The sequence below is a fragment of the Coregonus clupeaformis genome, chromosome 16 (genome assembly GCF_020615455.1).
Source record: "Coregonus clupeaformis isolate EN_2021a chromosome 16, ASM2061545v1, whole genome shotgun sequence".
Classification (NCBI taxonomy): Eukaryota; Metazoa; Chordata; class Actinopteri; order Salmoniformes; family Salmonidae; genus Coregonus; species Coregonus clupeaformis.
In genome coordinates, this window is record NC_059207.1 from 24,300,684 (window position 1) to 24,361,623 (window position 60,940).

Here is a 60,940-nt window from a genome sequence, read left to right on the forward strand (position 1 = left end):
GGGGGGAGAGAGTGGATAGATGGGTGTAGATGGGTTTGGTTGAAGAAACCCCCTCTCCCCCTACCTCCCCTCCTTCTCTTGATAAGTAATACAAGTGAATGTAATTACTGCATTTTACCTGTGATCAAAAATGTATTCAAATTGAATATTTTATAAGTTACAAGCTAAGACAAAATGAGATTTCATGATTACTTTACACATCTAGTCTTTACACATCTATTCACTAGTGGCCACTACATTTCAAGTACTGGGCAAATGTCCAAATTAATGAAATTCCCTGAATTTGCATTGCGAATGTTGCTTTGATGGACACTAGATATTTGTATTTGTATTTATTATGGATACCCATTAGCTGCTGCAAAGGCAGAAGCTACTCTTCCTGGGGTCCAGCAAAATGAAGGCAGTAATAATTTTAAAAACATTACAATACATTCAAAACAGATTTTACAGCATATTAAGTGTGTGCCATCAGGCCCCTACTCTACTACCACATATCTATAACGTGTGTGTATAGTGTGTATGTTGTCATGTGTTTGTATGCATGTGTCTATGTCAAATCAAATCAGATTTTATTTGTCACATTTTATAGCAGATGTTATTGCGGGTGTAGCAAAATGTTTGTGCTTCTAGCTACGACAGTACAGTAATATCTAACAATTTCACAACATATACCCAATACACACAAACCTAAGTAAGGAATGAATTAAGAATATATACATATATGGACGAGCTATGTCAGAGCGGCATGGACTAAGATACAGTAGAATAGTATAGAATACAGTATATATACATATGACATGAATACTGCAAGATATTTAAACATTATTCAAGTGACTAAGATGCCGTAGAATAGTACAGAATACATTATATACATATGAGATAAGTAATGCAAGATATTTAAACATTATTAAAGTACCTAGTGTTCCATTTCTTAAAGTGGCCAGTGATTTCTAGTCTATACCTACAGGCAGCAGCCTCTAATGTGCTAGTGATGGCTGTTTAACAGACTGATGGCCTTGAGATAAAAGCTGTTTTTCAGTCTCTTGGTCCCAGCTTTGATGCACTTGTACTGACCTCGCCTTCTGGATGATAGCAGGGTGAGCAGGCAGTGGCTCGGGTGGTTGATGTCATTGATTATCTTTTTGGCCTTCCTGTGACATTGGGTGCTGTAGGTGTCCTGGAGGGCGGGAAGTTTGCCTCCGGTGATGCGTTGGGCAGAAAGCCACACCCTCTGAAGAGCCTTGAGTTTGAGGGCGGTGCAGTGATACAGCCCGACAGGATGATCTCAATTGTGCATCTGTACAGATTTGTGAGGGTTGTAGGTGCTAAGCCACATTTCTTTAGCCTCCTGAGGTTGAAGAGGATCTGTTGCGCCTTCTTTACCACACTGTCTGTGTGGGTGGTCCATTTCAGTTTGTCAGTGATGTGTACGCCAAGGAACTTGAAGCTTTCCACCTTCTCCACTGCAGTCCCGTCGATGTGGATAGGGGGGTGCACCCTCTGTTGTTTCCTGAAGTCCACGATCATCTCCTTTGTTTTGTTGACAATGAGTGAGACGTTATTTTCCTGGCACCACACTCCCAGAGCCCTCACCTCCTCCCTGTAGGCTGTCTCGTCATTGTTGGTAATCAAGCCTACTACTGTTGTGTCGTCTGCAAACTTGATAATTGAGTTGGAGGCATGTTGGCCACGCAGTCATGGGTGAACAGGGAGTATAGGAGTGGGCTGAGCATGCACCATTGTGGGGCCACAGTGTTTAGGATAAGCGAAGTGGAGGTGTTGTTTCCTACCTTCACCACCTGGGGGCGGCCCGTCAGGATGTCCAGGACCCAGTTGCACAGGGCGGGGTTCAGACCCAGGGCCCCGAGCTTAATGATGAGCTTGGAGGGTACTATGGTGTTGAATGCTGAGCTATAGTCAATGAACAGCATTCTTACATAGGTATTACTCTTGTCCAGATGGGATAGGGCAGTGTGCAGAGTGATGGCGATTGCATCGTCTGTGGATCTGTTGGGGCGGTAAGCAAATTGAAGTGGGTCTAGGGTGGCAGGTAAGGTAGAGGTGATATGATCCTTGACTAGTCTCTCAAAGCAATTCATGATGACAGAGGTGAGTACTACGGGGCGATAGTAATTTAATTCAGTTACCTTTGCTTTATTGGGTACATGAACAATGGTGGCCATCTTGAAGCATGTGGGGACAGCAGACTGGGATAGGGAGAGATTGAATATGCCCGTTAACACACCAGCCAGCTGATCTGAGGACGCGGCTAAGGATGCCGTCTGGGCAAGTAGTCTTGCGTGGGGTTAACACGTTTAAATGTTTTAAGGAGAGCCCACAGTCCTTGGTAGCGGGCCGCGTCAGTGGCACTGTGTTATTATCAAAGCGGGCGAATAAGGTGTTTAACTTGTCTGAAAGCGAGACGTTGGTGTCGGCGACGTGGCTGGTTTTCCTTTTGTAGTCCGTCATTGTCTGTAGACCCTGCCACATATGTCTAGTGTCTGAGTCGTTGAATTGCGACTCCACTTTTTCTCTGTACTGACGTTTTACCTGTTTGATTGCCTTGTGTAGTGAATAACTACACTGTTTGTATTCTGCCATTTTCCTAGTCAACTTGCCATGATTAAATGCGGTGGTTCGCGCGAACGCTGCCATCTATCAACGGTTTCTGGTTAGGGTAGGTTTTAATAGTCACAGTGGGTACGACATCTCCTATACACTTCCTGATAATCTCAGTTACTATATCAGTGTATTCGTCTAAATTATTTGTGTTGCTTTACAGTGTTGCTTAACAGTCCCCGCTGTTCCATAAGGTGTATTAGTCCAGGTGCGACAAAACTAGGGCCTGTAGGACCTTTCTTGTTCATAGTGCTGTTAAGAATGCAGAGCAGTGCTTTATTACAGACAGACTTCTCCCCATCCTAGATACTGTTGTATCAATATGTTTTGACCATGACAGTTTACAATCCAGGGTTACTCCAAGCAGTTTGGTCTCCTCAACTTGCTCAATTTCCACATTATTCATTACAAGATTTAGTTGAGGTTTAGGGTTTAGTGAATGGTTTGTCCCAAATACAATGCTTTTAGTTTGGGAAATATTTAGGACTAACTTATTCCTTGCCACCGATTCTGAATCTAACTGCAGCTCTGTGTTAAGTGTTGCTGTCATTTCAGTCGCTGTAGTAGCTGACGTGTATATTGTTGAGTCATAACACATATGTTTTTTCAGCAATAGACTATGATCAATAATGTCAAAAGCCACACAGAAGTCTAACAAAACAGCCCCCAAAATATTTTTATCATCAATTTCTCTCATCCAATCATCAGTCATTTGTGTAAGTGCTGTGCTTGTTGAATGTCCTTCCCTATAAGCGTGCTGTTGTCAATTTGTTTACTGTGAAATAGCATTGTATCTGGTCAAACATCATTTTTTCCAAAAGTTTACTAAGGATTGGTAACAGGCTGATTGGTCGACTATTTGAGCCAGTAAAGGGGGCTTTAATATTCTTACGTAGGGGAATAACTTGTGCTTACCTCCAGGCCTGTAAAGTTAGATTGAAGAGATTGCAAATAGGAGTGGTTTCCATCCAAGTTGTCAGACCCAGGTGGCTTGTCATTGTTGATAGACAACAATAATTTTTTCACGTCTTCCAGACTCACTTTACGGATTTCAAAAGTACAATGCTTTCATAACTTGGTCATTTAAGCATGGAAGTGAAAGTTCAAAATCTGTTGTTGGCATGTCATGCTTAAGTTGACTAATCTTGCCAATGAAAAAATCATTAAGGTACTTAGCAATATCAGTGGGTTTTGTGATGAATGAGCCATCTGATTCAATGACTGATGAAGCCGAGTTTGCCTTTTTGCCCAAAATGTCATTTAAGGTGCTCCAATGCTGTTTACTATCATTCTTTATATCATTTATCTTTGTTTCATAGTACAGTTTCTTCTTCTTTTTGTTCAGTTTAGTGACATGATTTATCATGTACGTTTGTCAATCAGCTGTGCAGCCAGACTTATTTGCCATTCCTTTTGCCTCATCCTTCTCAACTATACACATTTTCTCATCAATCCCCATAGATGTAACAGTCTATAAAGTATTTTTCTTAATGGATGCATGCTTATTAGTAACTGGAATAAGCAATTTCATAAATGTGTCAAGTGCAGCATCTGGTTGCTCCTTATTACAAACCACAGACCAGCAAATATTCTTTACATCTTTAACATAGGAATCACTACAAAACGTATAGTATGAGCTCTTATACACTATATTAGGCCCAGCCTTTTGAACTTTGGTTTTCCTAGATATGGCTACTATATTATGATCACTACATCCAATGGATTTGGATACTGCTTTAGAGCAGATTTCTGCAGCATTAGTAAAGATTTGATCAATACAAAATACATGATTTCATTCCTGTGCTGTTTGTAAATACCCTGGTAGGTTGACTGAACTTGGTTGTAAGCACTGGTCACAGTTTAAGCAATTTCTTGATTGGCCAGTCAATATTTAGATCACCCAGAAAATGTACCTCTCTGTTCATATCACATACATTATTAAGCGTATATCACACATATTATCCAGATACTGACTGTTAGCACTTGGTGGTCTATAGCAGCTTCCCAAAAGAATGGGCTTTAGGTGAGGCAGGTGAACCTGTAGCCATATTACTTCAACAGCATTTGACATGAGCTCCTCTCTGAACTTTACAGGAATAAGACTCTGAACATACACGGCAACCCCTCCACCACTGGCATTCCTCTCTCTTCTAAAGATGTTGAAGCCATGTATTGACACAAGTAATTTTTTCAACAATTGTTTACAGATGATTTCACTTATAATTCACTGTATCACAATTCCAGTAGTCAGAAGTTTACATACACTAAGTTGACTGTGTCTTTAAACAGCTTGGTAAATTTCAGAAAATTATGTCATGGCTTCTGATAGGCTAATTGACATCATTTGAGTCAATTGGAGGTGTACCTGTGGATGTATTTCAAGGCCCACCTTCAAACTCATTGCATATTTGCTTGACATCAAGGGAAAATCAAAAGAAATTAGCCAAAACCTCAGAAAAAAAAATGGTAGACCCCCACAAGACTGGTTCATCATTGGGAGCAATTTCCAAATGCCTGAAGGTACCACGTTCATCTGTACAAACAATAGTAGGCATGTATAAACACCATGGGACCATGCAGCTGTCATACCGCTCAGGAAGGAGACGTGTTCTGTCTCCTAGAGATGAACGTACTTTGGTGTGAAAAGTGCAAATCAATCCCAGAACAACAGCAAAGGACCTTGTGAAGATGCTGGAGGAAACAGGTACAAAAGTATCTATATCCACAGTAAAACTAATCCTATATCGACATAACCTGAAAGGCTGCTCAGCAAGGAAGAAACCACTGCTCCAAAACCGCCATTAAAAAGCCAGACTACGTTTTGCAACTGCACATGGGGACAAAGATCATACTTTTTGGAGAAATGTCCTCTGGTCTGATGAAACAAAAATCGAACTGTTTGGCCATAATGACCATCATTATGTATGGAGGAAAAAGGGGGACCCTTGCAAGCCGAAGAACACCATCCCAACCGTGAAGCACGGGGGTGGCAGAATCGTGCTGTGGGGGTGCTTTGCTGCAGGAGGGACTAGTGCACTTCACAAAATAGATGGCATCATGAGGAAGGAAAATGATGTGGATATATTGAAGCAACATCTCAAGACATCAGTCAGGAAGTTAAAGCTTGGTCGCAAATGGGTCTTCCAAATGGACAATGACCCCAAGCATACTTCCAAAGTTGTGGCAAAATAGCTTAAGGACAACAAAGTCAAGCACATTAAAGCCCTGACCTCAATCCTATAGAAAATGTGTGGCAGAACTGAAAAAGCGTGTGTGAGCAAGGAGGCCTACAAACCTGACTCAGTTACACCAGCTCTGTCAGGAGGAATGGGCCAAAATTCACCCAACTTATTGTGGGAAACTTGTGGAAGGCTACCCGAAACGTTTGACCCAAGTTAAACAATTTAAAGGCAATACTACCAAATACTAATTGAGTGTATGTAAACTTCTGACCCACTGGGAATGTGATGAAATAAATAATTCTCTCTACTATTATTCTGACATTTCACATTCTTAAAATAAAGCGGTGATCCTAACTGACCTAAGACAGGGAATTTTACTAGGATTAAATTTCAGGAATTGTGGAAAAACTGAGTTTAAATGTATTTGGCTAAGGTGTATGTAAACTTCCGACTTCAACTGTAAGTCATTGTCTCAACTCAGCCTTGAAATGCGCAGACAGGGTCCAGGAGCCAAAGTTATCTATGAAAGTTATGCCAAAAGAGCTACATTAGTATTTTAGCAAAGTCTGTAATGCCAGTAGCGTGCTGAATCTTACAGAGCTCAGCGATGGTACCAGCCATGAAATAATTGCCCGCTTTTTGGAATCTTTCATAGCTAGAATCAGATCTTTAAAATCAATTTTCAGCAGTTCCGAGCTAGCCTTCCAAATGTCGTTTGAACCTACATGGACTACGACAGCATCAGCCCCTGGCAGCTGTTGTAGAATGGTAGGAATCAGCCTTGTAAATTCCTGTACTTGTGTTTTAGAATAGCACCGTTGTATTTTTCCCGGAAACAAGATGTTTCTCACCGTAGAGCTGCCGATGACAACAGCTGCTGAAATGGCTGAGGAGGTCCGGCCATTCGTTCGCATTGAGTGGTTTAGAAGACCCCTCGAGGACTGATGGGAGAGGGAGTTTCTTCAACCAAACCCATCTATCCACTGTCTTCCCCCACACCCACATCCTTCCATACTTTCAGTATGACCACATTTGAAGCAAATTTTAACATTGAATTCAACTGATGTAATCAAATGGCAGTTGAACAAGAGTGAGCAAAGTTTAGTATGATTGGGATAAAGTAATTGACTTGGCAGCCTGGCAGCATGGGATTGAAGTGAATGGGATTTAGAGAAAGAGAGAGATAATCACTGTTGAGCATTCCATTTAAAATAGTGTAAAACTGTTCTAAGAGTCACATTGTCTCAGCACAGTAGGGTACAGTAGGGTTAGAAAGATATTCAGACTTACAGTCATGGGGCCAGGATTATTGCTTATCATCGGGCTGTTGTAGGAGGCAGTAGTGCAGGACCTTGAGAGCATCATGTCCATGAGAGAGAGAGAGAGAGAGAGAGAGAGAGAGAGAGAGAGAGAGAGAGAGAGAGAGAGAGAGAGAGAGAGAGAGAGAGAGAGAGAGAGAGAGAGAGAGAGAGAGAGAGAATGTGTATCGGGGGTCAGTAATCAATTGATCATCAATTCCCCCACAGGGGGTGTGTAAAGATGTAGGATCTTCATTTGATAATTTTCTCACAGCAGGAAAATAATCCTGCAGCAACAGAAAATGTGAGGGACTAACTTACTTCCACTAGCTACTACTAGCTAGCATGACTATAGCCAGTAGGGTTAGGTAGGGTTAGCCAGCCTACTAGCTAGTCAATAGCCAGCTAGTGCTAGCTAGTCAATAGCCAGCTAGTGCTAGCTAGCCAGCTAGTGCTAACTAGCCAGCTAGTGCAAGCTAACTTTGTTCAGTTGTTGTTGAGTTTGTTCTTTTGGCATGCTAACTTCATAATAAGTTCTACATCTTAGCTAACATTACTATTTTTATCTCTCGGTCACACTCACACAGTCTAATTCTTTCTTTGTGCTTCCAACCTAGGCTGTAAATACACCCCATGCTGTTTTCAGTTTTTCCCATTCGCCGTTTTGACCCGGAAATCAAAGTAACAAAACGTACATGGACCAGCAAGGTACACCCTTTCTTTTCTCCCATTAGTTCTGTTTCGTTTTCAAAAAGCGACTTTAAGTTGTTTTCAAAGGGGCAAAATTATGCACTCAATCAGCAAAACCTGGTGTTTACAGGAGAACTTCATATTTGTCTCAATTCAATGATCTAGTGATTTTAAACCAACTTCGTTTTTCCCCACAACAATTACATTTTGAAATTTGATCTTGTTTATATTTCTGTATTTTATGTAAAAATACAAGGTCATTAAGCATGAATAGGCCAGTGATCTTCAGTGTTTCTCCTAGGATTTTTTTCAGCGGTGGTGGGGCAAAGGTAGACTTGGGAGGGTTTCTTTGCTGGGGGAGTTCAGGGGGGGTGGGTGAGATTTTTCTGTTCAAACTCTGTGTCCATGGGTTGGTTTAGTTTACCTCTCTTATGAAAGGTACATATTTTATTTTTTCTGTGAATTCCTCCTGTTACAGCTGTGGTTATTTGTTCACATACAGACCTCATTCTCAATAGTTTCTTATCCAAATTATGTATACCTGTAAAACCATTTGATGTTAGGTCACAGACCTCCCTCCTCCATTAGAATTTCAATTTTCCATTGCACTGATTTTATATGAATATTTGCATTCATGGGCCTTCTTTTCAATAGCTCACTGTCTATATGAGCTACAGATCTACAAACAAGTGTGGTGAGTTCCTTTACCTCTCCTATGAAAGCTACACCTTTTTCTTGTACTCCTCCCCTTTGATATTCTAAAAAGATTTATCCTATTATAGCTGTGGTTATTTGTTCGCATGGAGATCTAATTTTCAATAATTTCTTATCCAAATGACATATACCTGTAAAACCACTTGATGTTAAGTCACAGACCTACCTCCTCCATAGTACACCCATTAGAATTTCCTTTTTCCATTGCACACATTTTTTATGAATATTTCCATATTTTCAATAGCTTACTGTCCATATGAGCTACAGATCTACAAACAAGTGTGTTGGGTTCAGCTTTAATGTTTTCAAAATCCCTCCCCTTTGATTCTCTATAAATATTTTTCCTATTACTGCTTTGGTTACTAAGTCACATACAGATAACATATTCTGTAGCTTTGTATCCAGATGGTTTTGAAACAAAAACTGAAAAAACATTCCAATATTGTACAGATTTAACATATATTCCCATCCTAGGTCTTTATTACTCTCTTGTGCAGATGTAATATGCTTGCCTTGCCTCTGCCTTTGATTTATTGTTTTCAATTCTGTATTTTGACACTAGGTGGAGCCATTGACCACAGTACCTATTAACTTTGGGCCAAATTGGAATTGACAACCACACCTCTCATTGGCACGCCAGCTGAAAAGTTTCTTTGCAAATGTTCTTCACTTATCCCTATGACCTATGTATTTGTCCATTCCATCTCTATCATTGTTTTGATGAAGGTCATTAATGAAGCCCAAAACATCAATCTTTTATTAGTTGTTTAAATAAAATAATGATTTTTTAATGGCTATTTTTAGCTGCCAACACATAAGTGTTAGTTGCATAGGGCGGAGAGTGGATTAATGACCTATAATTACTTGTCAGAGGAATGACTACATGAACATTATGGTAGAGGGTTTAAATTGGGAATTTAGCCAAGACATCAGGGTAAGAAGCTATTCTCTTACGAGAAGTAGGCCTACCATGTTAAGCTATTCAATGATCAGAGAGTCAAGACATCCGTTTAAGGCCCCTTCCAAAGGACAGCATCCTCCACAGGGCAATGTCATAAGCACAATACCCAATCAACCCCTAGAACCTATGCCCTTTGCACTTGTGGAGATCAAAGCTTGTGGAGATTGGTATAAGCAGTATCGTGAAAAGTCAAATTACTACAAGACGAAAAGTTGGAGCTATTGCCATATTGCTTACACCTGTCAAATCCACTCAGATCTCCAAAATGTATAACATTTTTTACATGCGTTTTTCTGGATTTTTTAATTTTTTATTCTGTCACTGTTCAAATAAACCTACCATTAAAATTATAGACTGATCATGTCTTTGTCAGTGGGCAAACGTACAAAATCAGCAGGGGATCAAATACTTTTTTCCTTCATTGTACATGAAGGCAGGGTAGAGTGACTAGGCATCAGGACAGATAATAATAAGAGTAAAATAAAGAACAGCGTAGCAGCAGCAAATGATAAGTGTAAAAGTGTGTGTGTGTAATGTGTATGTGTGTTTGTATTGTGTCGGTCTGCATATGTGTGTTACGTGTGTGCTTTGCAGACTCACATCTCAAATATGGACTCATCAGACCAAAGGACAGATTTCCACCGGTCTAATGTCCATTGCTCGTGGTTCTTGGCCAAGCAAGTCTCTTCTTATTATTGGTGTCCTTTAGTAGTGGTTTCTATGCAGCAATTTGACCATGAAGGCCTGATTCACACAGTCTCCTCTGAACAGTTGATGTTGAGATGTGTCTGTTACTTGAACTCTGTGAAGCATTTATTTGGGCTGCAATGTCTGAGGCTGGTAACTCTAATGAACTTATCCTCTGCAGCAGAGGTGACTCTGGGTCTTCCTTTCCTGTGGCGGTCCTCATGAGAGCCAATTTCATCATAGTGCTTGAAGGTTTTTGCGACTGCACTTGAAGAAACTTTCAAAGTTATTGACATTTTCTGGATTAATTGACCTTCATGTCTTAAAGTAATGATGGACTGTCGTTTCTCTTTGCTAATTTCAGCTGTTCTTGCCATAATATGGATTTGGTCTTTTACCAAATAGGGCTATCTTCTGTATACCACCCCTACCTTATCACAACACAACTGACTGCCTCAAACGCACAAATTAACATTTAACAAGGCACACCTGTTAATTGAAATGCATTCCAGGTAACTACCTCATGTGCTGGTTGAGAGAATGCCAAGAGTGTGCAAAGCTGTCATCAAGGCAAAGGGTGGCTACTTTGAAGAATCTCAAATATAAAATATATTTTGATTTGTTTAACAGTTTTTTGGTTACTACATGATTCCATATGTGTTATTTCATAGTTTTGATGTCTTCACTATTAATCTACAATGTAGAAAATAGAACAAATTCAGAAAAACCTTTGAATGAATAGGTGTGTCCCAACTTTTGACTGGTACTGTATGTGTGTGCTTTTTATGTCAGTTTCAATTATGCGTGTGTGTAATTTATGGCGACTTTGTGTGAAGTAAATACACTAGGCTAAAGGCTTCCAACCTGCTTGGATAATGTGCTATTACATTTTTGTCTAATCTGATACTGCGCATGTTGTGTATTTTGTGGAATTGTATTAGTGCCGACGTTAGGGATTTTTTTCTTTATTTCCCTGGTTTTGTCATGTTATTTTTTCGGGAAATGTGAAGAGTGTTCCCTGGACAGTCCAGGGTCCCGGTTACCCAGGTTAATCCCTACTGTATACGGTTAGAAATGTGGTATTACACACCAAATGGTCCTGTAAGTGCTGTATGGTGTATGGCCCAATCCTAAATTGACCCCTACAGTAGAACGTATGCCCTATGCAAAGACACCTGTCCACAGAAGCAATCAATCAATCAGATTCCAAACTCTCCACCATGGCCTAGACCAAAGAGGTCTCCAATGATGTCAGGGACAAGATTGTAGAACTACACAAGGCTGGAATGGGCTACAAGACCATCGCCAAGCAGCTTGGTGAGAAGGTGACAACAGTTGGTGCGATTATTCGCCAATGGAAGAACCACAAAAGGACTGTCAATCTCCCTCGGCCTGGAGCTCCATGCAAGATCTAATCTCGTAGAGTTGCAATGATCATGAGAACGGTGAGGAATCAGCCCAGAACTACAAGGGAGGATCTTGTCAATGATCTGAAGGCAGCTGGGACCATAGTCACCAAGAAAACAATTGGTAACACACTACGCCATGAAGGACTGACATCCTGCAGCTCCCGCAAGGTCCCCCTGCTCAAGAAAGCACATATACAGGCCCGTCTGAAGTTTGCCAATGAACATCTGAATGATTCAGAGGAGAACTGGGTGAAAGTGTTGTGGTCAGATGAGACCAAAATTGAGGTCTTTGGCATCAACTCAACTCGCCGTGTTTGGAGGAGGAGGAATGCTGCTTATGAACCCAAGAACACCATCCCCACCGTCAAACATGGAGGTGGAAACATTATGCTTTGGGGGTGGGTTTTCTGCTAAGGTGACAGGACAACTTCACTGCATCAAAGGGACGATGGACGGGGCCATGTACCATCAAATCTTGGGTGAGAACCTCAGCCAGGGCATTGAAAATGGGTCGTGGATGGGTATTCCAGCATGACAATTACCTAAAACACACGGCCAAGGCAACAAAGGAGTGGCTCAAGAAGAAGCACATTATGGTCCTGGAGTGGCCTAATCAGTCTCCAGACCTTAATCCCATAGAAAATCTGTGGAGGGAGCTAAGGTTCGAGTTGCCAAACGTCAGCCTCGAAACCTTAATGACTTGGAGAAGATCTGCAAAGAGGAGTGGGACAAAATCCCTCCTGAGATGTGTGCAAACCTGGTGGCCAACTACAAGAAACGTCTGACCTCTGTGATTGCCAACAAGGGTTTTGCCACCAAATACGAAGTCATGTTTTGCAGAGGGGTCAAATACTTATTTCCCTCATTAAAATGCAAATCAATTTATAACATTTTTGACATGCGTTTTTCTGGATTTTTGTTGTTGTTATTCTGTCTCTCACTGTTCAAGTAAACCTACCATTAAAATTATAGACTGATCATGTCTTTGTCAGTGGGCAAACGTACAAAATCATTAGGGGATCAAATACTTTTTTCCCTCACTGTTATCTATCAAGCCTAGCAACTTTGGTAATTTGACTTTTGTTTGACTGCCGTTACAAAGTTTGTATGATTCGACAATGCTATGCTCGGGTTGTGCTCTGTGCGTCGAGCTAGCCTACTGCTGAAATGTGCTGAAAATAATTGAGGAAAATGATAACACTCAGAATTTATTAACAGCCTGTTTCGCAATTCACAACAATGTCATTGGCGATCAAAGATAGTTACAAAATATCAGTTTAATTTCCTTTGAAACCTTTACATAGTGGCGCAGCCAAGCCGACAAGGTGGCGCAGCGCCCCTCCTATTTGAAGAAAAGCCCTGGCATAGTGACCATATTTTGGTTTTAAACGCTTTAAATATGCACTTCCAATATTTGCGGTATTTCCCGGGACTCTCTGGATAAATATGAATATTCCTGGTATTGAAACTTGGTTCATTTTTTGATAAATATTAATCCCTAGTATACAGTAGGATAGGCGATCCAGTTCACTTCATGCAGAGGCAAGCCAGCATTTGGGGTGAAGGGATTTAATGTTGCAGAGTGGTAATAAAATGATCTTTAATTATGAAGTGTTAGTTTTCAAATGTTGAAACAAGTGGAAGGCACTTAACCAATGTGAGTAGATGTGCCAAAAAAGTATTAGATCATCATTGAAAAGGAAAGGCGCAACGTTTGCTCACCATAAAAAAATATATGTTTTATTTAAAGAACTATTAAGCTTGACGTTTCGGGGTTCAGCAATGGCTTTTCTCAAAACAATTACACAGACGGACTGGACAAGTACATAGGTCATAGGGATAATGCAATACAAATAGCAAGGAAACTATTCAGCTGGCGGTTCCAATGAGAGGTGTGGCTGTCAATACAAGTAGGTCCACAGGGTAAGAGGTACTGTAGTCAATGGCTCCACCTGAATATATGTTAAATATGGGCAATATTGAAAATCATTTTCAGTGTTATAGAGCTACAGACAATTTTATCTGTACGTGAACAAATAATAATAATAGGATAAATATTTGTAAAAAATCAAAGGGGAGGAATTCTGAAAAAATAAAAGGTGTACCTTTCATAAGAGCTGTAAAGGAACCCACCACACTTGTTTCTAGATCTGTAGCTTGTATTGATAGGAAGGTATTGAAATGTAGACCTATCACAAGAAATATGCCTATAAAATCAGGGAAGTGATGAACTGGAAATAACATTTATATAGCATGGATGAGGGGATCAGTGACTTCACATTATGCGGTTTTACGTCTCCATTTCACCTGGATAGGAAGCTTCCTTGTAAATGAGTCAAATATAGCCCCTTGGTAGCTAGAGGTAAATAATACAAATGTTGGGTCCTTCAGCAACTTTAGGACCTATGCAGTGTGTGTAATCTTTATATACAGTACCAGTCAAAAGTTTGGATACACCTACTCATTCAACGGTTTTTCTTTATTTTTATTATTTTCTACATTGTAGAATAATAGTGAAGACATCAAAACTATGAAATAACACATATGGAATCATGTAGTAACCAAAAAAAGTGTTAAACAAATCAAAATATATTTTATATTTGAGATTCTTCAAAGTAGCCACCCTTTGCCTTGATGACAGCTTTGAACAGTCTTGGCATTCTCTCAACCAGCTTCATGAGGAATGGTTTTCCAACAGTCATGAAGGAGTTCCCATATATGCTGAGCACTTGTTGGCTGCTTTTCCTTCACTCTGCGGTCCAACTCATCCCAAACCATCTCAATTGGGTTGGGGTGATTGTGGAGGTGTCACGGTTTCGGCCGAGGCTGCCTCTCTCCCTTGTTCGGGCAGGCTTCGGCGTTCGTCGTCTCCGGAATTCTAGCTGCCACCGATTGATGTTTCATGTTCGTTTGCTTTTGTCTGTTTGTTTCTACACCTGTTTCTGTTTTGTAGTAATTAGTGTCCTATAAGTTTCTCGTTGTGTTTGTCTTGTGTTGTGTGTGATTGTTACCGTCAGTCTGTGTATTGCTCGGTTGAGCGTTATTTTCTCCACTGTTTGCTGGAGCGTTCGTTGCACTTGTGTGTGCACTTATTATTCCTGACGCACCTGTTTGTGCGCATTGTCTTTTCGCCTTCGTGCGTATTTTGCTGTCAGGCTTATTTCGTCCTGTTGCCTGTGTTTAGGCAGGAATACAGCTTTTTGGAATTCAGTCTGCTTCCTGCGTTTGATTCCTACACCACACCTACAACACGACCTGACAGAATCACACACCTTACAGTATGGAATCAGCAGGAGCCGAAGCAGCACATTCAAGACTGGAAACCCAGGTTCGGGAACAGCAAGAGCAGCTCCTGCAGATGGGGGCCGCCCTGCAGGAGGTGATGACCACCCTCCGAGGCTGGGGTCCGCCTCCACCGCCAGCCGCCCTGCCAGCACCATCGGCCAGCCCACCCAGTCCAGCGCCGGAACCTCGCGGAGTCCGACTATCTCTCCCGAGGTCCCTACGACGGGACCGCAGCTGGGTGTCAGGGATTCCTGCTCCAGGTAGAGCTGTACCTGGCCACAGTACATCCGGCACCTTCAGGGCATGAGAGCGTGTCCGCCTGATCTCCTGCCTGGCCGGTAAAGCGTTGGAGTGGGCCAACGCGGAGTGGAGGAAGATCGACGCCACGACTATTACATACACCGAGTTCTCCCGCCGCTTTAGGGCGGTGTTCAGCCATCCCCCGGAGGGGAAAGCGCGGGGGAGCGTCTGGTCTTCCTCAGGCAGGGGAGGAGGAGTGCCCAGGAATTCGCACTCGAATTCCGTACTCTAGCGGCAGATGCAGGGTGGAATGAGCGGGCCCTCATCGATCTATACCGATGTAGCCTCAGAGAGGACGTCCGTCGGGAGCTGGCCTGTAGGGACACCAGTCTCACTTTCGACCAGCTGGTCGACATGTCAATCAGGTTAGATAACCTATTGGCTACCCGCGGACGTCCTGAGGGGGGTCCGTCCATTCCATCCTCCAGCGCATCCGAGCCGTGTCCTATGGAGCTCGGGGCGCTGGCGCTAGAGATAGGAGGAGTCGGCAGACTAGGGGGTCCATCCACTGCACCAACTGTGGTCGGGGGAGGACACACCGCGGCTAGGTGCTGGGGATGGCCTCCTAGGGGAGATGACGACAGGTCCCGCACTGGGGATTCCTTCCAGGTGAGTAGGCGCCCCACTCACCCAGAGCTCTCTGTTGCCCATTTCTGTATGCCTGTATGTTTTCCACAGGTAGCACCTCATGCCCAGCATAAGGCGCTGGTAGATTCAGGCGCAGCTGGGAATTTTATTGATAAAAAGTTTTGTTTAGCGTTAGGGATTCCCCTCATTCCTGTTGATGTTCCTTTTCCCGTTCACGCCCTAGATAGTCGTCCGTTGGGTACGGGCTTGATCAGGGAGGTCACGGCGCCACTTAGGATGTGTGCGCAGGGGGATCATCAGGAGATGATTCAGCTGTTCCTGATTGACTCTCCTGCGTATCCGGTGGTGCTGGGCATGCCCTGGTTGAGTACCCATAACCCAGTGATTTCGTGGCAGGAGAGGGCTCTGATGGAGTGGTCTGCTCAGTGTGTGGGTAGATGTTTGGGCGCTTTCCGTAGGGGGCTACCTCGGTGGAGAGTCCAAACCAGGTGCCCGCATTGCACATTCCACCTGAGTATGGGGATTTGGCTATCGCGCTTTAGTAAGGCGAGGGCGACGCGGTTGCCACCCCATAGGCAGGGGGATTGTGCGATAAACCTTCAGGCAGGAGCTGCGCTCCCACGGAGTCATGTGTATCCTCTGTCTCAGGAGGAGAAGAAAGCTATGGAGATTTACATAGACGAATCGCTGAGACAAGGATACATACGGCCGTCCACTTCCCCGCGTCCTCGAGTTTCTTTTTCGTGAAGAAGAAGGATGGTGGTTTGCGTCCGTGCATCGATTACCGTGGTCTCAATCAGATTACGGTGAAGTATAGTTATCCACTCCCGCTGATTGCGACCATGACTGAGTCGTTGCATGGGGCGCGTTTCTTCACGTAAATTAGATCTCAGGAGCGCGTACAACTTGGTGCGCATCAAGAAGGATGATGAATGGAAAACAGCCTTTAGTACCACCTCGGGCCATTACGAGTATCTAGTCATGCCATACGGGTTGATGAATGCTCCGTCGGTTTTCCAATCATTTGTGGATGAGATCTTCAGGGACATGCAGGGACAGGGAGTCGTTGTGTACATAGATGACATTCTCGTGTACTCACCTACCCGTGTCGAGCATGTGGCCCTGGTGCGCAGAGTGTTGCGGAGGCTGGTGGAGCACGACCTGTATGTGAAGGCAGAGAAGTGTCTGTTTTTCCAGGAGTCTATCTCCTTTTTGGGGTATCAGTTGTCCGCGTCAGGGGTGAAGATGGAGGTAGACCGAGCGTCGGCCGTGCGTAATTGGCAAACACCAACCACTGTGAAAGAGGTGCAGCAGTTTTTGGGGTTTGCGAATTACTACCGGAGGTTTATCCGGGGTTTTGGGCAAGTGGCAGCTCCCATCACGTCTCTCTTGAAGGGGGGTCCGGTGCGTCTGCAGTGGTCAGTCGAGGCGGACAGGGCGTTTGGGAGGCTGAAGGACCTGTTTACCTCGGCTCCGGTGCTGGCGCATCCGGATCCCTCTTTACCATTTCAGGTAGAGGTGGACGCGTCTGAGGCCGGTATTGGCGCCCGTGCTTTCACAACGGTCAGGCGCGCCACCTAAACTCCGCCCCTGTGCCTTCTATTCCAAGAAGCTCAGCCCGGCGGAGCGAAATTATGACATAGGGGACAGGGAGCTGTTAGCTGTGGTACAGGCCCTTAAGGTGTGGAGGCACTGGCTTGAGGGGGCTCAACACCCTTTCCTCATTTTGACGGACCACCGTAACCTGGAGTACATCCGGGCAGCGAGGAGGCTGAACCCTCGGCAGGCTAGATGGAGTATGTTTTTGACCCGTTTCTCTTTTAAGATCACCTACATCCCTGGGTCACAAAACGGGAAGGCAGATGCGCTGTCTCGGCTGTATGACGGGGAGGAGAGGTTCGTGGAGCCCACTCCCATACTGCCGGAGTCGTGTCTAGTGGCACCGGTGGTGTGGGAGCTCGATTCTGAGCTCGAGCGGGCATTACGCACCGACCCTAGTCCACCACAATGCCCGGAGGGTCGGAGGTATGTTCCGCTCGAGTGTCGGGATCGATTGATCTATTGGGCTCACCACGTCACCCTCCTCTGGACACCCGGGTATCGGCCGGACAGTGCACTGTCTTAGTGCCAAATATTGGTGGCCCACGTTGGCCAGGGATGTGAGGGTTTATGTTTCCTCCTGCTCGGTGTGCGCCCAGTGTAAGGCGCCTAGACATCTGCCTAGGGGTAAGTTACTGCCCCTGCCCGTTCCACAACGACCATGGTCCCACCTCTCGGTGGATTTTATAACTGACCTTCCCCTCTCTCAAGGGAATAATACCATCCTGGTCGTTGTGGACCGGTTCTCTAAGGCCTGTCGTTTGCTCCCCATGCCGGGTCTTCCTACTGCCCTGCAGACCGCCGGCTATATTCACCCATGTGTTCCGGCACTACGGGGTGCCCGAGGACATTGTGGCTGACCGAGGTCCCCAATTCACCTCCAGAGTCTGGAGAGCTTTTATGGAGCGGTTGGGGGTCTCGGTGAGCCTCACCTCGGGTTACCACCCGGAGAGTAATGGGCAGGTGGAACGCGTTAACCAGGATGTGGGTAGGTTTCTCAGAACGTACTGCCGGGATCGGCCGGAGGAGTGGGCGAGATATGTGCCCTGGGCCGAGATGGCACAGAACTCTCTCCGCCACTCCTCCACCCAACTAACCCCTTTTCAGTGTGTTTTGGGGTACCAGCCGGTTCTGGCACCATGGCATGAGAGCCAGATCGAGGCCCCCGCTGTGGATGAGTGGGTGCGGCGCTCGGAGGAGACGTGGGGACGCTGCACACGTCCATCTGCAGCGTGCCATACGTCGACAGAAGACGAGCGCCGACCTACACCGCAGTGAGGGGCCAGTGTACGCACCTGGAGATCGAGTCTGGCTCTCTGCCAGAAACCTGCCCCTCCGCCTGCCCTGTCGGAAGCTGGGTCGGCGGTTTGTAGGGCCATTTAAAGTCCTGAGAAGGTTGAACGAGGTATGTTATAGATTACAGTTACCAGTTGAGTATAAGTGTATTAACCCCTCGTTCCATGTGTCCCCTTCTCAGGCCGGTGGTAGCAGGCCCACTCCAAGAACATGAGATCTTGGAGACCCCCCGGCCCCGTTGGACATCGAGGGGGTACCGGCGTACACCGTGAGATCCATCTTGGATTCTAGACGTCGGAGAGGGGGTCTTCAGTATCTAGTGGAGTGGGAGGGGGTACGGTCCGGAGGAGCGGTGCTGGGTGCCGAGGAGAGACATCTTGGACCCGTCGCTCCTGGACGGAATTCCATCGGGGGTATCCGACGCGCCCTGCGCCGCGGCCTCCGGGTCGTCCCCAAGGCCGGAGTCGGCGCGCGTCTGGAGCCGCGCGTCAAGGGGGGGGTACTGTCACGGTTTCGGCCGAGGCTGCCTCTCTCCCTTGTTCGGGCAGGCTTCGGCGTTCGTCGTCTCCCGAATTCTAGCTGCCACCGATTGATGTTTCATGTTCGTTTGCTTTTGTCTGTTTGTTTCTACACCTGTTTCTGTTTTGTAGTAATTAGTGTCCTATAAGTTTCTCGTTGTGTTTGTCTTGTGTTGTGTGTGATTGTTACCGTCAGTCTGTGTATTGCTCGGTTGAGCGTTATTTTCTCCACTGTTTGCTGGAGCGTTCGTTGCACTTGTGTGTGCACTTATTATTCCTGACGCACCTGTTTGTGCGCATTGTCTTTTCGCCTTCGTGCGTATTTTGCTGTCAGGCTTATTTCGTCCTGTTGCCTGTGTTTAGGCAGGAATACAGCTTTTTGGAATTCAGTCTGCTTCCTGCGTTTGATTCCTACACCACACCTACAACACGACCTGACAGGAGGCCAGGTCATCTGATGCAGCACTCCATTACTCTCCTCCTTGGTCAAATAGCCCTTACACAGGCTGGAGGTGTGTTGGATCATTGTCCTGTTGAAAAACAAATGATAGTCCCACTAAGCGCAAACCAGATGGGATGGCGTATCGCTGCAGAATGCTGTGGTAGCAATGCTGGTTAAGTGTGCCTTCAATTCTAAATAAATCACAGACAGTGTCACCAGCAAAGCACCCCCATACCATCACACCTCCTCCTCCATGCTTCACGGTGGGACCCACACATGCAGAGATCATCCGTTCACCTACTCTGCGTCTCACAAAGACACAGCGGTTGGAACAAAAAATCTCAAATATGGACTCATCAGACCAAAGGACAGATTTCCACCGGTCTAATGTCCATTGCTCGTGGTTCTTGGCCCAAGCAAGTCTCTTCTTCTTATTGGTGTCCTTTAGTAGTGGTTTCTTTGCAGCAATTCGACCATGAAGGCCTGATTCACGCAGTCTCCTCTGAACAGTTGATGGTGAGATGTGTCTGTTACTTGAACTCATGAGCCACTTTCATTGTAGCGCTTGATGGTTTTTGCGACTGCACCTGAAGAGACGTTCAAAGTTCAGGACATTTTCCGTATTAACTGACCTTCATGTCATTTCTCTTGGCTTATTTGAGCTGTTCTTGCTATAATATGGATTTGGTCTTTTACCAAATTGGGCTATCTTCTGTATACCCCCCCTACCTTGTCACAACTGATTGGCTCAAATGCATTAAGAAGGAAAGAAATTCCACAAATTAACTTTTAAGAAGGCACACCTGTTAATTGAAATGCATTCCAGGTGACTACCTCATGAAGCTGGTTGAGAGAATGCCAAACGTGTGCAAAAGCTGTCATCAAGGCAAAGGGTGGCTATTTGAAGAATCTCAAATATAAAATATATTTTGTTTTGTTTAACACTTTTTTGGTTACTACATGATTCCATATGTGTTATTTCATAGTTGTAATGTCATCACTATTATTGTACAATGTACAAAATTGTAAAAATAAAGAAAAACCCTTGAATGAGTAGCTGTGTCTAAACTTTTGACTGGTAGTGTATATCCATACAGACTAAAGAGAACACATTTTTAAAGAGATTGAACAGAGGTTTTGTATACTTTTGTATACCAATAGTTCTGAAAGTAGTGCTCAAGAGCCTAATAGGGATGTGCACAAAGAGAGTAACAAAAGAAACGGTGGTTTGCATGATGGGCTAGCCCCACAACATCATGGGACAATACTGTGCCCATAGAATTAGGACATAGAATACTAGATTGGCGATAAACCTTCTTATGATCGGGGGACCGAGTGGTGCATCGCAGTCCTAGAGGCATCACTACAGACCTGGGTTTGATCCCGGGCTGTATCACAACCGGCCGTGATCAGGAGTCCATAGGGTGGTGCAAAATTGGCCTAGCGTCATCTGGGTTTGGGTAGGGTTTGGCTGAGGTAGGCCGTCATTGTAAATAAGAATTTGTTCTTAACTGACTTGCCTAGTTAAATAAAGATTAAATAAAATACGTAAAAATAAATTATGGTCCAGAGGTCAGCCATGTTGGTCAGTGCTGTGATAAGTTGTTGTGTAAAACAATGAAGGTCAATAATGTATCTGCACTCTGTGTGTTAGCTAGCTAGCCAATCAGTTTTAGAGAATGATTCACCTTACAGAGAAAGCATTCACCTTACAGTGAAATGCTTACTTACAAGCCATTAACCAACAATGCAGTTTTAAGAATGAATACAAAAAAAACCCACAAAAATATACTATATAAAAAATATGAAATAAAAGTTAATTATAAAACAGCAGCAGTAAATATAACAATAGCGAAGCTATATACAGGGGGTACCAGTACCGAGTCAATGTGCGGGGGCACCGGTTAGTCGAGGTAATTGAGGTAATATGTACATGGGGGTAGAGTTATTAAAGTGACTTTGCATAGATAATAAACAGAGAGTAGCAGCAGCGTAAAGGGGGGGAATGCAACCGCAGACCATGTGTATGGCGTGATGTGGGAGAACGGTTTGCTCATGTCAACATTGTGAACAGAGTTCCCCATCGTGGAGGTGGGGTTATGGTATCGACAGGCATATGCTATGGACAACAAACACAATTGTATTTTATCGATGGGAATTTTAATGCACAAAAATACCCTGACGAGATCCTGAGGCCCATTGTGAGGCACATTTTCTTAAGGTATCTGTGACCAACAGATACATATCTGTATTCCCAGTCATGTGAAATCCATAGATTAGGGCCTAATTTATTTATTTCAATTGCCTGATTTCCTCATCTGAACTGTAACTCTGTAAAATCTGTAAAATTGTTGCATGTTGCGTTTATTTTTGTTCAGTATATATTTAGGCTAGTTACATTAACAGTAAACATATGCAGGAAACAAAAGGTGAATGGAGACCCAAATAACCAAAACATAACCTTCGACCCACGTAATCAATTAAGCAATAACAGCCTACCATAGACATGTTTCCTGAGTATTGAGATTGTTCAAATATGTGTTATGTACTTGTTATTCTCTGAAAATATGCAAATTATAATTGTTACGGATACAGGTATCCTGTGTGTGTTTTTGTGTTTTCCTCTCCTTCTGCCCTAATCACAGGTGTCCTGTATGTTCCTGATTGGTGGTCGTTGGGGTGTCTGCTGATTGCTGAGGTGGACCAATCAGTGGACATTCCTCTGCATTGCACCACCTGTTTCTGGTTTTTCAATCACACATCCCATTGTTTAAAAGCCTGTCAGTTGTGTTTGTAGAGGAAGACTATTTTCCGTATGTGAGTATGGATACTGTGGTGTCCTGTGTGCATTCATTTGCTGGTTACTCTGTTTGGTAACTTTGTTAGAGACTATGTTCCGTATGGGAGTATGGATACTATGGTGTTTTGTGTACTCACTCATTTGCTGGTTACTCTGTTTGGTAACTTTGTGTGTTTCTGGGAAAAGGGGAATTTAAGCAAGTTGCCCTTGGGCATACATTACCCGTAGGAAGAAAACTTTCTAAAAACACTAGTTAGACCTGTGCGGACCACCCACTGTATTTTTGTATGATTAGCAGTAGCTTAGCGGTTCTTGAGGCAGGCAAGATCAGTTTTTAGTTTTTTTTTACACTATTGTTTCATTTCTTGGGTCCTGCTCAGCCCTTTTTCCCAAACCTTTACCATGTATTCAAAAATAAACATTTTATGTTTGACGGTAGTTTATGGTTGTCGTGTAGTTTTTGTTCTCACTGTTCCATGTCACGATTCTAATTTGCATGAATTATGTTACGGGTCTCTTGTCCATCCAACCTAGACGTTTAAAGCCACGGGGTTCGTACCAATATTTGTTTTAGTCACCTTTTTGGACCCTTAACAGTTTGCATCACTGCAGGTAAACAAAACCAACCAAAGCATGGGTTGCTGTCGTACCTTGTCTATATATCAAATCAAATGTTTTTGTCACATGCGCCGACTACAACAGGTGTAAACATTAGTGAAATGCTTAGTTACAAGCCCTTAACCAACAATGCAGTTTTAAGAAAAATATGTGTTAAGTAAAAAAAAGATATTTAGTCAGCAACCAATTGTGCAAGTTCTCCCACTTAAAAAGATGAGAGGCCTGTAATTTTCATCATAGAAACACGTCAACTATGACAGACAAATTGAGAAGAAAAAAAATCCAGAAAATCACATTGTAGGATTTTTAATGAATTTATTTGCAAATTATGGTGGAAAATAAGTATTTGGTCACCTACAAGCAAGATTTCTGGCTCTCACAGACCTGTAACTTCTTCTTTAAGAGGCTTCCCTGTCCTCCACTTGTTACCTGTATTAATGGCACCTGTTTGAACTTGTTATCAGTATAAAAGACACCTGTCCACAACCTCAAACAGTCACACTCCAAACGCCACTATGGCCAAGACCAAAGAGCTGTCAAAGGACACCAGAAACAAAATTGTAGACCTGCACCAGGCTGGGAAGACTGAATCTACAATAGGTAAGCAGCTTGGTTTGAAGAAATCAACTGTGGGAGCAATTATTAGGAAATGGAAGACATACAAGACCACTGATAATCTCCCTCGATCTGGGGCTCCACGCAAGATCTCACCCCGTGGGGTCAAAATGATCACAAGAACGGTGAGCAAAAATCCCAGAATCACACGGGGGGACCTAGTGAATGACCTGCAGAGAGCTGGGACCAAAGTAACAAAGCCTACCATCAGTAACACACTACGCCGCCAGGGACTCAAATCCTGCAGTGCGAGACGTGTCCCCCTGCTTAAGCCAGTACATGTCCAGGCCCGTCTGAAGTTTGCTAGAGTGCATTTGGATGATCCAGAAGAGGATTGGGAGAATGTCAGATGAAACCAAAATAGAACTTTTTGGTAACTCAACTTGTCGTGTTTGGAGGACAAAGAATGCTGAGTTGCATCCAAAGAACACCATACCTACTGTGAAGCATGGGGGTGGAAACATCATGCTTTGGGGCTGTTTTTCTGCAAAGGGACCAGGACGACTGATCCGTGTAAAGGAAAGCATGAATGGGGCCATGTATCGTGAGATTTTGAGTGAAAACCTCCTTCCATCAGCAAGGGCATTGAAGATGAAACGTGGCTGGGTCTTTCAGCATGACAATGATCCCAAACACACCGCCCGGGCAACGAAGGAGTGGCTTCGTAAGAAGCATTTCAAGGTCCTGGAGTGGCCTAGCCAGTCTCCAGATCTCAACCCCATAGAAAATCTTTGGAGGGAGTTGAAAGTCCGTGTTGCCCAGCGACAGCCCCAAAACATCACTGCTCTAGAGGAGATCTGCATGGAGGAATGGGCCAAAATACCAGCAACCGTGTGTGAAGACTTACAGAAAACGTTTGACCTGTGTCATTGCCAACAAAGGGTATATAACAAAGTATTGAGAAACTTTTGTTCTTGACCAAATACTTATTTTCCACCATAATTTGCAAATAAATTCATTAAAAATCCTACAATGTGATTTTCTGGAAATTTTTTTCTCATTTTGTCTGAGTACATCACCAACAAACTATCATGGTCCAAACACACCAAGACAGTTGTGAAGAGGGCACGACAAAGCCTATTCCCCCTCAGGAGACTGAAAAGATTTGGCATGGGTCCTCAGATCCTCAAAAAGTTCTACAGCTGCACCATCGAGAGCATCCTGACTGGTTGCATCACCGCCTGGCCCCCACCATGGCAGTCCTCCTGTAGCCGGCTCCTCTCCCTCTGGCCCCAGGGAAATCCAGTGTACCCCGATCCAGCTCTCCGCTCTCAGCCCCCAACCCTCTGCCCCACGGATTCCCCCTCTGTGGGGAGAGAACCCTCATAGCTCACTGCAGGTTTATGCCAAGGACAAGGTAAGCCTCAGGATCATGATAATAATGCATATTATGTGTAGCGGTTTTCTTTTTATCCAACCCGGGTGTTTACATCCACGTTCACATGGATATACACAAACGAATAGAGATCATGGGAAAACAAGTCCCAGTGGGGTAGCCTGTGTGTGTATCAGCACAGATGCTGTGAGTTGCTGTGTGTCTCAGCTGAGTGGTCAGATGGTGGAGCACTTTGAAGCATGACAGCAGCAGTCGACTGACCTGGAGAGGAAGGAGCTGTGCAGAGCCCAACTACAGAGAGCGATCCAGAGACTCTTCCCATGTATGTAACTCACACACGCACTACATCATCCTATTGTCATAATGACATAGAATTGTCATTAATGATATTCTCTACACCCGCCACCTCTCTGTCTCTCTCTCTCTCTCTCTCTCTCTCTCTCTCAGTGGTGAGGTTGTACCTGGCTGGTTCTTCTCTGTATGGTTTAGGCAGCAGGAACAGTGATGCTGACCTCTGTTTGGTCATCCAAGCAGCACCAGTGAGCCACCTACAGTTCCCCACATGGCAGCTTCTTGTTGTTGTTGCTAGCTATCTGGCCATCCAGAATCACAACAACACATGGACTTCTTCCCCATTGAAGCGTGTGCATCGTTTTTGTGACTTTATCAGCTAACCCGTCTATCTTTCTGTGAATAAGATGCCCATTGACCATGTCTGTGTCTCTGTCAGGTGGACCAGAGGAATTATGCTGTGTATGTACTCAGTCTCATTCAGCAGCTCTTCTACAGACTCTGTGAGTACTAACACTGCTGTTTAAACACATTTCAGCTGTGTGTCCTGGAATGTGTCTCTCAATACTATTCATCAGCTTCCTTTCCTTGTCTCCTCTCCCTTTCTCCACTCCATTATGAACACCAGTAAGTGAAAGGACTGGATAAGGTTCCGCTTTATTGTTTACACCATATGGCTTTCACCTGTCTGATCAGTGGGCTTGGCCCATCCTATTCCATGAATTTGTGTAATAATGATAAAGGAGCAGCTGTATTTATCCTCAGTGGCCTCCAGAGGGCAGTAATTCCCTGGTGATGCCAGAGTCATTGATATATACAGAGCTGTAGGTAAACTAAACACACACAATGTTGTTGAGTTTGGGCAGTCATAGTAAAGAAAATATGTGTGCAAGGTCTTGTGGAGTTGAGGAATATGTGTGAGTTCTGGTCCACAGCGTACATAGAGAGACCGCAGCTGATCCGAGCCAAGGTCCCATCCTCAAATTCAGAGACAAAGTCAGGTAGGTCGAAACTTATATCAATCAATCACATTTTCTTTGTCTTTTTGATTTTCACAAACACATGTAAGGTTGTATGTTGGGAGCTTTTGGGAAAGAGCACAGTTAGAAAGATATGGCATATAGAAGCAAACCGGATGGACATCATGAAAATGATCGGAGAGGTTGAGAGTAGAAGAAGTTCAGGAGCAAAAAATAATAATAATATATGTATATATATATATATATATATATATATATAATTATTGTAAAATTAACTGTGTCCATAAGGTGTAGATAGTAAGTATAGACCGGAAGTAGAGGCCTGGGCATTGTTGTTCACTCATTTACTCCAAGTAGGGAAAGGATGGCGGGGTTGAAAAGTAATAAAGGGGAGTATATATAAATAAAAAACATGGGGGATTGGAAGTGATGCAGACAATTACATTGATAGAAGATACAATCTATCTGCAATATTAAGCTGATCCATCCCCCAAAAAAAAAAAAAAAAAAAAAAACATTTAGGCTTAGCAGGCAGAGGCAACACTGGCAAGGAATGACTCCTTGAGAGGAAGGGAAGAAACCTTGTGAAGAACCAGACTCTTGAGGTGAAGCCAATATTCCTCTGGCTGACTGGGTAGAAGCGTAGAGGTTCTCGTTCACACAATATGGCTGTGCATCAAACATTTCTTTATGAACATAGATATGTACATATTACTAATGGCCTATTTCCACAGTAGAACAGTGCATGGGCAAGGGACTAGTTATATCAAACCTCTATAAAAATGTATTTCTCTCTCTCTCTCTCTCTCTCTCTCCAGTGGAGTCGAGTTTGATGTGAACGTAAACAACACCTTCTTGCTGAGGAGTTCTTTGTAAGAACTTGTGACAATCAAGAGCTGCACTGTTAAGAGGTGCATTTTCCAGTAACTTAATGGCAGTTGGTCACCAGAAAGTACATTTTTATTTAAAATTCACAGGAACTTACTGTGGCTGACCTGTCACGCTCACTGTCCTGATGGTGTGGCAGGAAGGTCAGGTGGTTGTCAACCAAGATGTTGAGGCCAGTTGAGGATGTCCCAAGTGTGCTCACCACAAAACATGCTTAGTAGTTGTGAACTATTTTTAAGCTATCTTGTAATCATTCAAGTTCAGTGAAAGTACAGTAAGTTACTGGCAGCTAGTTGCAAGTAAGTTAATAGCAGTTACTGGCTATTAAGTTACTTTGAATTTTACAATAACTTACTGACAGCTAGTTAAAAATAATTCACTTAATTTGTAAAGCGCTTTTCTCACACCCATCGCACTGAAGAAAATAAATAAATAAATAATAAAAACAATCAAAAACACAGAACATTGTAAGCAGGCAACAATCAAAGCTATTTACAGGTGTTGTCAGATCTGGTGGACAGGAGAACAGAGTTAACATACACTACATGACCAAAGTGTGTGGACACCTGCTCATCGAACATCTCATTCCAAAATCATGGGCATTAATATGGAGTTGATCCCCCTCTTTGCTGCTATAACAGCCTCCACTCTTCTGGGAAGGCTTTCTACTAGATGTTGGATAATTGCTGCATGGACTTGCTTTGCTTCAGCCACAAGAGCATTAGTGAGGTCGGGCACTTCCAGAGGCAGTTTGGAACTCGGCAGTGAGTGTTGCAACCGAGGACAGATGATTTTTACACGCTTCAGCACTCTGCGGTCCCGTTCTGTGAGCTTGTGTGGCCTACCACTTCGCGGCTGAGCCGTTGTTGCTCCTAGACATTTCCACTTCACAATAACAGCACTTACAGTTGACCGGGGCAGCTCTAGTAGGGCAGACATTTGACGAACTGACTTGTTGAAAAGGTGGCATCCTATGATGGTGCCATGTTGAACGTCACTGAGCTCTTCAGTAAGGCCATTCTACTGCCAATGTTTGTCTATGGAGATTGCATGGCTGTGTGCTCCGTTTTATACACCTGTCGGGTGTGACAGAAATAGCCAAATCCACTAATTTGAAGGGGTGTCCACATACTTTTGTATATATAATGTAGGTCCTTGAAGCTTTTCTGAAAACCTCAGTCTTTAGCTGTGTCTTAAACAAGGCCATCGACTCTGCAGCCCTGACAATGACTGGAATGAGGAGCCACACAACTGAAAGCCCTGTCACCAACAGTTTTTAGTCCGCTGTGGGGCTGCTGAAGGGAGACAGGCCTGGAGGAGCGAAGGATGCATTTGGTGCAGGAGGGTAGGATAAGGTCAGACAGTTACTTGGGTCCAGAGTTGTGGATAGCTTGGTAGGTGGGAACCAGGATTTCAAAGTCAATGCATGAGCATATTTGACCGACCGGCTCTATTCGGTCTTCTGTAGCAAAATTTGAAATGGTGTTTTTTACATTGGATAAAAGTAGAGACTCAGAGCTAGAAAATGGTATATCATACACTACAGTTGAGGAACAATGGGAAAGTAATTCAGCTTTGAATGTTGATAAACTTGTAACCTCACTTTTGAGAAAATGGCCTTTAAATGTTTTGGTACACCTATTGGAAAGTACTTATTTGTCTACACCCATTCAGCATCGTTCACACCATCTTAAGCTTTAGCCCCACCCATCTCTTTAAGGGTTGATCAGAGCGGTCTGCTAGGGCGAGTAAAATGGTCAGAGTGAGCTGTTCTCTCATTTGTGTCTGGAAGTAGCTAGCCAAAGTTAGCCGGTTAGCTTGGGTGCTTTACTGCTGATGTTAGGTCAGCTAGCTAACGTTACGTGTATGATCTGTGTAATAATATTATTCGTATCTCAGAGCCATTTGCTTTGCTAGTTATAGCCAGAGCGAATTTACCAACTATGTCTATCAACAGCTGTCACAATGACATCATGAACATTCTATTGAAATGGATACTTGCATAGTGGAGTCTTTTGTTAAGACATGTAGCTAGCTAAACAATGAACCATAATCCCAACTCATGACGTTACTACCCTGCATGAATGTTACATTAGGCTATAACTAGCATGGTTGCCCTTAGTTTGAAGACGTAATCCGGAGACAGGTGTTTTCTCCTTCTCCATAGCTATCATAATCTAATTCCACTGATTTCAAAACTCGGTCCTCCAGAAAGTGGAGAGCAACACTTATGCAGTTTTACTACGCTATAAAAAAAAGTTTTAAGCTGCGTCAGATATTATTACCTACACATACTGACCAGCGCAAATAGACAGAAGCGTGCTATATGGCAGACCAATCCGAACTCATCTCTCAGCATGTCCAGCCCACTCATTATCTCAGCCAATCATGGCTAGCGGGAAAGTTGCGGTCTTTTTCTGTGGCTAAACCAACTAGGCTCATAATTTAAGAATTAATTAGTATTTACAGATGGCATACAAGTTTGTTATTAAGGCACATGGAAGTTCACATGTTCCTGAAGGCATTTCTGCCCAAAGACGCATTTTGATTCTAAAAAAGTTTACGTTCAAATGCCTCTCCTGTGAAGTAGTGACGCGCGACATACGCCTAGTTTCATGAAACGAGTCACATATGGGAAGCCAGTGGAGGTTGAACAGCACTGGAGTGATGTGCTTATGGGGGGAGGTGTGGGTGAGCACAGTTCTGGACATATTGTAGCCTTCTTAGCAGATGCGCCAACAAACAGGGCATTACAATATCCAGACAGGATGAGAGAAAGGCATGGATGATTCGCTCTGCTGCAGGCTGTGATAGCATAGGTAGTAACCTGGCAATGTTACGTAGATGGAAAAATTTAACTTGGTCACACTTTTGATGTGGGCCTCAAACGGGAGCTGACTGTCAAATATCACACCCAGGTTGCGAAGCTCACTGGAGGGGAGGATCTTGACACCATCAGTATTGAGCCTGTAGCTGCTGATGTTGTTTAAGGGAAATGTAACTGCTAGACACTATTTGGGGTGTTTTTCCAGTCTCCCTACATAATTTTGATTGATTTCGGTTGAATTTCCGCCCCAGGAGATTGCACGATCAAACTAACAGCGAGTACGGACATTCAATCTCTCCCTATCCCAGTCTGCTGTCCCCACTTGCTTCAAGATGTCCACAATTGTTCCTGTTCCCAAGAAAGCAAAGGTAACTGAACTAAATGACTATCGCCCCGTAGCACTCACTTCTGTCATCATGAAGTGCTTTGAGAGGCTAGTTAAGGAACATATCACCTCTACTTTACCTGACACTGTAGACCCATTTCAATTTGCTTAACGCCCCAATAGATCAACAGACAATGCAATCGGCATCGCATTGCACACTGCCCTATCCCATCTGAACCAGGACTCAGGAGGGAAAATTAAAAACAAGTAAGTTATTTTGCTGTCGGTAGCTAGCTAGCAATATATAACCTCTCTTTTTACACAAGGAGGTGTTGTTCAGTACAGTACAATTTGGTGATCGATTTGGCCATAACGAGGCTTGCTAGTACCACTACAAGCCAAACTAGCCAATCAATCAATCAATTTTATTTTATATAGCCCTTCGTACATCAGCTAATATCTCGAAGTGCTGTACAGAAACCCAGCCTAAAACCCCAAACAGCTAGTAATGCAGGTGTAGAAGCACGGTGGCTAGGAAAAACTCCCTAGAAAGGCCAAAACCTAGGAAGAAACCTAGAGAGGAACCAGGCTATGAGGGGTGGCCAGTCCTCTTCTGGCTGTGCCGGGTGGAGATTATAACAGAACCATGCCAAGATGTTCAAAAATGTTCATAAGTGACAAGCATGGTCAAATAATAATCAGGAATAAATCTCAGTTGGCTTTTCATAGCCGATCATTAAGAGCTATAGCAAACACAGCTAGCTTAGCTAGCTAGCTGTGTTTGCTATAGCTAAAATGTCCTGTAGACTAACATTATAGCTAGTTAGCTAACTAGCCTAGCTAGTCCCAGTGCCTCTCATTAGAGCAAAACTGGATAAATGTTTTGGTGATGATGGCGGAGAGTAAAATAATGACTTTGGCTTTATGACTCATATTAGTCTTGGAGTAACTATACCTGTTCATTTTAGTCTTGGAGTAACTATACCTGTGTGCTGTAGCTAGCTAGCTAACGTGTGTCTGTGGGATGTCTCATATTCTACACCCTGCTGCTACAGTAGGAATACAGACAGTACACAATGATTGCCCATGACTGTCTAATAGCATTTTCATCTTTCTCGCGCAGACAATACTACTTGGCTACAAAGAAGTTGATGACTCTCAAGAGGAGATGTGAAAGGTCCCATAACAACAATCTCACTGCACCACCCAAACACACCACGTGCTAGTATTCCATTTGTAGAACTGTAGTATTTATTATAAGCGTTAGTGGTATATTTTTCTTCTAGTGCCTTCAGAAAGTATTGATACCCCTTGACTTATTCCACATTTTGTTGTGGTACAACCTAAATTCAAAATAGGTTAAATATAGATTTTTTTCTCACCCATCTACACACAATACCCAATAATTACAAGTGAAAACATGTTTTTAGAATTTTTTCAGAATTGATTGAAAATGAAATATAGAAATATCTCATTTACATACACTACATGGCCAAAAGTAAGTGGACAGGTGCTCATTGAAAATCTCATTCCAAAATCATGGGCATTAATATGGAGTTGGTCGCCCCTTTGCTGATGTTTGGGGATCGGTGTTCCAATTCATCCCAAAGGTGTTAGATGGGGTTCAGGTCAGGGCTGTGTTCAGGCCAGTCAAGTTCTTCCACACCGATCTCGATCATTCCTGTATGGACCTCGCTTTGTGCACGGGGGCATTGTCATGCTGAAACAGGAAAGGGCCTTCCCCAAACTGTTGCCACAAAGTTGGAAGTACAGAATCGTCCAGAATGTAATTGTATGCTGTAGCGTTAAATATTTCCCTTCACTGGAACTAAGGGGCCTAGCCCGAACCATGAAAAACAGCCCCAGACCATTATTCCTCCTCCACCAAACTTTACAGTTGGCACTATGCATTGGTGCAGGTATCTCCTGGCATCCGCCAAACCCAGACTCGTCCGTCAGACTGCCAGATGGTGAAGCATGATTCATCACTCCAGAGAATGCATTTCCAGTGCTCCAGAGTCCAATGGCGGCGAGCTTTACACCACTCCAGCCGACGCTTGGCATTGCGCATGGTGATCTTAGGCTTGTGTGCGGCTGTTCCGCCATGGAAACCCATTTTAATGAGGCTCCCAATGAACAGTTGACGTTGCTTCCAGAGGCAGTTTGGAACTCTGTTGCAACCGAGGACAGATGATTTTTACCCGCTACGTGCTTCAGCACTCGGCGGTCACATTCTGTGAGCTTGGGTATCCTACCACTTCGCGGCTGAGCCACTGTTGCTCCTAGACGCTTCCACTTCACAATAACAGCACTTACAGTTGACCAGGGCAGCTCTAGCAGGGCAAACATTTGATGAACTGACTGGTTGGAAAGGTATCATCCTATGATGGTGCCATGTTGAAAGTCACTGAGCTCTTCAGTAAGGCCATTCTACTGCCAATGTTTGTCTATGGAGATCGCATGGCTGTGTGCTCGATTTTATACTCCTGTCAGGAACGGGTGTGGCAGATATAGCCGAATCCACTAATTTAAAGCGGTGTCCACATACTTTTGCATATTTAGTGTAAGTATTCACACCCCTAAGTCAATACTTTGTAGAAGCTCCTTGAACAGCTATTACAACTGTGAGTGTCTGGATAAGTCTCGAAGAGCTTTCCATACCTGGGTTGTGCAACATTTGCCCATTTTATTATTTTCAAAATTCTTCAAGCTCTGTCAAACTGGTTGTTGATCATTGCTAGACAACCATTTTCCGGTCTTGCCATAGATTTTCAAGTAGATTTAAGTAAAAACTGTAACTCGGCCACTCAGGAACATTCACTGTCTTCTTGGTAACCAACTCCATTGTAGATTTTGCCTTGTGTTTTAGGTTATTGTCCTGCTGAATGGTGAATTCATCTCCCATTGTCTGGTGGAAAGCAGGCTAAACCAGGTTTTCCTCTAGGATTTTGCCTGTGCTTAGCTCCATTCCGTTTCTTTTTTTTATCACCACTCCTTAACGATTACATGCATACCCATAACATGATGCAGCCACCACTATGCTTGAAAATTCGGAGAGTGGTACTCAGTAATGTGCTGTATTGGATTTATTTATATTTTTGTATAAAAAAATATTTGGGTACTTTTACCCCTTTTTTCTCCGCCAATTTCGTGATATCCAATTGGTAGTTACAGTCTTGTCCCATCGCAGAAACTCCCCTACGGACACAAGAGAGACTAAGGTTGAGAGCCATGCGTCCTCCGAAACACGACCCTGCCAAGCCACACTGCTTCTTGACACACTGCTTGCTTAACCCGGAAGCCAGCCGCACCAATGTGTCGGAGGATGCACCATCCAGCTGGCGACTGTAGTCAGCTTGCAGGTGCCCGGCCCGCCACAAGGAGTCGCTAGAGTTCGATGGGAAAAGGAAATCCCAGCCGGCCAAACCCTCCCCTTAACCCGGACGACGCTGGGCCAATTGTGCGCCGCCTCATGGGTCTCCCGGTCACGACCGGCTGTGACACAGCCTGGGATCTAACACAGGTCTGTAGTGATGCCTCAAGCACTGCCTTAGACCGCTGCACCACTCGGGAGGCTGCTGTATTGGATTTGCCCCAAACACAACACTTTGTTTTCAGGACAAAAAGTTAATTGCGTCGCCACATTTTTTGCAGTATTACTTTAGTGCCTTGTTGCAAACAGGATGCATGATTTGGAATATTTTTATTCTGAACAAGTTTCCTTATTTTCACTCTGTCAATTAGGTTAGTATTGTGGAGTAACTACAATGTTGTTGATCCATGCTGAATTATCTCCTATCACAGCCATTAAACTCTGTAACTGTTTTAACGTCACCATTGGCCTCATGGTGAAATCCCTGAGAGGTTTCCTTCCTCTCAGGAAACGGAGTTAGGAAGGACACCTGTATCTTTGTAGTGACTGGGTGTATTGAGACACCATCCAAAGTGTAATGAATAACTTCACCATGCTCAAATGGATATTCAATGTCTGCTTTTTTATTTTTACCTTAGGTGCCCTTCTTTGCGAGGCATTGGACTACCTCGCTGGTCTTTGTGGTTGAATCTGTGTTTGATATTCACTGCTCGACTGAGGGACCTTACAGATATTTGTATGTGTGGGGTACATAGATGAGGTATCCTTTCAAATATCATGTTAAACACTATTATTGCACACAGTGAGTCTATGCAACTTATGTGACTTGTTAAGCAAATGTTTACTCCTGAACTTACTTAGGCTTGCCATAACAAAGGGGTTGAATACCTATTTAATTAATTTGTAAAAAAAAAATGTAAAAACATAATTCCACTTTAACATTATGGGGTATTGTGTGTAGGCCAGTGACAAAAATATTCAGGCTGTAACACAACAATGTGGAAAAAGTCAAGGGGTGTGAATACTTTCTGAAGGCACTGTATATCATACATTGCTGTACAGTAAATGTTCCTGGATACTGCTGTGTAACATCACCTCGGTCTCCAGAGCAAATAAACTGTCTTGAATACAAGCCATGTCTACTTATTTGCTTCATTAGCTAGGTTTCCATCCAATTGGCGACAGATTTTCATGCAAATATTTTAAAATATGCATAAAGAAAATATGCAAATTTTCCCTCCAGTGGTGTGTTTCCACCAAACTGACACCGCCATTTCTCGCATAATACATTTTACCGACACAAAAAGATCCCACCATGTCAAATGAACAAATTATCTGTAGGCATTTATTTGTACCGAAACGTCCTGTTTTGATCACAGCTGTCGTGATTTTTAAAAAAAAATACGTATGACTTTACACGTGGCTAGACAGACTAATCTATTGTTTTATTTAAACATGTTTACTTGCCAACAAATGTACGTTTAAATTACACACCAACTCCCTGCATCATTTGTTTTAGCAGTAAGATTGAAGCTAGTTTATCCAAACACATTTCATGAATATCACAATGAATTGATCCAGAAGTTGAAGTCAACACTTCATTGCTTTCTGATGCAGCTGGAATCATTTATTCACTTGTCAATACACTTGTAAAACAAAAAGATGATATAAAACACCATTATATTCATATGTACAACAGCTAGCAATACCCCCCCTTCCCCCTTTTGCACTTAGAACAGCCTCAATTCATCAGGGCATGGACTCTACAAGGTGTCGAAAGCATTCCACAGGGATGCGGGCCCATGTTGACTCCAATAGAGTACTACAGTATGACCCATAAAACCTAGAGGTCAAACAAGGAAATGGTTCCAGTTGTTTTTCCACGATTCATTTTCCTTTATAGGGGATTTTAGAAACACTTAAAGTAAGATATGTGTTTCGTGTAGGCTTACCCTGGCGTGATGTTTTGATAACCATGTAAATCTCTCTAGGACAAGGTGACTTCTGTCAATATATTTGCCTGCATTTACCACCCAAAAAAGAAATGCTAATTAGCTGCTAATGTGGCTTTCGTAAAGAACTACAAATGCCATTACATTTACGTCATTTAGCAGACGCTCTTATCCAGAGCGACTTACAAATTGGTGCATTCACCTTACAATATATATATATATTTTTTCTTCTTTGGGGTTGGGTAAGGGGGGGTAGAAGGATTACTTTATCCTATCCCAGGTACAGTGGGGGAAAAAGTATTTAGTCAGCCACCAATTGTGCAAGTTCTCCCACTTAAAAAGATGAGAGAGGCCTGTAATTTTCATCATAGGTACACGTCAACTATGACAGACAAAATGAGAAAAAAAAATCCAGAAAATCACATTGTAGGATTTTTAATGAATTTATTTGCAAATTATGGTGGAAAATAAGTATTTGGTCAATAACAAAAGTTCCTCAATACTTTGTTATATACCCTTTGTTGGCAATGACACAGGTCAAACGTTTTCTTTAAGTCTTCACACGGTTTTCACACACTGTTGCTGGTATTTTGGCCCATTCCTCCATGCAGATCTCCTCTAGAGCAGTGATGTTTTGGGGCTGTCGCTGGGCAACACAGACTTTCAACTCCCTCCAAAGATTTTCTATGGGGTTGAGATCTGGAGACTGGCTAGGCCACTCCAGGACCTTGAAATACTTCTTACAAAGCCACTCCTTCATTGCCCGGGTGGTGTGTTTGGGATCATTGTCATGCTGAAAGACCCAGCCACGTTTCATCTTCAATGCCCTTGCTGATGGAAGGAGGTTTTCACTCAAAATCTCACGATACATGGCCCCAATCATTCTATCCTTTACACGGATCAGTCGTCCTGGTCCCTTTGTAGAAAAACAGCCCCAAAGCATGATGTTTCCACCCCCATGCTTCACAGTAGGTATGGTGTTCTTTGGATGCAACTCAGCATTCTTTGTCCTCCAAACACGACGAGTTGAGTTTTTACCAAAAAGTTATATTTTGGTTTCATCTGACCATATGACACTCCCAATCCTCTTCTGGATCATCCAAATGCACTCTAGCAAACTTCAGACAGGCCTGGACATGTACTGGCTTAAGCAGGGGGACACGCCTGGCACTGCAGGATTTGAGTCCCTGGCGGCGTAGTGTGTTACTGATGGTAGGCTTTGTTACTTTGGTCCCAGCTCTCTGCGGGTCATTCACTAGGTCCCCCGTGTGGTTCTGGGATTTTTGCTCACCATTCTTGTGATCATTTTGACCCCACGGGGTGAGATCTTGCGTGGAGCCCCAGATCGAGGGAGATTATCAGTGGTCTTGTATGTCTTCCATTTCCTAATAATTGCTCCCACAGTTGATTTCTTCAAACCAAGGTGCTTACCTATTGCAGATTCAGTCTTCCCAGCCTGGTGCAGGTCTACAATTTTGTTTCTGGTGTCCTTTGACAGCTCTTTGGTCTTGGCCATAGTGGAGTTTGGAGTGTGACTGTTTGAGGTTGTGGACAGGTGTCTTTTATACTGATAACAAGTTCAAACAGGTGCCATTAATACAGGTAACGAGTGGAGGACAGAGGAGCCTCTTAAAGAAGAAGTTACAGGTCTGTGAGAGCCAGAAATCTTGCTTGTTTGTAGGTGACCAAATACTTATTTTCCACCATAATTTGCAAATAAATTCATAAAAAATCCTACAATGTGATTTTCTGGATTTTTTTTCCTCAATTTGTCTGTCATAGTTGACGTGTACCTATGATGAAAATTACAGGCCTCATCTTTTTAAGTGGGAGAACTTGCACAATTGGTGGCTGACTAAATACTTTTTTCCCCCACTGTATTCCTTAAAGAGGTGGGGTTTCAAGTGTCTCCAGAAGGTGGTGAGTGACTCTGCTGTCCTGGCGTCGTGAGGGAACTTGTTCCACCATTGGGGTGCCAGAGCAGCGAACAGTTTTGACTGGGCTGAGCGGGAACTGTGCTTCCGCAGAGGTAGGGGGGCCAGCAGGCCAGAGGTGGATGAACGCAATGCCCTCGTTTGGGTGTAGGGACTGATCAGAGCCTGAAGTTACAGAGGTGCCGTTCCCCTCACAGCTCCGTAGGCAAGCACCATGGTCTTGTAGCAGATGCGAGCTTCAACTGGAAGCCAGTGGAGTGTGCGGAGGAGTGGGGTGACGTGAGAGAACTTGGGAAGGTTGAACACCAGACGGGCTGCGGCATTCTGGATGAGTTGTAGGGGTTTAATGGCACAGGCAGAGAGCCCAGCCAACAGCGAGTTGCAGTAATCCAGACGGGAGATGACCAAGTGCCTGGATTAGGACCTGTGCCGCTTCCTGTGTAAGGCAGGGTCGTACTCTCCGAATGTTGTAGAGCATGAACCTACAAGTGACTTGGTGTATAGCAAGAATAGGAGAGGGCCTAGAACTGAGCCCTGGGGGACACCAGTGGTGAGAGCACGTGGTGCGGAGACAGATTCTCGCCACGCCACTTGGTAGGAGCGACTGGTCAGGTAGGACGCAATCCAAGAGTGAGCCACGCCGGAGATGCCCAACTCGGAGAGGGTGGAGAGGAGGATCTGATGGTTCACAGTATCAAAGGCAGCAGACAGGTCTAGAAGGACAAGAGCAGAGGAGAGAGAGTTAGCTTTAGCAGTGCGGAGAGCCTCCGTGACACAGAGAAGAGCAGTCTCAGTTGAATGACCAGTCTTGAAACCTGACTGGTTTGGATCAAGAAGGTCATTCTGAGAGAGATAGCAAGAGTTTGCTAAAGACGGCACGCCATGATGATCTGGACGAGACTGCCGAATCGAGGCAAAGGTAAGAATCTCTGGATTAACTATCTAATGTTAGCTAAATTTAGTCATTAATAAATTGGCTACATTTCTTGAAATTGACAATTCTGTGAACTGTCTTGTGGAAGTTTTAAATGTACACAATACCTGTTAGCAAAGGCATCAGCTAGAGATTACTTGCAGGGATTTGTAGTCTTGCATGATGTCTACTTTGACGCTAATTTGCCTTTTCAAATCTAAGAGTAAATAGAGCTGAATATATTGATAAAAGTCACCTTGTCCGAGAGAGATTTACATAGTTATCAAAACGTCACGCCAGGGTAAGCCTACACGAAAAACTGCCTTTATTTGAAGTGTTTCTAAAATTCCCAATGGGAAAAATGGATGGTGGAAAAACGATTGGAACCATTTCCCTGTTTGACCGCTAGTTTTTATGGGTATTATGACACCTCCACTGTGGGGCTCTATGCTTCCCACAGTTGTGTCAAGTTGGCTGGATGTCCTTTGGGTGATGGACCATTCTTGATACACACTGGAAACTGTTGAGCGTGAAAAACTCAGCAGCGTTGCAGTTCTTGACACAAACCGGTGCTCCTGGCACCTACTACCTACCATACCCTGTTCAAAAGCAATGAAATCTTTTGTCTTGCCATAGCCTCAGAATGGCACACATTCACAATCCATGTCTCAATTTTCTCAAGGCTTAAAAATCCTTCTTTAACCTGACTCCTTCCTTTCATCTACACTGATTTGAAGTGGAATTAACAAGTGACATCAATAAGAGATCATAGCTTTCACCTGGATTCACCTGGTCAGTCTGTCATGGGAAAGAGCACGTGTTCTTAATGTTTTGTACACTCAGTGTATACCACAGTTGTGAGCATATTAGGCATTCTATGTTATACTACAACATCAGTCTAACTGAATATGGATGTTGTGTCCGTTGAATGTTCCAGGCAGGTTACAAAATTGTATTTAGCTGGTGAACCTCTTCTTGTGTTGGATAATGGCAGCTGGTTTAGCAGGTGTTGGCGCTGTGGCGATGTTCTTCACCACCCACTGCTTCGACCTCTTGCAGAACATTTTTATGTACTTCAAGACTCCTGGAAAGACATGAATATTGATCATGAAGATGTGTAACCATACAATAAACCATGTTCATCTGTAAACAAAAGGTTACAGTAGACTGGTATGTGTTTTGTTATTCAGTCAATAATGGGGTTTTGAGATGGGCTATTAGCAAAGGTGAAACGTTTGAGGGGGGGTTGACTTGTAGACAGTCTAGTCGTGTATCGTTGTGTATGAGCACCTACAGTTGTGCTGTTGAGTAGACAAACACTGCCAACAATAGTGAATAGGCTAGAAGAGTAGACTAACAGGCCCTCTCCCCCATGCCAAAGAACTGACTGCAAGGGTGTGAAAAGTTTGAGGATCACTTGTCTTGTAGACAGATTAGTGTATTAGTGATTTTGCTCTCTCAAGGGTATTGTGCTTTCATAAATACCTTTGGCTGTCTTGGCTTGCTTCAAAGTCAGATGATGTTGAACTTGAGATTTTTCCAGGGTGAAATCTTTCATCCAATGGGTCTACAGGCTCTGTACTACTAAAGCTGGTGTCAAGGTCATCGTCGTCGGCAGCAGGATTAGTCTATAGGACGCACAGTAGTCAGTGATTAGCCAACATTGTACTACTTTGTCCCATCAATACACACTCAAACAAGCACACTCAAACAAGCACACTCAAACAAGGTCCTATATCCACCCACCCCCCTCATCTCAATAGATCATGCATACTAACCGTCACACAAAATACCCACCCCCAACAGACACCAGACAGTCACCCACACTATCTCCTCCTTACTAATACCTAATTTTCTCAAATTTAGACTTCAAGCCTTGCATGAACAATCAACTACGCCTCCATAATACAGAAAACTACAGTAGAAGTTGTAGCCTACTTGTAAACACACCAACTATGACAACAAGACACGGACCATGTTTATGCCTAGTGCCAGTTTATTTATTTGCTCATCGTGGAAAGATTTAGTAGATTTTAGTAAGATCTTAGAAGGTGACTTACACTAGTTCCCGGTGCTGAGCTTGATTTTGATGCCGCTTCATTGTTGATGAGATTGGACTCTAAATAGAACACATTACATTAGTCACGTTAGCTAGCTAGCTAACGTAATCTAATGAAGCTAATGTTAGCTTGCAAAGTTGCTAATCACATCGCAGATAGCAGCTGGCTAATTACATCGATATGCTTTAGAATTTCTAGCCAATGTATTATGAAAGCTAGCTAGATTCTGGTTTTGATAAATATACTTAGCTATGTAACTTTAGCTACATTCCCTCAGCTTGACTACTTTTCTGCTGTGCTGATCGGATGCCTTTCTTTTTTGAAGTGAAGGGGAAAATCAATGGAATCGAATCACTTTTCAACGTTCGCCGACATGGCAACTCCATCAGTTATGACTTCAGTTCCGTTTTGAAATCCTCTGGCTGAATGTTCTGGATACAAGCACAGGCATTTTGATATTTCTCATATCAATTGGATACACCTCCACGAGGTGGTTCTCCATGTCCTGAAATTGCTATGAATTCTGGATATTGTGGTTTGCTTACATCCAGGAAATGTAGCTTACATTTACATTTACATTTTAGTCATTTAGCAGACGCTCTTATCCAGAGTGACTTACAGTTAGTGAATACATATATATATTTTTTATACTGGCCCCCCCGTGGGAATCAAACCCAAAACCCTGGCGTTGCAAAAGCCATGTTCTATCAACTGAGCTACATCCCTGCCGGCCATTCCCTCCCCTACCCTGGACGACGCTGGGCCAATTGTGCGCCGCCCATGAGTCTCCTGGTCGCGGCCGGCTGCGACAGAGCCTGGATTCGAACCAGGATCTCTAGTGGCACAGTTAGCACTGCGATGCAGTGCCTTAGACCACTGCGCCACTCAGGAGTACAGTCCTTCTCAGTAGCTGGCCCATTTCTACCGGTGAGATGCAGAAACACTTGTATTTGTGTGATAATTAGATTTAGTGATACAATTAGAAACTTTTATGATGCATATGTTACTGTTTGTTAATAACATATTGATGGACATACATAGTGAAATAGAGCAGCGGTGAAATTTTTATTTAATGATGGTGCCAGTGCCAGTCAGGACGACCTCTGTATTTTTGCTGAGTGTCATCAGCATAAAAGTGAAAGCCCAGTCCGTGTTTCCTCAAGATCTTTCCCAGTGGCAGCATGTAGATACAAAACAGTAGTGGCCCTATGACCGAGCTTTGAGGGACTCCCTGATGGACCACCACTGTGTCTGACCTACTAAGGCAGAGGGCTACAAACTGGGAGTGATTAGTGTCTGACAGGCCCAGGAGCTTCTCCGTGCGGTCCAGCAGAATGGCATGGCTGACCGTGTCAAATGCTGCACTGAGGTCCAGCAGTAGGAGGATGCTGGCAGCCCCAGAGTCAGCATTCATGAGGAGGTCATTGGTGACCCTTACCAAGGCACTGTCAGTGCTGTGTCTAGCTTTGAAACCCGACTGGAAGGGCTCGAGTAGGTTGTGAGTGGCCATATGGTGTTGGAATTGGCTGGACACAGCACGTTTTTTGTAGCTTACTCAGGAAGGGGAGGCTGGAGATAGGCCTGTAGTTCTGGTGTTATTTATGTTTTCAATTTTGCTTTGGAAGAAGCAAAGGTGTTGATTGCACCGTTCTGGGGAGGCCCTAGGTAGTAGAGTTGTTTACAGGTCCTTATGGTTGCTGCCATTTCTGAATATTGTGGTCCTGCCTTTGGTCCAGTAGATGGTAGAGGAGATTACATGAGATGAGGATCTAGGAAGATCTAGCTAGGTTGGTATTTGAATCCAAACAATTAGCTAGATAATTGGAGAAGAGAGGTAGCAAAATACAGGGCTGCCAACTTTTGAAGAAAGCTTAGAGTGAGATTTGCTATGTGAATTTCATTGCCCCCCGGCACAACCCCTAGAAGGTATTTATTTATTTTATCCACGGGTCAGGTGTATTCAGGATGCTTTGAACACTCAAAATTCTAAGACTTTGTTACTTTGAGATTTTTGGGGGATGAAATTTAAAGTATGCTAATATTATTTTTAGGTGGTTTGGCACAGTAATGAAATGGGGAGACAGGCAAATGGGCTAAACCGTGGGAAGGTTGGAAGCAGGGATTGAACCTTGGTCTCAGGTGGAAAGTTATATTCGACACATGCCGGGGACTGTTACCACTACACCAAGGCTCTGCACGGGAAATACTGCTATTAAAGGTTGATGGCATTGGGTAACCAAATCATAGATTGCAGTCTCATTGCTTTCAAGGTAAGGATACAAACATTTTGTAATTTGGGTGAACTCTCTCTTTAAAATAGGGATGGAATAAAATCCTGCTCGCTCTCCAGGAGGGTTGGCCATCTATGTTTCCCAAGTGCTGGGTGTTTGAAAAATGTCTTATAACAATAAAAATCACCCAACCTTCAAGAAAAATCTAATGAATATCAATATGCAGGTACCTGGTTTAAGCCTGCTAGTTGGACATCCTTGCCATCATCTTACTCTACATAGACAAAATATGATGTGTTTATGCGTTGTGAGTCCCCCTACCATCTCTGCCTAGCATGTGCACAATAATAAAATGTTAACAATTATATTTGAGGCCTGGAGCATTTAATATCCAATGCTTGTTTGTATGACTTATTCAAAACTGTCCATAAATGGCTGCAAAAATAACTAGACTCATATAATTAATTTTCAAAGACAAGTAGGCATATCAGATTTCAAATATGTGATTACAGTGGCAATATTGGGAAGAAGCGGGATAATAAAATAAGTGTGGGGAACAAAAGTAGTGTTCTTGCTGACAAGCACACGAATTACCCTATATTTTAGCTCATTGTTAAGAATGAGAATTATTCCACTGATCAGGTAAGTAAAGTAAATAGATAATAATATCTCCTGAAGACAAGACGACCCTACACCCTAACCAAATTATTTTTCTAACTTACACTTTTGGATTCACAATCTGTTTGACAAAATTATTTTCATAGTTACAAATCGGTAGGTCAGTCTGCTGCCTTTTCGTTGTCACAGCCTAAATGACAATCACCAAATGAGGGGACTAATGCAAGTGTGGATTAAATCGACTTTAGTACATGCTGTCAAAAGGCTGCATTCTGCAATAGGGACGGGAGTAACATCAACCTAATTTTGTTGACAACATTGTATATAAAACAGCCCTACACTGTAAGACTTTTCTGTAATTTCAACAGAAAAACACTGTAGGATGCACAGTATAATACCATAAATGTGTTTTACAGCATTCATGCTGTAGATTGCACTACATTATGGGTACAATGCTGAAAAATACTGTTATTAACTTTAATTCGGAAGCCTCCTGTAAAAATTACTCTAACGTATTTCTTTACAGTAATAGTTTATACATACTGTAGATTCAAATTATCAGTTTCAGGCGGCAACCTCATGCTGTCGGGTGAGACACATGAAGCTCAGACTACTTTAGTAAATATCTTCTTGAAGCGGCTGTGAAGTGGAATAATATTTTCAGCAGCTGCTGGGTAGGTACTTGCCTTGTTTATTAGCATAGTTATTGCTAGCCAACGTTGAATTACTGCATGTTTCCTTAGCTAACCTAGCTAGATAGCTGGCTAACGTTTGCCAGCTAGTTAGCTCAAGTTGACAAAAGCAATTTCGGTCTGCTCTAAATTGCTCGTAGATACAGTTGAAGTCGGAAGTTTACATACACCTTAGCCAAATACATTTAAACTCAGTTTTTCACAATTCATTGTCCATTTGGAAGACCCATTTGCCACCAAGCTTTAACTTCCTGTCTGATGTCTTGAGATGTTGCTTCAATCTATCCACATAATTTTCCTTCCTCATGATGCCATCTATTTTGTGACGTGCACTAGTCCCTCCTGCAGCAAAGCACCCCCACAGCATGATGCTGCCACCCCCGTGCTTCACGGTTTGGATGGTGTTCTTCGGCTTGCAATCATCCCCTTTTTCCTCCAAACATAACGTGGTCATTATGGCCAAACAGTTCTATTTTTGTTTCATCAGACCAGAGGAAATTTCTCCAAAAAGTACGATCTTTGTCCCCATGTGCAGTTGCAAACCGTAGTCTGTCTTTTTTATGGCAGTTTTGGAGCAGTGGCTTCTTTCTTGCTGAGGGGCCTTTCAGGTTATGTCGATATAGGACTCGTTTTACTGTGGATATAGATACTTTTGTACCTATTCCTCCAGCATCTTCACAAGGTCATTTGCTATTGTTCTGGGATTGATTTGCACTTTTCGCATCAAAATACGTTAATCTCTAGGAGACCGAACACGTCTCCTTCCTGAGCGGTATGAAGGCTGCATGGTCCCATGGTGTTTATACTTGCGTACTATTGTTTGTCCAGATGAACGTGGTACCTTCAGGTGTTTGGAAAAGATGAACCGGACAAAGAGGCACTGATTTTGATGGTAGGCCTTGAAATACATCTACAGGGACACCTCCAATTGACTCAAATGATATCAATTAGCCTATCAGAAGCTTCTAAAGCCATGACATCATTTTCTGGAATTTTCCAAGCTGTTTGAAGGCACAGTCAACTTAGTGTATGGAAACTTCTGACCCACTGGAATTGTGATACAGTGAATTATAAGTGAAATAATCTGTCTGTAAACAATTGTTGGAGTGGTGGTTGAAAAACAAGTTTTAATGACTCCAACCTAAGTGTACGTAAACTTCCGACTTCAACTGTATCTAGCTGTGCGACCTATAAAAACATCACTGAGAGAAAATTGTGATTATAGGCTGTATCGCAGCCTCTGAATGCCATAGAGAATACATTGAAAGCAGATTTGTGACCGTTATTACTACAGATTTCAAAAGATGACCCATCTTTTTTTCGGATTGACGGGCCGCATTTTACACACAAACCGCGTTGTGGGCCGAACTTGCGACCCGCTAAAGCTGATGCGAATGACCAGTGCACTATATTGTATCGAGGTGCCTGCCGACCTAAGGTGCTGTGCCACTGGTCAGCTATAGCCTAACACATTGTCGGCGGTGGAAACTAGTAACGTGGCGTATTTTCCCCTCCCAGGATTCTACAGTATTTCAAGTAGGATAGCAGCCTACACAAGAAATAACTAATATTGGTAGCCATCTAGATGTCACTGTGATATATTCTACTCAATGGGGAGAGCATAAATTGTTAAAACACTGGGACAGAGTTCTCCTTAGCTGTCACAACCCTGTGTTATTTGGTTCACTTGGCTCTCATCTGCGCGACATAAATAATTGTTTTGTAGGCCAGGATTGTCCATATTGCCACTCCCTCTAACCATTTGTTTAATTTAAAAAACATTGTTCCATAATGTTACAATATTAGCTAAACCTGTTCACTTTACCAGTAGTTTGTAAACATTTGGTGGCACAGCTAGAAAGAAAAATCTTGAGTCTGGTCAAATAATCTATGATATTGTGTAGGCTATAGCAATGTTGTATTAGTTTGCTAGGGTTTGAAATAGGTGTATCTACAGTGGGGAGAACAAGTATTTGATACACTGCCGATTTCGCAGGTTTTCCTACTTACAAAGCATGTAGAGGTCACATTTATTATTTTTAAGTAATTAATTTGCATTTTATTGCATGACATATGTATTTGATCACCTACCAACCAGTAAGAATTCTGGCTCTCACAGACCTGTTAGTTTTTCTTTAAGAAGCCCTCCTGTTCTCCACTCATGACCTGTATTAACTGCACCTGTTTGAACTCGTTACCTGTATAAAAGACACCTGTCCACACACTCAATCAAACAGACTCCAACCTCTCCACAATGGCCAAGACCAGAGAGCAAGACGCATGTCCAGGCCCGTCTGAAGTTTGCCAATGACCATCTGGATGATCCAGAGGAGGAATGAGAGAAGGTCATGTGGTCTGATGAGACAAAAATAGAGCTTTTTGGTCTAAACTCCACTCGCCGTGTTTGGAGGAAGAAGAAGGATGAGTACAACCCCAAGAACACCATCCCAACCGTGAAGCATGGAGGTGGAAACATAATTATTTGGGATGCTTTTCTGCAAAGGGGACAGGACGACTGCACCGTATTGAGGGGAGGATGGATGGGGCCATGTATCGCGAGATCTTGGCCAACAACCTCCTTCCCTCAGTAAGAGCATTGAAGATGGGTCGTGGCTGGGTCTTCCAGCATGACAATGACCCAAAACACACAGCCAGGGCAACTAAGGAGTGGCTCCGTAAGAAGCATCTCAAGGTCCTGGAGTGGCCTAGCCAGTCTCCAGACCTGAACCCAATAGAAAATCTTTGGAGGGAGCTGAAAGTCCTTATTGCCCAGCGACAGCCCCGAAACCTGAAGGATCTGGAGAAGGTCTGTATGGAGGAGTGGGACAAAATCCCTGCTGCAGTGTGTGCAAACCTGGTCAAGACCTACAGGAAACTTATGATCTCTGTAATTGCAAACAAAGGTTTCTGTACCAAATATTAAGGTCTGCTTTTCTGATGTATCAAATACTTATGTCATGCAATAAAATGCAAATTAATTACTTAAAAATCATACAATGTGATTTTCTGGATTTTTGTTTTAGATTCCGTCTCTCACAGTTTAAGTGTACCTATGATAAAAATTACAGACCTCTACATGCTTTGTAAGTAGGAAAACCTGCAAAATCGGCAGTGTATCAAATACTTGTTCACCCCACTGTAGCTGTCTTATTTGTATTTGTTCAATGCCCCAATTGATTTCATAAACTATACGGAGCCCCATGAGGAACACCTGATGCTGCGCTGACTTCTCTCTCCTGGATGCTTTCTGGCCCAAACTGTCGTATTGTGTGTTTCACCTCCTCTGGACCCGCTTACCCCAAACAGAGTTGCCCCTGATCATAGATCGGGCTGCATCACAGCCTGGTATGGCAACTCCACCATCGCGGACCGCAAGGCGCTTCAGAGGTTGATACACGCAGCCGGACGCACCGTTGGGAGCACACTGCCTGCCCAGGTGTTGCAGGAAGCCCAAGAAGAACATTAGGGACCTCAGCCATCCGAGCATTGGCCTGTGTTCCCCGTTTCCATTACTCAGACGTGTTTGGCACAGGAGCGTTATGGCAAAAACTGGAAGACTGGCCAATAATTTCTACCCCAAGACCATCAGACTGCTGAATAGCCACCACTACCTATTTTACTTTAGATTTGTAATGATTCTCTTATTTGGTTACATATGTGTTAACTTCTTGTTACTTCTATTGTCAATTCTGTTGTTAATGTTGTTACCAATTTGAACAAATGTATTTTATGTACAAATGTGTTGTTTTTCTTGCACTTAGATTTCAGGTAGAATTTCACTGTACATTTACAGCATTATCCTGGCACCAGTGTTGCCATCTTAAAACTGTAATTTTGCTTTACAGAACTATTTACCTTACTGTAAAACATTACAGCATCCCTGTAATTTTACAGCAAGGATGCTGTAATACGTCTTTACAGTAAGGAAAATAGTACTATTGTCACGATCGTCTGAAGAAGCGGACCAATACGCAGCGCGTGGAGTGAACATGATGACTTTATTAAATAAAGCAACCACAAAAAACAACAAATGACGATAGTGAAGTCCTCTGTAACACTGACAGAAACATGGAACAAAAACCCACAAAGACAAAGTGAAAACACCCAGTATATATATGGCTCCCAATCAGAGATAACGAGCCGACAGCTGACACTCGTTACCTCCGATTGGGAGTCATATGACTACAAAGCCAACATACCCAAAAACACAACAAAACGAACACACCCTGACTCAACATACAAAGTCCCAGAGCCAGAGTGTGACAGTACCCCCTAAAAGGCGCGGACTGCGACCGCGCCTCAATCCAGGCTAAACAAGGGAGGGCTGGGCGGGCATACCTCCTCGGCGGTGGCTCTGGCTCCGGCCTAGACCACCACCCCACCATAGTCACTCCCCGCTTACGTCGCCTCCTCCATATGACCACCCCCCAACTAAACCCCACTGGATTAAGGGGCGGCACCGGACTAAGGGGCAGCACCGGACTAAGGGGCAGCACCGGACTAAGGGGCAGCACCGGACTGAATGGCGGATCCTGGCTGGCTGGCTCTGGCGGATCCTGGCTGGACGGCTCATGGCTGGCTGACGGATCTGGCTGCTCATGGCTGGCTGACGGATCTGGCTGCTCATGGCTGGCTGACGGATCTGGCTGATCCTGTCTGGCGGAAGGCTCTGGCTGATCCTGTCTGGCGGAAGGCTCTGGCTGATCCTGTCTGGCGGAAGGCTCTGGCTGATCCTGTCTGGCGGAAGGCTCTGGCTGATCCTGTCTGGCGGAAGGCTCTGGCTGATCCTGTCTGGCGGAAGGCTCTAGCGGCTCCTGTCTGGCGGAAGGCTCTAGCGGCTCCGGTCTGGCGGACGGCTCTGAAGGCTCATGGCAGACGGGCGGCTTTGCAGGTTCAGTACAGACGGGCGGCTTTAGCGCCGTTGGGCAGACGGGCAGTTCAAGCGCCGTTGGGCAGACGGGCAGTTCAGGCGCCGTTGGGCAGACGGGCAGTCCAGGTGCCGTTGGGCAGACGGGCAGTTCAGGCGCCGTTGGGCAGACGGGCAGTTCAGGCGCCGTTGGGCAGACGGGCAGTTCAGGCGCCGTTGGGCAGACGGGCAGTTCAGGCGCCGTTGGGCAGACGGCAGACTCTGGCCGTCTGAGGCGCACCTTAGGCCTGGCGCGTAGTGCCGGAACTGGAGGTACCGGGCTGAGGACACGCATCTCAGGGCTAGTGCGGGGAGAAGGAACAGGCCGGACCGGGCTGGCGACGCGCACCGTAGACTTGGTGCGGGTGGCAGGAACAGGCCGGGTCGGGCTGGCGACGCGCACCGTAGACTTGGTGCGGGTGGCAGGAACAGGCCGGGCCGGGCTGTCGACGCACACCGTATCCTTGGTGCGTGGACCAGGAACAGGCCGGACTGGGCTGGCGACGCACACCGTAGGTTCTGTGCGTGGAGCAGGAACAGACCGGGCTGGGCTGGCGACGCACACCGCGGGCCTGGTGCGTGGAGCAGGAACAGGCCGGGCAGGGCTGTCGACGCACACCGTATCCTTGGTGCGTGGAGCAGGAACAGGCCGGGCTGGGCTGGCGACGCACACCGTAGGTTCTGTGCGTGGAGCAGGAACAGGCCGGGCTGGGCTGGCGACGCACACCGTGGGCTTGATGCGTGGAGTAGGAACAGGCCGGTCCGTACTGGGAACACACACCACTGGCTTTAACTGGGGATCAGGAACGGGCCGGACCGGACTGGTAACACACATCAGTCTCTCACGCCGTGCCGCAACAACTTCCCTTCCTCTACTCGCCAATGGCTCCCGTAATCCGATAGCCTTCTCTCCACGTCTCCCTGTAGCAGCCTCCTGCTGCCCAGCCGCCAAGCCATGTGCCCCCCCAAAAACTTTTTGGGGGTTGCCTCTCGTCCTTCCAACGATGATGGCCCTGCTGACGCCGTTGCTCCTCTCTCGCCAGGGCCTTGATCTTCCCCAAGGTCCCTTGCCCCCGAGCATGTCCTCCCAGGACCACGATTTGCCCACCTGGGCCATCGCCAGCCTCTCGAGCTCCTTACCAGGCGCTTCCTCCCATGTCCAGCTGTCTTGCTCCTGGACACGCTGCTTGGTCCTTCTATGGTGGGTTTTTCTGTCACGATCGTCTGAAGAAGCGGACCAATACGCAGCGCGTGGAGTGAACATGATGACTTTATTAAATAAAGCAACCACAAAAAACAACAAATGACGATAGTGAAGTCCTCTGTAACACTGACAGAAACATGGAACAAAAACCCACAAAGACAAAGTGAAAACACCCAGTATATATATGGCTCCCAATCAGAGATAACGAGCCGACAGCTGACACTCGTTACCTCCGATTGGGAGTCATATGACTACAAAGCCAACATACCCAAAAACACAACAAAACGAACACACCCTGACTCAACATACAAAGTCCCAGAGCCAGAGTGTGACAACTATAAAACATATTACAGCATCTCTGCTGTAAAGCAGAATTACAGTATTAAGCTGGCCACTGTGGTGCCAGTATAATGCTGTAAATTTACAGGGAAAAGTTTTATAGTGTACCGTGCTCCTCTACATTCAGCTCCACTCTAATCTTGAGGGGTGTTTCTTTAAAACGAATATCCAATCCCCTTGATCCCTTACATACTGTAACTAGACCAATCATATCCTTCAATGTGCCGTGCCACAGTTCACAGTGCTGTGGCAAGACAGGACAATGATAGAGGTTTTGCGCTGTATGTTAAATTGCAGGTGCAGATGCTCCGATTTCAAAACGATTTGGAGCACAGTTGAAAAGTTAACGCACTGAATTCATTAGAAAAATAAAACCAGTACTCTTCAATGCATGAGATACAGTGAGGGAAAAAAGTATTTGATCCCCAGCTGATTTTGTACGTTTGCCCACTGACAAAGACATGATCAGTCTATAATTTTAATGTTAGGTTTATTTGAACAGTGAGAGACAGAATAACAACAAAAAAATCCAGAAAAACGCATGTCAAAAATGTTGTCAATTGATTTGCATTTTAATGAGGGAAATAAATATTTGACCCTTCTGCAGAACATTACTTAGTACTTGGTGGCAAAACCATTGTTGGCAATCACAGAGGTCACCAGGTTTGGCCACCAGGTTTGCACACATCTCAGGAGGGATTTTTGTCCCACTCCTCTTTGCAGATCTTCTCCAAGTCATTAAGGTTTCGAGCCTGACGTTTGGCAATTCGAACCTTCAGCTCCCTCCACAGATTTTCTATGGGATTAAGGTCTTGAGACTGGCTAGGCCACTCCAGGTCCTTAATGTGCTTCTTCTTGAGCCACTCCTTTGTTGCCTTGGCCGTGTGTTTTGGGCCATTGTCATGCTGGAATACCCATCCACGACCCATTTTCAATGCCCTGGCTGAGGGAAGGAGGTTCTCACCCAAGATTTGACGGTACATGGCGCCGTCCATCGTCCCTTTGATGCGGTGAAATTGTCCTGTCCCCGTAGCATAAAAACAGTGGGGATGGTGTTCTTGGGGTCATAGACAGCATTCCTCCTCCTCCAAACACTTTCACCCAGTTCTCCTCTGAATCATTCAGATGTTAATTGGCAAACTTCAGACGGGCCTGTATATGTGCTTTCTTGAGCAGGGGGACCTTGCGGGCGCTGCAGGATTTCAGTCCTTCATGGCGTAGTGTGTTACCAATTGTTTTCTTGGTGACTATGGTCCCAGCTGCCTTGAGATCATTGACAAGATCCTCCCGTGTAGTTCTGGGATTATTCCTCACCGTTCTCATGATCATTGCAACTCCACGAAGTGAGATCTTGCATGGAGCCCCAGGCCGAGGGAGATTAATTTGTGTTTCTTCCATTTGCGAATAATCGCACCAACTGTTGTCACCTTCTCACCAAGCTGCTTGGCGATGGTCTTGTAGCCCATTCCAGCCTTGTGTAGGTCTACAATCTTGTCCCTGACATCCTTGGAGAGCTCTTTGGTCTTGGCCATGGTGGAGAGTTTGGAATCTGATTGATTGATTGCTTCTGTGGACAGGTGTCTTTTATACAGGTAACAAACTGAGATTAGGAGCACTCCCTTTAAGAGTGTGCTCCTAATCTCAGCTCGTTACCTGTATAAAAGACACCTGGGAGCCAGAAATCTTTCTGATTGAGAGGGGGTCAAATACTTATTTCCCTCATTAAAATGCAAATCAATTTATAAAAATTTTGACATGCGTTTTTCTGAATTTTTTTGTTGTTATTCTGTCTCTCACTGTTCAAATAAACCTACCATTAAAATTATAGACTGATCATGTCTTTGTCAGTGGGCAAACGTACAAAATCAGCAGGGTATCAAATACTTTTTTCCCTCACTGTATAAGAGGTGTGGCGTGTGAGCGTCAGAAGAGGGTCAAATGCACGTGTCTCTTGGCCAACACGTGAGAGTTGGCAGCACTGCCAACTTCTTCTTGGAAAAATTGTTGGAAAAAGTGAAATTTGGAAATAGAGCTGCACCTCTTGAATTTTGAGAGTTATTTGACAAAGGTAAGTGTCATAGAAACTGCAGAATATGCTCGTTCTGATACTATATAGAAATCAACATGTTTTACCTGCATGTGACTCTGAAGGAGGATTTGATAAAGTGATGCTCCTTTCCCTGCATCTGTCAATTACAAGATGCGCACATCTCTTCTATGAACAATTTGACAACTGATAGGCCTAATATTGTCACTCATCAAATTATTTAATCTTGTCTATAGGCTAACTCTTATGTGTGAAATCAGTTTCGGTATAGTTTAGGTGTAGTTTCTATGGGCTGGCTGTGCAGGCTGACTGGCATTGTTTGTTTCCCACTCATCAACTTAGAGTCAAGGATAGGTTTTGTTTTATTCTAAAGGCCTACTACAACACGTAGCATGTTTTCCTTACAATAAATTTGATTAGTAGTAGAGTTACAGTAAATAAAACAGTCCCGTAAAGGCTTATTTTTTACGAAGTAAAACGTAAAAGATAATGGTATCAACCTGCAAGGTGTGTGGTCAAATTATTTGCTGCTGATAAATAGGCATAACACAACCTGATCATTACACTATTGTCTTTCTAAATTAAATCAACCCCTTCACCCTCCTTATAATTCAGTTAGGCCTAATTTAAATTCAATTGTGAAGTAAGATACACAATTATCTCCCATTCATCCATTTGTCATTCATTCAGTGAGGAGAGAGAGAGACGCATTAGCGCCTGGCTGGGTACCAATGACCTACAGCACATTGTCTTGGCGGGTTTAGTTGGAAATAGGTGTGAAAAAAACTAAATACTTTTTTGTTTGTGATTTCAAAATTCTGTCAAATGAGCAATGTAAAATACAAACAAGTAGGAAAAGTAAAGGAAGGAGCAGGACACACACAGCTTTTTTTGTGGTCTTTATTTTCATTTTACTAACAACATCAAACGTCAGGGGCCGTTGGCCTATGGCGGTTCTAGTGTTAAACATTATGAACAGAATTTATTGGATCACTCGCATACAATAACACAACATCTGCATATAATGACAGCTTGTGCTCATCTGAACCAGAATTTGGCCTTACAGTAGACGTTGATATGGCAAATCTCCTTTAAGCCCAGGAAGCAGCCATTCAACTTGCCATTCACCAGCTTTTCAAGCTTAATAATGTGAAAACACGTTTGTTACTCACCAAATATGGAGTTTCGATTAGCAACTATCGTCATTTACTGCCGTCACAGCTGGTATGTACTCTCCTCTCTCCTCCCACTCCCCCTCTCTCTCTGGTGTCATGTTGCTGTCTGAGGGACTGCAACAGGTGGAAACTGACCTTTTGGCAGCGTTGCTGGACGCTCCGAGAAACTCTGAATGAGCTCTGAAGTTTATGCCTACAGTACCATACCATGTCATACAGAACACACACACACACAGATGTCTACTCAATCTCACAACACACTCCCTCTCCTCTGTTCCAGGTGGGATAAACAGGTGATCTCGGTGCGAGGCCAGAGCTCTGTCCAAGTCAAATAGTCTAGAGTGGAGAGACAAGTTCATCTGTGTGGTAGGCCACACTAGACCTGACTAGTCAATCACTGCTAACCATGACACTGACACCTAGCTGCCTCCCACACAGTTGTGAAGTAACTGTGTAAAAACAGTGTTATTACCATGATGTAATGTCCCCCCTTTTAGATTATATTCTTATATTGAAGCCTAGGGGCTAGAGACTTATGCTACAAAACATGATTGTGCAATACATGCTGGTGCAATACATCTGGTTCTTGCTAAATCAGTGTCAATGTTTAAACGCGGTATCTGTCCCAACTGAAATGTTGTCTCTTCATTGTTGCTCTCTCAGAGCCGTTTAATGGCACCAACACAGCCAGGATGGTCCATGAGAAGGTTAAGTACATCTGCTAAATGGCATATTATATTATTTATATTATATTAAGTTTGATGCCATCAAAGCACAGTTTGCTGAGGTAGACTTAGGGAACGTTTCACTGTGGTTGTTTTCCTTCCACATTGTAAATCCACCATTTTTATTTGAAAGCCTGGGGCATCCCAAATCTAACCCCACCCCTCTCACTCTCTCTAGTCGTGGCAGATGCTCCAGCTGAGAAAGGATCTCAACTTCATCCTGCCACTCAGAAACACCATCCAGAGATGAGGAGGAGGAACTGAGAGTGACTCGGCTGTAGAGAGGAAATCTGCCTGGTCTGTCCTGGGCCTGGGCCTGTCCTGGGTCTGTCTGCTGGGTTGTACAGTCTCCGTCTCCTTCCGAGCCCTACCATTCAGACTCTTCACGTTCTCCTGACTGGAATATTTCTAGGATATTTTATTTCAGCTCATGAAACATGGGACCAACACTTTACATGTTGCGTTTATATTTTTGTTTAGGATCTATTCATCTGTTCATTTCATTTCTCTAAAGCAATCTCTTTAAATATGGTGTACCTTTAATTTGAATTTGATCGGCACAAGACTTGAATGTAGACTATGGCAAATGCGTTCAGAATATTGAAGAATAGTCATTAAAACATATACATATTTGTCTCCATTTCAGAACCCATGGGTAGATTTAAAAACACTGATTTTACACGTTATTTATTTTTAGGGAATAATCATGAATAGAGCCTTTGAAAAAAGGTGGTTTGATTCATTCTGAAAGCTGCCACATTCAGATCATCAATGGTAACGTTGGAAGTAATGTAGCCTACAATATAATTATAATATGTAGAATAGTATACAACAGTATCATATAATAAATATACCCTAATTGCCAGCATTGATCATGGAAATGTGTGATGGCAGGTGCCAAATCTTGCGCCATGCGTCAAGTTCAAAGTAACAGTTTGAGCTCCATAATGATTTATTTTTACTACAATTTGTATTTGGCCTTCATTAAATAGTATCCACTTTTACTTGACCCGCAGCCACAACCACAAGGACATTATTACAGTGGAAATAAATAAAGGTAGGATGCAAACACTAAATTGGCAGTTAAATATATGTGGTTATCACTTATGGTCGCTACTGACAGTTGCTAATAATATTTAACATAGACTATTAATTGAATCCCTGCAAGTTATAAGGCCTACAATTAAAATTCTGCATAATGGCAAAGCATTGCAAGCTTCACTGTGGGAAAGGGGCATAAATAGGCCTACCTATCATGTTTATATGTTTTTCAGTTTCCTTCCATTAAGACTGGTTTCACATTCATCTCCAGCAATCATAAGGTAAAATAGATCTAAAACAATTGTCATTTAGCCTATATTTACAATCCCCTTATCCAAACGGATTACCTAGCTCTTATCAATAGCTCTTATCATATCAATTGATATATTACTGTGCATGGAGAACGGTGTTATTTCTATCTGAAAAAAAGAAAGTAGATGCTTTTTCTACTTGGAACCGGCAAGTTCGCTCGGCCATATTCATGGTTTCCTCACGCATAAAAGTAGTGGAATTATTAGGGAATTAAGTCAAGGTCAGAATACGGCATAACTGTAGACACACCTCCGCCACACCTCAATTTCTTTGATCTGCACACTAAACACGTACCTTGCTGGCATTGGCATTTCCCTCATGCTTAAGTTCAAGGTCAGAATACGCATAGAGAGAAAAGTGCATAAAAAGGGAATAAAGTTTAATTGACACGGGCATAACTCTGGTCTGAATTCCCCCCTTAGAGAAGAGCAGACTCCTCTGTGTCTGCCCTTGCACATGGATCTGTAATGATCTGTCCGAAGGTTCTCCCTGAACTGTGTGCTACTTCCTCTGCTCTTTACATACCAGGGGGAACCTGTCCTCCACAAGGTCAAAGATCAAACCCTTGGTCAAGAGCACATCTCGGATCTCCAGTCAGCTCCCTAACATTAGCTCCTCAGCACCCGTATGTTTCCAGCTTTTCTATGACCAAGGTAGGTCATATACAGAGTTTGGCCAGCTTCGATTGACATTGACAATTTTGTTGGGCGAAGTACCAATCCTTGGTAGAATGCATATTATAATGTTATTATCATGGAACATTGTCATTCTGCTGTCATTATTCTGTTGTCTCTATGACAATAGGTGGAGGTAGTGTCTCTGCTGAAGTGCTTTTGTGTGAATAACAATCAAGAAGTCCATTTGGGATTCTAGGCTATGACGGCATGTATGACCACCCAGCAAACCAAAGTTGGTTCTGTGAAAGTTCCCAGAACATTAATTAGGTTGCGGCAAATGTTCTCATAATACTGTCCAGTTGTGCTGATGATTACACAATGTTTGTATAAAATATTTGCCTGACATTGCAAGAACGTTCCCAGAACACATTTAGTCTGTTCTTTAAAGGTTCCCAGAATGTGGGAACAGTCTGGTGGGAACATTGTGGGGACATCACAAAAGATGTGTTCCCAAAACACAAAAACTGTGCAGATGATTATACAATGTTTGTATTAGTCGAAAAAACATTTGCTTAGTTTGCAAGAACGTTCCCAGAACACATTTTTTATGTTCTTTAAAAGTTATTAAAACATTCTTACAATGTTTGTATCAGGGTGCACAAAATATTCCCTTAATGTTCTTCCTATGTTCCCAGAATGATCAAATTCAATTTTGAACAGTCCATGGAGTTTTTTTTCATGTGTTAGTGTAATCTTACTGTTGAGGAAGTTAGTTGTTCAACAATCCATGTAGAAACACATCTGGCAATTATTTGTATTCACATGACAATTTATTGTACAAACAGTTTTGCCATAGTCTCAAGCGGGGATCGAACCTGGGAGCGTTGGAGTGTTATCCCTGGAATTAATCCACAGCGCCATTGGGAAGGGACTAACATACACTTAAAGCTGTTTACACCTTTACTCTGACTTCCAGATTGTGGTGTTTATCTTTGCATATGTATGAAGATGTATAGCCATAGTCTGGATCATAATTGAAATATTTCAGTACAAAGGGAAATCCACTAGAAACATTAGGATCCTGGTGGCGCAGCAGACTAAGTAGCCGACAGGGCTTGAAGATGTTCAAATCTTTTTGATTACCATTCTTTAAAAAAGCAATAGCTATGTTTGGACAGTACCCTAATAAAATATAATGATGTAAGAAGATTGCAATGCCATTTCTTTCAAAGTTTGGCAACTTCATATAATAATGTTACAATACACATCAATATTAGCAGAACATTACAGCAATGTTTTCAAAACTACTTCCAATATCATTGAAGTATGTTTATAGAACAATTCTGGATCATCATGTCATAATCTTTCAAGAATAACTTAAAAAGCAGCAGCTACTTTTCCGGGGTCCAGCAAAATTAAGCCATTTCATACAATTAAAAAAACATTGCAATACATTCACAGACTTCACAACACACTGTGTGCCCTTAGGCGCCTACTCCAACACTACCACCTATCTACAGTACAAAATCCATGTGTACGTGTGTATATAGTGCGTATGTTATCGTGTGTGTGTATGCATGTGTCTGTGCCTATGTTTGTGTTGCTTCACAGTCCCCGCTCTTCCATAAGGTGTTTTTTGATCTATTTTTTTAATCAAATTTTACTACTTGCATCAGTTACTTGATGTGGAATAGAGTTCCATGTAGTCATGGTATGTATGTAGTACTGTGCGCCTCCCATAGTCTGTTCTGGACTTGGGGACTGTGAAGAGACCTCTGGTGGCATGTCGTGTGGGGTATGCATGGGTGCCCGAGCTGTGCGCCAGTAGTTCAAACAGACAGCTCGGTGCATTCAACATGTCAATACCTCTCATAAATACAAGTAGTGATGAAGTCAATCTCTCCTCCACTTTGAGCCAGGAGAGATTGACATGCATATTATTAATATTAGCTCTCTGTGTACATCCAAGGGCCAGCCGTGCTGCTCAGTTCTGAGCCAATTGCAATTTTCCTAAGTCTTTTTTTGTGGCACCTGACCACACGACTGAACAGTAGTCCAGGTGTGACAAGACTAGGGCCTGTAGGACCTGCCTTGTTGATAGCGCTGTTAAGAAGGCAGAGCAGCGATATATTATGGACATACTTCTCCCCATTTTAGCTAATGTTGTATCAATATGTTTTGACCATGACAGTTTACAATCCAGGGTTACTCCAAGCAGTTTAGTCACCTAAACTTGCTTGATTTCCACATTGTTCATTACAATATTTAGTTGAGGTTTAGGGTTTAGTGAATGATTTGTCCCAAATACAATGCTTTTAGTTTTTAGAAATATTTTGGACTATCTTGTTCCTTGCCCCCACTCTGAAACTAACTGCAACTCTTTGTTAAGTGTTGCAGTCATTTCAGTCAGTGTGGTAGCTGACGTGTATAGTGTTGAGTCATCCGCATACATAGACACACTGGCTTTACTCAAAGCCAGTGGCATGTCATTAGTAAAGATTGAAAAAAAGTAACGGGCCTAGACAGCTGCCCTGGGGAATTCCTGATTCTACCTGGATTAAGTTGGAGAGGTTTACATTAAAGAACACCCTCTGTGTTCTGTTAGACAGGTAACTCTTTATCCACAATATAGCAGGGGGAGTAAAGCCATAACACATTCGTTTTTCCAGCAGCAGACTATGATCGATAATGTCAAAAGCCGCACAGAAGTCTAACAAAACGGCCCCCACAATCTTTTTATCATCAATTTCTCAAAGCCATTCATCAGTAATTTGTGTAAGTGCTGTGCTTGTTGAATGTTCTTTTCTATAAGCATGCTGAAAGTTTGTTGTCAATTTGTTTACTGTAAAATAGCATTGTATCCAATAGTTTACTAAGGGTTGGTAACAGGCTAATTGGTCGGCTATTTGAGCCAGTAAAGGGGGCTTTACTATTCTTAGGTAGTGGAATGACTTTTGCTTCCCTCCAAGCCTGGGAGCACACACATTCTAATAGGCTTAAATTGAAAATATGGCAAATAGGAGTGGCATTTTTGTCGGCTATTATCCTCAGTAATTTTCCATCCAGGTTGTCAGACCCCGGTGGCTTGTCATTGTTGATAGACAACAATAATTTGTTCACCTCTTCCACGATCACTTTACGGAATTCAAAATTACAATGCTTGTCTTTCATACTTTGATCAGACATACAGTTGAAGTCGGAAGTTTACATACACTTAGGTTGGAGTCATTAAAACTCGTTTTTCAACCACTCCACAAATTTCTTGTTAACAAACTATAGTTCTGGCAAGTCGGTTAGGACATCTACTTTGTGCATGACACAAGTAATTTTTCCAACAATTGTTTACAGACAGATTATTTCACTTATAATTCACTGTATCACAATTCCAGTGGGTCAGAAGTTTACATACACTAAGTTGACTGTGCCTTTTAAACAGCTTGGAAAATGCCAGAAAATGATGTCATGGCTTTAGAAGCTTCTGATAGGCTAATTGACATCATTTGAGTCAATTGGAGGCATACCGGTGGATGTATTTCAAGGCCTACCTTCAAACTCAGTGCCTCTTTGCTTGACATCATGGGAAAATCAAAAGAAATCAGCCAAGACCTCAGAAAAATAATTGTAGACCTCCACAAGGCTGGTTCATCCTTGGGAGCAATTTCCAAATGCCTGAAGGTACCACATTCATCTGAACAAACAATAGTACGCAAGTATAAACACCATGGGACCACGCAGCCATCATACCGCTCAGGAAGGAAACGCGTTCTGTCTCCTAGAGTGTGAAAAGTGCAAATCAATCCCAGAACAACAGCAAAGGACCTTGTGAAGTTGCGAGAGGAAACAGGTACAAAAGTATCTATATCCACAGTAAAACGAGTCCTATATCGACATAACCTGAAAGCCCACTCAGCAAGGAAGAAGCCACTGTTCCAAAACCGCCATAAAAAAGCCAGACTACGGTTTGCAACTGCACATGGGGACAAAGATCGTAAGTTTTGGAGAAATGTCCTCTGGTCTGATGAAAGAAAAATAGAACTGTTTGGCCATAATGACCATTGTTATGTTTGGAGGAAAAAGGGGGTCACTTGCAAGCCAAGAACACCATCCCAACCGTGAAGCACAGGGGTGGCAGCATCATGCTGTGGGGGCGCTTTGCTGCAGGAGGGACTGGTGCACTTCACAAAATAGATGGCATCATGAGGAAGGAAAATTACGTGGATATATTGAAGCAACATCTCAAGACATCAGTCAGGAAGTTAAAACTTGGTCGCAAAATGAGTCTTCCAAATTGACAATGACCCCAAGCATACTTCCAAAGGTTTTGGAGAGGCCATCAAAAAGCCCTGACCTCAATCCTATATAACATTTTTGGGCAGAACTGAAAAAGCGTGTGCGAGCAAGGAGGCCTATAAACCTGACTCAGTTACACCAGCTCTGTCAGGAGGAATGGGCCAAAATTCACCCAACTTATTGTGGGTTGCTTGTGGAAAGCTACCCGAAACGTTTGACCCAAGTTAAACAATTTAAAGGCAA

The 60,940-nt window shown here is 43.6% G+C and overlaps 1 long non-coding RNA gene across 1 annotated transcript; it reads right to left on the reverse strand.

Annotated features, from left to right (window-relative positions):
* Nucleotides 1-39,274: 39,274 nt before the first annotated feature.
* On the reverse strand, nt 39,275-53,764 carry LOC121584076. The gene is made up of 4 exons (XR_006003650.1): nt 53,710-53,764; nt 40,501-40,559; nt 39,926-40,068; nt 39,275-39,524 (listed from the first exon to the last, which is right to left on the reverse strand). It is a non-coding gene; the product is annotated as an uncharacterized LOC121584076 (long non-coding RNA).
* Nucleotides 53,765-60,940: the final 7,176 nt, after the last annotated feature.